The 72,089-nt window shown below is 46.2% G+C and overlaps 2 protein-coding genes across 4 annotated transcripts; both read left to right on the top strand.

Annotated features, from left to right (window-relative positions):
* The first annotated feature begins 47,460 nt into the window (after window positions 1–47,460).
* On the top strand, window positions 47,461–61,006 carry LOC132835975 (zona pellucida sperm-binding protein 3-like). 3 transcript variants are annotated; one of them, XM_060855147.1, is made up of 5 exons: window positions 59,534–59,720; window positions 59,812–59,989; window positions 60,073–60,199; window positions 60,280–60,368; window positions 60,854–61,006. In XM_060855147.1, exons 1-5 carry the CDS (start codon window positions 59,594–59,596, stop codon window positions 60,990–60,992), a joined length of 660 nt encoding a protein of 219 aa, XP_060711130.1. In that variant the 5' UTR covers window positions 59,534–59,593; the 3' UTR covers window positions 60,993–61,006. The 3 variants fall into 3 exon arrangements, 1 of the variants encoding a protein (XP_060711130.1); XR_009647318.1 differs by lacking the exons at window positions 59,534–59,720; window positions 59,812–59,989; window positions 60,073–60,199; window positions 60,280–60,368 and adding exons at window positions 47,461–47,509; window positions 59,412–59,527; XR_009647317.1 differs by lacking the exons at window positions 59,534–59,720; window positions 59,812–59,989; window positions 60,073–60,199; window positions 60,854–61,006 and adding exons at window positions 47,636–47,860; window positions 59,412–59,527 and having other exon boundaries at window positions 60,280–60,344.
* A 9,227-nt stretch (window positions 61,007–70,233) lies between these two features.
* Window positions 70,234–71,611, top strand: LOC132835891 (zona pellucida sperm-binding protein 3-like; the record flags this gene model as incomplete). Its single annotated transcript, XM_060854985.1, has 7 exons — window positions 70,234–70,283; window positions 70,571–70,603; window positions 70,696–70,799; window positions 70,891–71,068; window positions 71,150–71,276; window positions 71,357–71,435; window positions 71,526–71,611. Coding segments are annotated over exons 1-7 (657 nt in total), but the record flags the coding sequence as incomplete, so codon positions are not given.
* Between the last annotated feature and the right edge of the window lie 478 nt (window positions 71,612–72,089).

Below are 72,089 nucleotides of genomic sequence, written 5' to 3'. Positions count from 1 at the left end.
TCCCTGGTTGCTGTGAGGCAGCAGTGCTAACCACTGAGCGACCGTGCCTTCGTCTCCAGTGCAATCCCATCTGTCTAGTTGTGGCCAAACCTAAAGTGACAGAGAGCTGCAATATGACTCCCCTCCTCTGATAATGAACCTCAGCTTAACCAACTTTTTTTCTCTCAGGTAACGAGGGTGGTGTCAGCTGGTCAGCATTTCTCACTCCTTCCTAGTTGCCCCTTGAGAAGGTGGGGGTGAGCTCCCTTCTCGAACCGCGGCAGTCTGCCTGCTGTGGCTTGACCCAAAATGCCCTTAGGGAGGGAATTCCAGGACTCTGACCCAGCGACTGGGAAGGAACAGCGATATATTTCCAAGTCAGGATGATGAGAGGCTTGGAGGGGAGCTTGAAGGTGATGGTGTTCCCAGGTATCTGCTGCCCTCGTCCTTCTAGATGGAGGTGGGTGTGCGTTTGGAAGGTGCAGTCTGAGGATCTTTGGTGAATTTCTGCTGCTACTGAGCGTCGGTGGTGGAGGGAGTGGATGTTTGTTGGTGTTGTGCCAAACAAGTGGGGCTGCTTTGTCTTGGATGGTGTTTAGCTTCATGAGTGTTTTTGGAGCTGTACCCATCCAGGCAGGTGGGGATAATTCCATCCCACTCCTGTCTTGTGCCTTGTAGATGGTGAACAAGCTTTGGGGAGTCAGGAGGTGACTTACTCACCACAGTGTTTCTAAATTCTGACCTGTTCTTGTAGCCACTATGTTTATGCGGTGGATTCAAAGAACAACAAGGAACAAAGAACAATACAACATAGAAACAGGCATTCGGCCCTACAAGCCTGTGCTGACACATTCTGCCCTTCCACACTAAAACTGCCTTCACTAACAGGATCCGTTTCCCTCTATTACCTTCCTATTCATGGGTCCATCTTGGTGCCTCTTGAATACTGTTTCCTGTCTGCTTCCACCACCACCTCTGGCAGCATGTGCCAGGCACACACCACCCTTTGTGGGAAAAACCTGCCTCGCACATCTCTTCCAAACTCACCCTCCCTCCTTCACCCTGCCCTTTGAAACTGTGTCCCATTGTAACTGACCCTTCCACCACTTCCTGGGGCCTGGAATCAATGTTGAGGACTGCCAGAGCAACTCCCTCCAAACTCTATCCCTGTGTACTACACCCTCTGTTGAGTCTGTCCTGCTGGTGGGAGATGTAAGGCCTGATTCTGGGAGCATGTCTCCAACATTGTAGCAGCAATTCTAGATGATAGTAAGGAGGACTTTGTGGGGTCATTTTCCGTGCCTATGTCAGTGTCATGCTGTCTGTCAGTTTCATTTCTTTGTTGAGAGGTTGGATCCCCAGATCATGAGTAACGTTTCTGGGTGAATAGCCTGGATATAATCCCACTAGGCCATTGCCTCCCCAGGTTATTACCCTAGTCACCTATGCTGCCAACGGCAGGGATCTGTGGACAAGTACCTCAAGATTCCTGTCTTCCGCTGTGCATCCTGGTGTTCTGCCATTCACTGAGGATTTATATAAATGAATTGGATGTGAACATAGGAGATAGAGTTAGTACGTTTACAGATGACACCAAAATTGGGAGGTGTAGTGGACAACGAAGAAAATTACCTCCCAGTACTTGATCAGATGGGCAAATTGGCTGAGGAGTGGCAGATGCGTTTAATTCAGATAAATGTCAAGAGCTGCATTTTAGAAAGGCAAATCAGGGCAGGACTTATAAGTTAATGAGGGAGGAAGACCAACCAACCCAACCACCCCCCCTGGCTCAACACTTAACTCCCCTCCCACTCCACCAAGGACATGCAGGTCCTTGGACTCCTCCATCGCCAGACCATAGCAACATGACGGCTGGAGGAAGAGCGCCTCATCTTCTGCCTAGGAACCCTCCAACCACAAGGGATGAACTCAGATTTCTCCAGTTTCCTCATTTCCCCTCCCCCCACCTTGTCTCAGTCAAATCCCTCGAACTCAGCACTGCCTTCCTAACCTGCAATCTTCTTCCTGACCTCTCCGACCCCACCCCCACTCCGGCCTATCACCCTCACTTTGACCTCCTTCCACCTATCGCATTTCCAACGCCCCTCCCCCACGTCCCTCCTGCCTACCTTTTATCTTAGCCTGCTGGACACACTTTCCTCATTCCTGAAGAAGGGCTCATGCCAGAAACGTCGATTCTCCTGCTCCTTGGATGCTGCCTGACCTGCTGCGGTTTTCCAGCAACACATTTTCAGCTCTTATAAATTAATGGTAAGGTTCTGGAGAGTGTTGTTAAACACAGAGACTTTGTAGCACAGGTCCATAACTCCTTCAATATGGAATCACAGATAGATAGGATAGTGAAGAAGACATTTGCCTTCCTTTATTGGTCAGAGCATTAAGTATAGGAGTTGGGAGGTCAAGTTGCGGCTGTTCAGGACATTGTTTAGGTTACTTTTAGAATATTGTGTGAATTCTGGTTTCCTTCCTATTGGAAGGATTTTCTGCAACATGAAAGGGTTCAGACATTATTTACAAGGATACTGCCAGCATTGGAGGACTTGAGCTGTGGGGAGATTGAACAGGCTGGGGCGTCGGTGGCTGAGGAGTGAACTTACAGAGGTTTATGAAATCATGAGGGGCACTGTTAGGATAAATAGATAAAGTCTATTCCCTGTGTTTGGAGAGTCCAGAACTAGAGGGCATAGGTTTAGGGTGAGAGGGGAAAGATTTAAAAGGGACCTAAGGGGCAATGTTTCCGTGCAGAGGGTGATGTGTGTATGGAATGAGCTGCCAGAAAATGTGGTGGCGGCTGGTGCAATTACATAATTTAAAAGGCATCTGGATGGGTATATGAATAGGAAGAGTTTAGAGGGATATGGGCCAAGTACTGGAAAATGGGATTAGATTTATTTTGGATATCTGGTCGTCATGGGCTAGTTGGACGAAGGGTCTGTTTCTGTGCTGTGCATCACTATGCCTCTATGATTCTATGAGCATTTCCTTGTTAAAAATCAAACAACACCAGGTTGGGGTCCAATGGGTTTATTTGGAAGTACAAGCTTTCAGAGTGTTGCTCCTTCAGCAGGTAGCGAGTGGGTCAGGATCACAGGATACAGAATTTATACTAAAAGATCAAAGTGAGATACAATTGATACAATGTATTAAATAAATCTAGAATGCAGTTAAATCTTTCATCAATTGGAATGGGGTATGCAGGCTCCTATTCATTGATATGTAAATTCCAGAACTTCTTTCAAGTCACATTTGCGGTATAACTTAAGGTTTTATAAAAAAAAGGTGATGTCTCAGCTCAAACAATATATTAAAGGTGTGAGGTTAGAGTCTGTCTGTATCCCAATCTTGAATCAGACTGGTTCTATGTCCAAAGTAGGAATTTATAAAGTGTCACATGGACTGACTGCCTACAGATTGTGTGCGTTTTGAACAAAATAGAATCCAAATACAAATCTGCAAATGCAAAGGCACCCCATAAACCTAGATGTGTGTGTGCACGTGCACATGTATGTGTGTGATGAATAGACAATGTGCGTGTGGCTGTGTGTTTGCGTGTGTAAGTGTGCTTGTGTGTGCGAGTGTGTGAGAGAGTGTACAGGATGGTGGGGTCACCTGTAGTGTCCGTGAACCCATGATCCCAGTTGACGCTGTGTAATATATTCCCTTGTCTTATTCCATTTCCCAAAGTACATCACCTCACTGTGATCAGGGTTAAATTCCATTTGACACTGATCTATTGATCTGATCTGGAACTGATCTGACCTGAGCTGATATCCTCCTGTAACTTAACACGTTCCTTCTCACTGACACCCATTCAGCCAATTTTTGTGAAATCTGCAAACTTCCTCATCATCCCCCGCAAGGACAACCCAAAAAACTACAAACTTGCCAGCTCAACATCAGTCGGGTGTTATCCTTAACAAATATAAAGTGTGCAGTGTTGTGGGGACTATCAGGGAAACGCTTCCCCATGGTCACCTGGAATACTTGTTTGGCTTCATTGCCCAGAATTAGGTGCAGCACTGCACTGCCCCTTGTCGAACCATCACCTTGTGTACACTTCAAAACGTGTGTGTGTGTCTGTATGAGAGATAGAGAGAGAGAGTGTGTGTGTGTGTGTGTGTGTTTGTGTGTATGAGAGAGAGTCCTTGTGTATATATAAGATGGAGAGAGAGAGGGGCTGCATATGTAAGAGAGATTGTGCATGTATATGACAGAGAGACAGAGACAGAGATAGACTACGTGCGTGAGATCGACTGTATGTGTGTATGAGAGAGACAGAGAGAGACAGACCACGTGTGAGAGGGAGAGAGAGAGAGAAAGACACTGTTTGTGCATGTGCAATTTTCTCTGTGAGAGAAAGAATGTGTGAGTGTGTGTGTGTGGGAGGGAGAGAGAGAAAGAGACTGTCTGTCTGAGTGTGTGAGACTGTGTATATGTGTGCGCGGTAATCATTTATATTTTCTCTTTACAAAGTAAGTGCATTAAGTAGTTCTATATCATCATTGAATAGTTTTATTTAATAATAAATCCATATTTTTGAAAGAAACCTGATCAATGGGTCATTTTTTTCAAGCCTAATATGGAAATAACTTTTGATTATCCGCATCAGGAACTGGGTCAGACAATGAAGGATGTTGTGATGTGTGATACTCCTCCCAACTTGGCCACAACAAAATTGATGGAATATTTCTGAACAGATTTACTTTCTATCAATTTTAAGAAATAGAAAAACAACGTTGTGCTGATTTTTCACAGATTGAGGTATGAAGTCACCACACAGTCTACTTCATGGCTTTGATGCTCTGAGGCTGACTGCTGTCCCAAAACCTGAATAAGGAGCGAAAATGGAACAGAATCGATGGACTGCTCAATATTACATTTCATTTCAGAACTTTCTCTAATTCAGACAAGAGTTTCTTCTGGAAACTGAGGGTTCTCTGACAAACACCATAATGGGTGTACGGGGGGCGGGGGGATTCACCACATATAGCAGGAATGTTTTTATAAAGTCTCTGCATGTCCTGGGATCAGGCAAGGAATGTGGGAGAATGATGGAGAAATCGAGTGAGGGCTTCCTCAACCCCAGAAACAGCAGGTTGTAGTTTCTAACTGAAGTCCAGAGTTTGAGGTGAGGTTCTAACTCATGGACAGCGTAAGACCTTATTAATGGGGATTTTCACTCATTATTACATAATGTCACCTCATTAACACACAGGTAGGATTAGGCACATGCTGTGTAGGAACGAGATGCCGAGGTTTCTGGTACGAATTCCCAGCAGCTGCCTGGTGGCTCCAGCAAGCTGCTTGCTCCTCTGGCCCTCTATTCTGTACACCCAGTAATATCATCTCAGGGCTCCCTCCCTGGGCCACAGGCTCACACACCTCATGGCCAGGGTGATTAACATCCCACACACAGCAGCTCCACAGCACCATCGTGACGCACTTCTGATCCACTTCCTGTCCTCTCATTGGAATGCTACAGCAAGGACACTTCAAATGGAGGGAATACACACCCAGCTCCCAGACTGGAGCAGGCTGCATCAAGTCTAAAGACATGAGGCCTCATTCCCATCAAGGAAGGCATCCTGCAGTCAGGGTGGCGTGGTGGAGCCCCAGTACTGTAAGGCAAGGGCAGCCCCTAGTATCAATCCAGTGGCTTGGATATAGTCAGTCAGGGTAAAGGACCACACATTGGTCATCCTGTCTTGGCTCTTTCTATCCTATTATTGTCTGCTTTCTCGTGCAATAAGGGAAAGGAAGAAATGAAGAAGAATGTGGCTGGCACAGTTGTTAGTGCTGGATAAGGCTGAGGGAAAATGGCGAGGTCTTTTGAGTGAGTAAGTGGACAGTACAGAGGCTCTGCAGCGTTAGTGATGTGGGACAACTGAATCGGGGAGTGAGGGAGGGAAGACGTTGCATGCAATAGTGAGATTTGTAAAGCACAAACCTTTTTGGGAGGTGTGTAATAGAGAGTGTGAGGGAGCTGAAAGAAGGTGGCTGGACCCGTCCTGACAAAGTGGAAAAGGTCATAGACCTTCTTCATCCAGCTCTGGGCCAAAGGTGGACAGCCAGGAGGTTGGAAGAACACAGCAAGCCAGGCAGCATCAGGAGGGAGAGAAGGCAATATTTCAGGTAGAACCCTTTTTCAGGATTCAAGGCAGACAGACAGCGCTTGAACAAGGGCAGTGTGGACTTTGAAAGGGAGTGCCAGCGCTAGGGATTCGAGATTTCCTGAAAGTGGAAGGTAATTCCTACCACAGCATGCAAAAGAACCGGGCTCACTTTGGATAATGAGGTGAGTTTGGGACAACAGCAAGAGATAGTCACTGGTACATGTAGACAGCTCCCTTCCCAATTACTTTAGTTATGTCTGACCTCATTGTTTAGTTACCAACCATATTTGAGTTTACCACATTTGTTTCTGACCCAAGTTTTTATCTCTCAAACTGCATAATAAATTAAAAGTTTGGGAGAAGATTTGTAGCTCGGGTGCTTGTTGTTGTGGTTCTGTTCGCCGAGCTGGGAGTTTGTGTTGCAAACGTCTCGTCTCCTGTCTAGGTGACATCCTCAATGCTTGGGAGCCTCCTGTGAAGCGCTTCTGTGATGTTTCCTCTGGCATTTATAGCGGCAGAGACAAGCCACTATAAATGCTGCATAATAAATTCTATCCATACTATAGTCATCTCTTAAACCCTTAAGAAAAGAACAGGAATAGACCACTCAACCCCTTGAGCCTGTTCCACCCTTCGACAGGATCATGGTTGGGCCTGACTTTCCTTGCATATTTTCCTGCATTTTTCAAGGAACCATTAATTCCCTAACCAACCAAGAATCACCTCACAAACCTCATTAACCACACTGAGCTCGTTGAGAATGTGACTAAACATGTGGATGAGGGTAAGGCGGGTGACGTGATGTGTATGGACTTCAGTAAGGTGGTAGATCAGGTTCACCTGTTGGTAGGCTCTTGCAGAAAATACAGAGGCATGGGATTGTGGGCGGTTTGGTGGTTTGGTTCAGAAATTGGCTAACTGGAAGAAGACACATGGTGGTGGTTGATGGCAGATGTTCATCCTGGAGTTCAGTTACTAGTGGTGTATCGCAAGGATCTGTTTTTGGGGCCACTGCTGTTTGTCATTTTTATAAATGATCTGGATGATGGCGTAGAAGGATGGGTTAGTAAATTTGTGGACGACACTCAGGTCGGTGGAGTTTTGGATTGTGCCGAAGAATGTGGCAGGTTACACAGGGACGCAGGTAAACTGCAGAGCTGGGCTAAGAGATGGCTAATAGAGTTTAATGTGGAAAAGTGTGAGGCGATTCAGTTTGGAAGGAGCAACAGGAATAAAGTGTACTGGGCTAATGGTAAAATTCTTGGCAGTGCAGATGAACATAGAGATCTCAGTGTCCATGTACACAGATTCCTGAAAATTGCCAAACAGGTTGATAGGTTTGTTAAGAAGGCATGCGGTGCGTTAGCTTTTATTGGTAGAGGGATTGAGTTTCTGAGCCATGAGGTCATTCTGCAGCTGTACAAATCGCTGGTGGGGCCACACTTGGAGTATTGCCTGTAGTTCTAACCATCATATTACAGGAAGGATGTTGAAGCATTGGAAAGTGTGCAGAGGAGATTTACTAGGATGTTGCCTGGTATGAAATGAAGGTCTTATGAGGAAAGCTGAATGACTAGAGGCTGTTTTTGTTAGAAAGAAGAATGTTGCGAGGTAATTAATAGAAACATGCAGGAAGATCAGCAGATTAGATAGGCTGAATAGTGAGAATCTGTTTCTTCCATTGATGATGGCGAGCACAAGGGGAGGTAGCTATAAATTGAGGGATGTTAGATACAGTACAGAAGTCAGAGATAGTTTCTTTACTCAGAGAGTAGGAAGGGCGTGGAATGGCCTGCCTGCAACATTAATAGACTCGCTAATATTAAGGGCATTTAAATGGATAAAGGTATGGATGAAAATGGAGTAGTTTAGGTTGGATGGGCTTCAGATTAGTTTCACTGGATGGTGAAACATTGAGAGCCGAAGGGCTTGTAATGCGCTGCCATGTTGTACGTTCTATATTCTCATGTAGCTCAGTCTTAAATATACACAAGGGCTCTCCCCCACAGCTCTTTGTGGTAGGGAGATCCAAAGATTCACAACTCTCTGAGGGATGAGATTCCACCTCATCTCACTCTTACGTTAGCACTCCTCCATTCTGAGACTCTGCACTCTGTTTCTCGATTCTCCCATGAGGGGAAACAGCCTCTCAGCATTTACCCCATTAAACCCCGGAACAATCCAATACGTTTCAATGTGATCACCTCTCATTCACTTAAACTCCAGGGGATTCCAGAATCTTCAACCAATAGAAAAAAAATGTGTCTTTATCTATCTGTAATATCCTGCAAACCTTGATTAGATCAATCCTTAAACTTCTAAATTTCAGGGAAGGGAAGGTCCAATCTGTCTAATCTCTCCTCATAACTTAACCTCTGTCTGCTATGCTTTATCTCTGTAAACCTGCATTGGACCCCCTCCAGGGCCCAAACACCTTCCTAAGGTGTAGTGCCAGATCTGTTCACAGTACTCCAAGTAGGGTCTTACCAAAGTTTTTTATAAAGACAGCATAACATCTGCATCCCTGTACTCCAGCCCTCCTGATATGAAGGCCATATGGGTCCTGATAAATTTTAGTCTGATAACAAAGTAACATTCCTCACAGAGTGTTATGATTCTTTGAAAAGATGGTGAAAGCAGTGACCTAGAATGTTCTGAAGACAGAGATAGATAGATTGCTGGTTAGTGGAGGAGGGGCGGGGGAGGTGGTGCTGGTGAATGGTTACCTGGAGTCAGCAGAAATATGAAGCAATCTGCCCAGCTGTGATCTGATTGGATAATGGAGCAAACTCCAGGGGCTAAGTGGCCCACTGCAGCTGCTAAATGGGATGTACATCTGAAATAATGAGTCAGTGCACCCTTCATAAATCATTTCCTTTCACAACAACTTCAGATTCTTATCCATAACCTAACAGGAAAAACGGAACAAGTGATTTGCTCCAAGTGAAACTGCAGTCTGACAACCAATGAACCGAACGAACAGATTGTTCCAACCTGCTCCTCAGCATTGTTAATGACAACAAGGTGGGCCCCCATGGATTCACAGAATGTCTGAGCGTCTTTCCAAGTTGTTTTCATTTTGAAAAGTAGTTACTCCTTTGGTTCCCCTGGCTCCACTGGTCGGGCAGTTGGATGTGAGGCAGATTTTTAAGGTATTGAAATTAACACGAGAAACAGCTGAGGCACAACAGTATCTTACAGATTTCCTTATTTACTAACATTTTACATGGCAGGCTGCATTTACTGGTTTTCCGTGGTAATATCTCGACCTCTGAACCAGGAGGTCAGGGTTCATTCCCACCTGCTCCAGAGTAATATTGTCACATCTTTGAATAGGCAGATTAGAAAATGTTTCTATCGGGAACATGGAATAATCAGATTGGCTCTGACCTTACTCCTGCTCGGAAATCATGTTTGTTTCTTTAAGGAGCCACAATCATCACTTTAGGCTAAATAGCCTCCTGTTGTGCTGTGACATTCTTTAAATGCTTGAAATTACTGCAGTTCCCAACAGCGATATAGATTTCTCAGATATGACTACTCTCACAACTTCAACCATTGTCAAAGCTGATACCATTGTCAAAGATAACAGCTCTCACAGAGTGAAGTGCTACTAAATGTAACAGACAGTAAAAACAACGATGACAGATTTTGGGAAGGCAGAAACAGATTGGGGAATTGGATGGGAGATAACACAAAGGGATTTACAGCTGAGAAGTGTGAAATGATGCATTTTGAAAGGAGAAGCAACAAAATAAATTATAGAATATTGGAATGGATAGTGGAACAGAGAGCTTCGAAATTGTCATTTTTGATGTTTACGTAACAAATTACAGTTATGAAAACATTTCGGATCCTGAAATAGTGTTGGGAAGTTATTTTAAACCTTTCTAAACCAGTTGCTCAGCCTCACCTAGAGCAGTATGTTCAGTGTTGGGTACCACTCTTTGGAAATAATGTCCATTCCTTAAAGATGGTTCAGAAGAGATTTACTGGGATGATGTGGGAACGAGAAGGTGTGATTGCTCTCTGCCCAGAGTAGATGAAGAGGAGATTTGACAGAATTGTTGAATACCATGAATTGGTTACTTATATGAGGAGAAAATTGTAATAACTCTTGGACACAGGTACAGTTTGGCATCAGCACCCAAGGTGGAACAAGGGAAAATATTGTCACCTAATGTCCTTACAGAAAATATAACGTTAGGATTTTGAGTCAGTATTCTCCCCACCGTGATTGGAAGGTGGATGGCCAGACAGATCTCATTAAAAATGTGATCCCTCAATGGGGCTGTCAACCTGGGCCAATCAGGGAGCCCTGGCTGACAGATCTAACCAGGAGTCTCAGAGAGTCTCCTCACTCTAGGGGCTGGCACTGAATGAGCAGGTCAGAGTCCATATCCTGTGCAGATGTAAATAAAGGGTGGTTTGGTGATGGGATACCGGCCTCACCGACATCATCCCATGAGTTTCCAATAGTACACAAGACAAACAAGTTCTGCCATTTTGAAGAAACACAATCATTAAGCTATTGAGCCTGTGAAAGTGACAATTAACTGGAATGTCATGTTGTCCCATTCCCCCACTTATCTGTTGAGATCATTAACGAAATTGTCTGTGGAGTTCTCCTTCTTTTAAGAATTTTATTTGTTTGAATTTTAAAGTAATTTCAAAATTTGGTAGAAGTTCATTAATTGTATTTTGGTTATAGCATGATAAGCTATAATATCATCACCTTACAGCCCCAGTTGAATACAAAAGTGAACTAGCTCTTCAACATTTTATTTTGAATTTTTGTTTTAATAATCCCAGGCCAACATTTGTTATCCATCCTTAATTGCCCAGAAGAGCCAACCACAGTGCGGTGGGTTTGGGGTAGGTCAGACCAGATAGGAATTGCAGTTTCCTTCGCTAAAGAACATTAGTAAACCTGATAGGTGTTTTCTAACAGTCACCAATGGATTCATCATCATTATTAGCCTCTTAATGCTAGACTCGTAGTGAATTCAAATTCTGTCATCTGTTTGGGGAAGATTCAACCTCAGGTCCCCAGAACACGTCCTGGGTCTCTGGGTTAACAGTCCCGTGATAATACCACTGGGCCATTGCATCCCGCTAAATTGGAAGGAATTCTGCAACTAAGAATTATTTTCTATAAGATGTCCAATTGAGTATTTCATTTCACCCATCTTTGAGCTACATCTTTCTGGCAATACTATCGTTCCTTGTCTTGTGTGTCATGTCTTAAAAATGTTTCTTTCCCCCAATAAAAAAGCTTTGAATGTTTCAGTACAGTATTGTTGCTGTTGTGTAAAACATGCCACTCACTTGTTGGAGGAGATAACTGGTGGTAGATTAAACTGAGGGTCACCACACCTCAGGCAAGAAGAAACGTTGAAGAGATGAGTTCTCCATCATACCCTCAGCTGGTACAGGGTCTGAACCCATGCTGTTGGTGTTACTCTGCATCACAAACCAGCTATCCAGCCAACTGAGCTGCACTGAAGCATTTGCTGTACATTTGCAATCAAAATGAAAGATCTCCTCCATGTGTGAGTGAAATGAAAGAGTCCAGGCAATTTGAGATAATTCAAAACCCAGGAGAACAGTGAAACCACTGAATCGCCTGAATTTGTGAAGTGTATGATGATGTAATATTGGTAAATATCATGTTTGTAAAAATATTTGTATACACAAGGTGTAACAGTAATAATGAAAAGTAAAGTATGGGAGAGGTCTTGGACATGATTCTAAAAGAGTCAACACTGAGCAGTGCCATCAACATGAAACACGATGATGCTGTTATAGGGGTTTATGGACTTAAACTTTAAAAACTCCTCTCGGAAATTGTAACCTAAGGTACAGTGACTGCATTCATTTGAAAATCTGTAAAAGGCGTTTATTAGCGAGTTGAAGCAATAGCTCCTGATCACTGTTTAGAATCATTTGTTGATGTGAGCCCCGCCCCCACCCCCCCCCAGATATTATTGTCCCCAGGAACCACAGTCAGCAGTGTGTAATGATACAGTATTATGTATCATTCACAGACCTTACTGAGTGAAACACTGGAAATCAAACTTACTCTCCTTCAGCTGTGACATTTCTTTCCTACGTTCAGCGATGAAGCTTTAAGTCTGCTCAGAGGCTCCTCGAGCTGCAAGAACATCAATGAGAAAATCTCAGGGAATTGTTGAAGCATTGAAAGTAATTCATGCCAGCTCTGTCCAAGAGAAATACAGCCTGTTTCTCACTCTCCTGCCTTGCTCTATCAAGTTCTTTCTCTTCAGCAGCTTATACAGTTCTCTTTCGAAAACCATGATTGAATCTGCCTTGCTGTGTTCTTCCAGCCTCCTGCCTGTCTATTTTTGGATTCTAACACTTGCAGTGTTTTTGTCTCTAACCAACTTGGTCAAATTCTCCAGCAGTACACTCCAGAACTGAACCAGTCATTATGGAAGCCTGGTAACCCATGGCCCTGTTAGTTCCTTTACTATTTGTCTAACCTGACATTGTCACTCAGCTGAACAATCTCTTCCTATTGACTCTGTTCATGCTTCTCAAAAGTCTAAACACATCGTCAAATCTCTCTCTAATATTTTCAGGAGCAACATTTTAGATCAAGTGGCCCAGTTTGTAGAACAAGATCAGTCATGGCTTTTCATTAGATTATCATAGAATCATCGAATCCCTACAGTGTGGAAACAGGCCACCTGGCCCAACAAGTTCACACCAGCCCTTCGAAGAGTAACCCACCCAGACCCATTCCTCTACCCTATTACTATCCATTTACCCCTGACTAATGCATATCTAACCTTCACATCCCAGAACACCATGGTCAATTTTGCTCGGCCAATTCACCTAATCTGAATATCTTTAGACTGTGGAAGTAAACCAGAGCACCCAGAGGAAAACCACACAGACACAGGGAGAATGTACAAATTCCACGCAGCCAGTCACCCAAGGCTAGGATCGAACCCAAGTCCCTGGCACTGAAAGGCAGCAGTGCTAACTATTAAGTCACCATTCCACGGGAAAGCATTAGGAGAGATCCTTATGGGTTAAATCAATAAAAAAAAGTCTATTGGTTGGTGAACTACCTTTTAACTAGAAGTCTTCAACTGAAAATGAACACCAGTTCAGCGAAGGGATAGGTTCATGCAGAATGGAGGGATATCCACAAAATAAGACGCACTCTCATTTTGATCTTTCCAATGTAGAGGAAACCACATCACTGCAGCAGCAAATGCAGTGCATTACATTGAAAGAATGACAATTCCACTTGGAAAGACAGTTTGGAGCCATGACCAATCCACATTCTAGGGAGGATGTGATAGCACTGGAGAGGGTGTAGAGGGGATTCACCAGGCTGCTGCCTGCACTGGATTGTGTCAGAAATGAAGAGAGGTGGGACAGAGTGGAATTATTTTCTTGAGAGCAGAGGGGTCTAAGAGGAGCCCTGATTAAGTTAAAGGTCCAAATTGGGATCACAATAATGAGGTGCTTGTTTCTGATTGGTAATGGGGGTTGCTAAGACTTCAACTATATCTAACTCCTCTTGAAAACATTCAACGTTTTACTGGAACTGCTTTCTGTGAAAGAGATTTCCATAGGATCACTGCTCTCTGGGCGAAAAGGGTTTGCCTCATCTCTGCATGAAATGTCCAATCCTGTATTGGTGAACTGTGCCCCCTGATAGTGGACTCCACCACCATTGGGACCCTCCCTGCATTTACCCATTCTGTTTGAATTTTATAGGTTTCTATGATAATTCACCTCATTTCTCTAACTTTCAGTGAATATAGCCATAATGGATCCAATCTCTCTTCATATAAATCAGCCTGTTCGGGAGAATCCAACGGCATTTTACACATATGTGAGGAATAAGAGAATGATCAAAGAAAGAGTATGGCCGATCAGGGATCGCATAGGGAACTTGTGTATAGAGTCTGAGGAGGGAGGGGAAGCCCTAAATGAGTTTTTTGCTTCTGTCTTTACTAAAGAAAAGGATCTTGTAGTGAATGAAACCATTGAGGAGCAGGTAAACATGCTGGAACAGTTAGAGATTGAGGAAGCTGATGTGCTGAACATTTTGATAAACATTAAGATTGACAAGTCGCCAGGCCAGGACCAGACTTGTCCTCGGCTGCTTTGGGGAGCGAAAAATGTGATTGCATCGCCACTTGCGGAGATCTTTGCTCTCCACCGGAGTCGTACCTGAGGACTGGAGGAAGGCAAATGTAATTGCTCTTTTCAAGAAAGAAAATAGGGAAATCCCCGGCAATTACAGACCAGTCAGTCTCATGTCTGTCGTCTGCAAGGTGTTAGAAAGGATTCTGAGGGATAGCATTTATGACCATCTGGAAGAGCATGGCTTGATTAAATGCAGTCATGCCTCACAAATCTTATTGAGTTCTTTGAGCATGTTACTAGACAAGTTGATGAGGGTCGAGCGGTGGATGTGGTGCATATGGAATTCAGCAAGGCATTTGATGCGTTGCCCTTCCTGCCAAGCCTTTTTCGTGCCCCCTCCTGGCTCTCCTCAGATCATTTTTGAGCTCCTTCCTCGCCTGTCTGTAATCCTCCAGAGCTGAGCAAGACCCTTGCTTCCTCCACCTTACGGAAGCTGCCTTCTTTCTTTTGACGAGAAGCTCCTCCGGTCTCGTCATCCAAGATTCCTTTATCTTACCCCTTCTTGCCTGTCTCAGAGGAACACATTTGTGCATCACTCACAACAACTGTACCTTAAACAGTCTCCACATGTCTATATGGAACAATTGCTCCGAGTCCATGCTACCCAACTCACGTCTGAGAGCATCATAGTTTCCTTTTCCCCAATTAAATATCCTCACATTGTGCCTGCTCCTCTCCTTCTCCATAGCTATGTAGAATGTGAGGCAGTTGTGGTCACTATCACCAAAATGCTCTCCCACCGCATGATCTGACACCTGCCCCGGCTCATTGCCGAGCACCAAATCCAAAATGGCCTCACCCCTCGTTGGCCTGTCAACGTACTGAGTTAGGAAACCCTCCTCAACATACACTAGGATTGATCCCCTAGTGTGATGGTAGTTGTTAAGTGGAGGATATACCGGGCCATGAGGTTACAGATTGTGCTTGAGTATAATTCTGCTGCTGTTGATGGGCCACAGCACCTCATGGATGCCCCAGTCATGAGTTGGTAGATTTGTTTGAAGTCTGTCCCATTTAGCATGGTGATAGTGCCACACAACACGATGGAGGGTGTTCTCAATGTGAAGATGGGACAGTGTGATGGTCCCTCTTACCGATACTGTCCTGGACAGATGGAACAGCAGCTGGCAGTGTGATAAGGATGAGGTCAGGCATGTTTTGCTCCCGACTCATTCTGATCAACCTCAGCATCAATTTCCCTCCCTTCCTCCAAGCTAAAAGTATGGCTCCAGGTATCCACATGGAGCTTTCAGTCAGGATGGCCTTTGTGGGGATGTGTGGAGCATTCATTATTCCAGTCCGATCTGGTTACCCAGCCTCATCTCTTTTTTCCTGGACATGCCTGACGTTGTCCATTCCCCGAGCTGCTCCCAATGGTACATTTCATTGTCTTGTTTCCATTTTCTCCTCTTCATTCAGCTTCACCTGGTCACTTTAGACCAGACCCCGCCCCCAACGCAGTTCGGCTCTGGGGCTCTTTCCGAACAGGACCTGCAACCTGGATTTTCAATTTTATGAGTTACTTTTCAGAGCATGGCTAACTCAGGGAGTAAACCCAAAACCAATGTTACTGACCCTCCTGGGTCTATTGTAGAGATGGTCATGGGCTCTGTCCATCTCACAGCTAATAAATGCAGATGGTAAGGCACTGAGGATTAATAAAATTAATGAAGAAATTGTCATCTCTCAACCATTTGGTGATGGAACTAAATATCTGTGATCCTCATGTCATACTGCACTCATATACAGTCACAGTAATGCGAGCTAAACAGAGTGAGAAATGCGAAATTAGCACATTCTTACCCTGTTCGCAGAGTACTGACTGGTCATACAGTTTCTCTCCCCATCAGACTTCCAGACTAGCCGCAAGTCAATGAGCTGATGTAATGATTCCTCTGAGGACCTGAGGAGTGTGAGGAAGGTCCCCATCCCCAGAAAACAGCTCGAGCCAAATACTTCGCAACAGGTTATGGAGTTGTACCTCAGGGTGAGGAGGAGGGGAGCATTCGGTTACAGAGAGAAGGCGAGTATCAAGTGACAACAGGGAACATGTAAACTTACCATGAATTACAGGGAAAAAAGACATTCCCAGCAGAGGGATCTATTGGTTAATGTTTCAGGGTAACATCAGGAAAGGGAGGTTTATTTATCAGTTGATTGTCATTGGAGTATCAATCAAATGAGTCCATGTAGCTTTTGATCATAGATGGAAAAACTTTGCATTCAAACACATTTAAATAGGTACCTTTTGCTAGATCCCATCTGCCCGTATTTGTCTAATTCTCATTTTTATTTCATTGAAGAGATGAAACATTCTTACATTAATCCTTCTTTTAGGAACTGTTCACTTGGAGAAAACCAGTCAGCATTTCTCATGGGTTTGACCCAGACAAGACATTATAGTGCTCAGAGAAAGCGAGGACTGCAGATGCTGGAGTTTTTTCACAGTCGAGAGTGTGCTGCTGGAAAAGCACAGCAAGTCCGGCAGTATTGGGAAGCAGGAGAGTCAACGTTTCGGGCAGAAGCCCTTCATCGGGAATGATAGTGCTGCTGATTTTATTCAGCCACACCAGCTCCGTGATGGAGAATACAGCTCCTGTTGTGCTGGGTGGGGAACAGTCAGACTGTAATAAGGAACAACACTGGGAGAGAGAACAGGAGAAACTGAACAGTGCTATTTCATCCCATTACTGCCGGAAATGACTATATTCTATACTCACAATGTGGAAATGCTAACTACCATAAAATGTCAGATGATTGATGTGTTATTCCTCACTCCATTCCTGAATTAATAACACCAGCAATAAGAAAGGCTGAAACAGGAATATCTCAATTTAACCTTGTTAACGGTTATTGCTTTGTTGACTAAACAAATCCCATATTTTAAAGGATTACAAAACTTCTAAAGTGTAAATGCAGTGCCTAGAATCACCACAGACAGCAGGGTGGAGACATCCAGGGGAACGTAGATCATCAGAGGTGACCATTTTCTTTGGGTAAGTTCTCTTGACCATCCACAATACTCTGTAATGTGTAAGAGAAAGTCATCAATGAGACAGTTCAGGGAACCATTTTACGAAGAGGACTTTAAACCTTCACTTAGGTGATTCTGAAGAAGAGGGGGAGGGGCCAACAGTTAGTGGAAGTTATTGAAGCTTGTACACAAACACATAAAGGACCCGTGGGTCACATGCCCAATCATCCACTCTACCACAGACACTCACGGGCAGCACTGTGTACTATCTACAAGATGTACTGCAGAAATACAGCAAACATCCTCAGGCAGCACCTTCCAAACACAAGTCCACTTCCATCTAGAACGACCAGGGCAGCAGATGCGTGGGAACGCCACCCCCCGCAAGTTGTCCTCTGAGCCACACACCATCCTGACAGAAATATACCATCATCCCTGCACTGACACTGAGTGAAAATCCTGGAACTCCCTCCCTAAGAGCGTTGTGCAAGAACCGACAACACTTGGACTGTAGTGATTTCAAGAAGGCAGCTCTCCCCACCTTATCAAGGGGCAACTAGGGACGGAGTAATAAATGCTGGGCCCAGCCAGTGACCCCCCCCCCCATCCCAGGAGTGAGAAAAGAAAATATGTGTTTCTTCAATTTGAGAACATTCAGAAACATTAGCTTAAAGATCTAAACTGAGCAATAAGATGTCGATTATGGACAGTTACAAACAATAGACACATGGGGCAGAACCTTGTTCGGCCGTGAAGGCCTTGGACAATGGGGAGAAGTCTGGGACAATGATGGGAAAAGGCCACTGAGACGTTTCTCAATGTTGGGAGGAATTCATTGTGTTTTTCTCCTGGAGTTCCAAGAGTGTAGTTCTCAACAAGGAACAGCAAGGTACCTCAAAGTGGAGATTACTGCTTGTCATCAACCTCATTAACATTGGCTCTCACATCATTCATATGTAAGTTCCTGTCCTACCACCTGCTGAATAGAATCTATGTCCCTCCGTACTATCACCTGATGAAGGAGCGTCGCTTTGAAAGCTAGTGCGCTTCCAATTAAACCTGTTGGACTATAACCTGGTGTTGTGTGATTTTTAACTCTGTCCCTCCCTGCCGTCCCCCTTCACGGTTTGATCCTGCAGCATTGGCCTTTGATGAGAGGGGCTCTGCTTGTCACTGGCCCCTCAGGAGTTCCCTTTCTTCCTGCTGGTGGAACAGCAGGAACGTTTTATGCGCTCATTGTTCAGTCACTATGTCTGACACCTGCATACAGAAAATGGGTGCTGGAGGAAAATAAACACTACCGCTGTGAGTCAAAAAGATAAAAACAAGAGAAAAAATGAAAAGAAAATAAAAGCTGTGAGCCAGGCATTCCAAAACGGGATTCGGAGTGTGAAACCCGATGGCTCTGACTCACTGCTTGCGCCTCCAAAACCCTTGGCTATCTGGCACCAACTTCTCCGGATATACTCCAGGGGCAGTGGCTGTACACACCCTCTGTGTGCCCGTGTGACAGTGTCTGTGTGACAATGTATGTGTGCCCACGTCTGTGTGACTGTGTCTGTGTGTCCATGTCTGTGCGCCAGTGTCTATGTGTCTGTGTCTCTTCGCCCGTGTCTGTGTGCCCATATCTGTGTGTCCGTGTCTGTGTGCCCGTGTCTGTGTGCCCAAGTCTGTGTCCCTGTTTGGCTGTCAGTGTCTGTGTACCCGTGTTTGTGTGCCAGTGTCTATGTGCTTGTGTCTGTGCGCCAATGTCTGTGTGCCTGTGTCTGTGTGCCCGTGTCTGTGTGCCTATGTCTGTGCCTCTGTTCGTGTGCCAGTGTCTGTGTGCCCATGTTTGTGTGCCAGTGTACGTGTGCCCATGTCTGTGCTCCTGTGTCTGCACGCTACTGTGTGACAGTGTCTGTGTGCCCGTGTCTGTGTGCCCATGTTTGTGTGCCATGTCTGTGTGCCAGTGTCTACGTGCCTGTGTCTGTCTGCCAGTGTCTGCATACCTGTGCCTGTGTGCCAGTGTCTGTGTGTTTGTGTATCCGTGTCTGGGTGTCTGTGTCTGTGTGCCCATGTCTGTCTTCCCATGTCTGTGTGCCAGTGTCTGTGCGCCCGTGCCTGTGTTCCTTTGTCTGTGTGTCTGTGTCTGTGTGCCAGGGTCTGTGTTCCTGTGTCTGCGTTCCCCTGTCTGTGTGCCAGTATCTCTGTGCCAGTGTTTGTGTGCCAGTGTCTATGTGCCCGTGTCTGTGTGCCCATATCTGTGTGCCTGTGTCTGTGTTCCTGTGTCTGTGTGCCCGTGCCTGTGTTCCTTTGTCTGTGTGTCTGTGTCTGTGTGCCAGGGTCTGTGTTCCTGTGTCTGTGTTCCCCTGTCTGTGTGCCAGTATCTCTGTGCCAGTGTTTGGGTGCCAGTGTCTATATGCCAGTGTCTGTGTGCCCGTGTCTGATTTCTCATGTCTACGTGCCCATATGTGTGCGCCTGTGTCTGTGTGTCCATGTCTGCGTGTTGGTATCTCTGTGCCCATGTCTGTGTGCCCATATCTGTGTGCCTGTGTCTGTGTGTCCATGTCTGCGTTCCTTTTTGTGTGCCCGTGTCTGTGTGACAGCGTCGATGTGATAATATCTGTGTGCCCATGTCTGTGTGCCCACGTCTGTGTGGCAGTGTCTGTATGACTGTGTCTGTGTGCCCATGTCCATGTCGCAGTGTCTGTGAGCCCTTGTCTGTGTGTTGCTATCTCTGTGCCAGTGTTTGTGTGCCAGTGTCTATGTGCCCGTGTCTGTGTGCCCATTTCTGTGTGCTCATGTCTGTTTGCCCATGTCTGCATTCCTGTTTGTGTGTCCGTGTCTTTGTGACAGCATTGGTGTGACAATGTCTGTATACCCGTGTCTGTGTAGCAGTGTCTGTGAGACTGTGTCTGTGTGCCCATGTCTCTGTCCCAGTGTCTGTGTGCCCCTGTCTGTGTGTCAGTATCTCTGTGTCAGTGTTAGTGCACCAGTGTCTATGTGCCCGTGCCTGTGTGCTCGTGTCTGTGTGCCCATATCTGTGTGCCCATGTGTGCGTTCCTGTTTGTGTGCCCGTGTCTGTGTGCCCATATCTGTGTGCCCATGTGTGCGTTCCTGTTTGTGTGTCCGTGTCTGTGTGACAGCGTCAGTGTGACAATGTCTGTGTGCCCGTGTCTGTGTGACTGTGTCTGTGTGTCAGTATCTCTGTGCCAAGCGTTTGTGAGCCAGTGTCTATGTGCCCATATCTGTGTGCGCGTGTCTGGGTATCCATGTCTGTGTTACTGTTTGTGTGCTAGTGTCTCTGTGCCCATGTCTGGGTGCCGGCATCTGTATGCCCATGTCTGTGCTCCTGTGTCTGTGTGCTCCTGTCTGTGATGGTGTCTGTGTGCCCATGTCTGTGTGCCCATGTCTGTGCTCCTGTGTCTGTGTGCTCCTGTCTGTGATGGTGTCTGTGTGCCCATGTCTGTGCTCCTGTGTCTGTGTGCTACTGTCTGTGATGGTGTCTGTGTGCCAGTGTCTGTGTGCCCATAATCTGTGTTCCCGTGTCTGTGTGCCAGTGTCTGTTTGCCCGTGTCTGTGTGTCCGTGTCTGTGTGCCCCGTCTGTAGCACTTCATGCTTGCCTTAGCGTACATTGCCCTGCCTTGTCTTTCAGTACGCCCACAGCGCCAGGCAGCTTATCGTGTTCATTGTCAGTGACTAGGCAAAGGGCTGAGCCTGTTGCTGCACTGTACCACATTAACATCACTGCTACACCCTGTGTCAGCAGCTGAGGTAACAGAGAACTTGCATGTGCTTCAACTGAATGGCTCTGTGCCAATGGCAGGGGACGGTAGTGCCCAATCTCCACAAGGACGACAGTCTTCCACCGAGGTCACCAGCTCAGAGAGACAGCGGCAGCCTCTGGTATCAGCCCAGGGGCATGGGCAGAGTCAGGGAGCTGCCTGGAGTGGTCAGGGTCAGCACTCCTCCATCACAGGCGATGTGAAACCCCTTTCATCACCAACCCGCCCCTGTCTCGACCCTCACTGCTCAGGAACAGGCTGCTTTCTCCTGGAATGGGACCCAGCCAAAGGTTGACTGTGGAAAAATGTGAACAACTCAGTGGTTCGGGCTGGTGAAGATCGGGGACATTTAGAGAGATGTCTCCAGTGAGTAGGTGATTAGCCAGAGTCTCCATACAGTGGAGGAGGTTGGCATGGGTAAGAAAAGTCCTGAGAAAGTGCTGCAGACAATAGCGAGAGTGGGAGAGCACGAGTCTTAATGTTCAGTTCCAGTTTTCACAGAGAGAGAGAGAGAGAGAAGCAGCAGAGAGAAGGTGGTGATGCTAACCCAGGGGCAGTGGGAAAGGCCATTGACCGACTTCCTAAACAGTTGGGTGTTCCTGCAAACAGCTGGAACTGCACTGACCTGGGTGACACCTTCAGGCGAGACTGACATGGTCTAGGGTCCTGGTCCATCCTCTGTGCCCTTAAGACCATAAGATAATAAGACATATGAGTGTAAGTAAGGCCATTCGGTCCATCGAGTCCACTCTGCCATTCAATCATGGCTGATGGGCATTTTAACTCCACTTACCGGCGTTCTACCCGTAGCTCTTAATTCCTCGAGACATCAAGAATTTATCAATCTCTGCCTTGAAGACATTTAGCGTCCCGGCCTCCACTGCACTCTGTGGCAATGAATTCCACAGGCCCACCACTCTCTGGCTGAAGAAATGTCTCCACATTTCTGTTCTGAATTGACCCCCTCTAATTTTAAGGCTGTGTCCACGGGTCCTAGTCTCCTCGCCTATCAGAAACAATTTCCTAGCGTCCACCCTTTCCAAGCCATGTATTATCTTGTACGTCTCTATTAAGTCTTCCCTTAATCTTCTAAACTCCAATGAATACAATCCCAGGATCCTCAGCCGTTCCTCATATGTTAGACCTACCATTCCAGGGATCATCCATGTGAATCTCCGCTGGACATGTTCCAGTGCCAGTATGTCCTTCCTGAGGTGTGGGAACCAAAACTGGACACAGTACTCCAAATGGGGCCTAACCAGAGCTTTATAAAGTCTCAGTAGCACAACGGTGCTTTTATATTCCAACCCTGTTGAGATAAGTGACAACATTGCATTCGCATTCTTAATCATGGACTCAACCTGCATGTTTACCTTTAGAGAATCCTCGACTAGCACTCCCAGATCCCTTTGTACTTTGGTTTTACGAATTTTCTCACCATTTAGAAAGTATTCTATGCTTTTATTCTTTTTGCCAAAGTGCAAGACCTCGCATTTGCTCACGTTGAATTCCATCAGCCATTTCCTGGTTTCCTGGACCACTCTCCCAGACTGTCCAGATCCTTCTGTAGCCTCCCCACTTCCTCAGTACTACCTGCCTGTCCACCTAACTTCGTATCATCTGAAAACTTCGCTAGAATGCTCCCAGTCCCTTGCATCCACCAGGATATTCAGGCAAAACACGGCACCCATGGGCCCACATTTACCAATGGATATGGTCATGAGCTGTGCAGGCCAGCTCTGGGACAGATAGCTATGGGACAGGCAGCTCTGGGACAGGCAGCTCTGGAACAGGCAGCTGTGGGACAGGAAGTTCTGGGACAGGCAGCGCTGAGACAGGCAGCTCTGGGACAAGCATCTGTGAGATAGGCAGCTGTGAGACAGGCAGCTGAGGGACAGGCAGCTCTGGGACAGGCAACTGTGAGACAGGCAGCTCTGGGACAGGCTGTTCTGGGACAGGCAACTGTGAGACAGGCAGCTCTGGGACGAGCAACTGTGGGAGAGGCAGCTCTGGGACAGGCAGCTGTGGGATAGGCAGTATGTGTCCAGCTGAGAAACACCCCCTTGAGGATGTGCCAGCACCAAGGCTGACAAGGTACATAGGGATCTCCGCAGCGGTGATCTCTTCCTGCTGAAGCAAGTGGTCGGATTGGGTGAGTATTGGACAATAGGAGCATTGTAGGAATGGAGTCAGTCGCTAATGAGGCAGGTTTAGGATAATAACCCAAGGAAACCCTTCGTTCTCAGAAAGAGAAACCTTCCATCAAACGTGATGAAAATGGCACTGTGAAATATCAGCACACTTCGCCCTTGTCATCGATATGGTTCGATGGAGTACAATACAGTTGCATCCATCTCACAAAATTAACTAACTCTTTCAAAACTTCATCAATCTCATCCGATGAATTTATCTTAAATAAGATTTCACTGATTTCAATGTGAATGAGTAATGCTATAAAGTAAAGAGGTTGAGATGGAGATTTCTGACCCATTTTGTTTCATTGTCCAGTTTTAACATCCATCAGTTCTCTTGGAGAAGTGACATTTCCTGACAAGATGTTAACTTGAGGAAAGTTAAAGGATCTTTTTCACTGTTGTTAATTGACTGGCATGTGATAATGAATTCTAGATTTACTCAAACTGAATAAATGACACAGGAATGATCTTTGCTCAATACCTGCCAGTTCCTGATCTCCTCTGCCTTTTTTCAGTTGATCAAGATGGCCATCAGTGAGATTTTCATATCTGTTGGTTGGATCCATTGCACAGCTGGAGGAACTTTGTTATTAAGTTAACGTTTGAAGAGCTGAGAGAAATGTTCCTCGCAGTTCCTTTTTCTGTTGTTCTAAAATAAAACACAATCAAATATTATGTGTGATAAACAGAAAGCTATTTCAGCATTTTGCTTTTGTGCTGGTGTGGGGAGCTGGCCAATGTCTGGAGTCACCTTGGTAAATGAGTCAGGCATTCCTCTCCCTTGCTCAGGATTTTAGACAGATATCTCTGCAGATTTTCACAATCTTCAGGAACCCATTAGCAAGGGCACTCCGGACTGATATTAGGTCCAATAAGTGTGGTCAATAAAGAGGATTCATTCAGGTGATGTTTATTTCCCAACTGCACTATAACTAGTTCGGAATAACACACCAATCAGTGGAATCTCGACGTTTTCTTAAGGTCAGGACATCATGTGGATTTGGAGTCAGTCTTGTTAAGCACATCGACAATTTGCCATATCGCTACGTTGACAGCTTTGAGGGGTATGGTTCAGGAACAAGACTCTTGAAATGCTGGCCTTAAAACAGAACGAACTGAGAATCACTGATCAAGATTTTCACCTTCAGGCAGTAATTGTGATGTAGAGCCCAGCACTGCCACTTGCTTCCTGCCTGGAAGTGCCCACCCATGCTGCTCTCACTGTGAGAAAGGGGTGGCACCAGGATCTGTGGAAACAGGTTTGGGGCAGGAATGGAAGTGGGCAGATGCCAAGGCCAGCAGACCCTCCCTCATTCACTGGGACATTGTAATTGAGTGTGAGGTGCACTCCCCCTCATCCTTGTGCCTCTGGCCCTTCCTCACTCTCCCATGTTTCCCGTGTTGCTTCCTTACCTCCCCTACTCCCTCATGTTCCCCATGGCCACACTATGTCCACTCACCCAGTATCCACTCTGAACAGAATCCATGAGCTCTATAATAAGGCTTAGAGTTACTCATGAGATTGTCAATGTAAGCAACATCATTCAAAGGTCTCTTCGAAAAACTTCAACTGCTGTTTAAATTGTCCATCGAAATAATGCTCCCAATCCCCTTGCTGTCTGCCAATATCTCCTGCTGAGCTCTATCTGTGTGGGGATCTAGCACAGGCACACCAATAGAACTTCCAGAGAAAAATACATCAAAACTGTTTGAAGGAGTGGGAGGGATAACTCTCTGCTCCTCCTCTTCAAAAGGCTAACTGCACAACTGGACAGTTCATTATAGAACAGGCGGGATCACAAGAGGATGTTGACAGGTTAGGATCTTAACCTCAGCGCTGTTGAATGTGCGAGAGTACGTTATAAAGGAAAAGGAAAAGGGAGGAGAGGGGCTGGGAAGGGAAAGGAAGGGAAGAGAAGGGGAAGGAAAGGGAAGGGAAGGAAAAGGAAGGGAGGGGAAGGGAACCGGAAGGGTAATGACCCCACACAAACGCTCACAGTGGATGAATGAAATTTCAGAAGTCAGTGTCTCCCAAATACACACCCGCCAACCTCTCATTCTGCTCATGTGATCTGACTTCCTTTTCAAACACTCACTAACATACTGCCTCCCACCATTATACACCTTCAAATGATGCCAGTGCCCTACACACCTCTCACTGCCCGTATTCCCCACCAGCAATGGCGGGTCCATCAGCCCAACGCTGAACAGCACCATCACTGGAAATTTGTCCTCGATCTCACTGCTCAGGGCTATTCACATCAGACAGGAACAGAGCTGACCAGGCATGAGGCCTGGACACCACTCAGCCTGATGGAAGAGATGGTGTACCATATCACAGGGTCAACTCTGACACAATCTGTCTGATAGTGTCAACTTCACAACTTTCAGAACTTCATAGACTTAAAAAAATCACCAACAATTCTTTGTGGAATAAATTGTTTCCAAAGGTGAAAGGGACAAGAAGAAACGGTTATAAAGGAATTAAAAGCAACAGGCCATTTGGCCCAACAAGTCCCCACTGACCCTCAGACGACACGGTGTCTCAGTGGTTAGCAGTGCTGCATCATAGTGCCCAGGACCCAGTTTCGATTCCAGCCTCGGGCGACTGTCTGTGTTGAGTTTGCATATTCTCCCCGTGTCTGCATGGGTTTTCTTCGGCTGCACAGTTTCTTCTCACAGTCCAGGGATGTACAGTTTTGGATGAATTGGCCATACTAAATTATTCATTTTATTCAGGGGTGTGTAGGTTAGGTGCATTAATTAGGGGGAAACGTAGAGTAATGGGGAGGGCAATGGGTCTGGGTGAGTGACTCTTTGGAGGGTCAGTGTGGACTTGTTGGGCCAAACGGCCTGTTTCCACACTGCCAGGAGTCAATGATTCTAATTTAACTAAGAATGAGCCAAAGCAACATGAACAAGCTGTCCCCTTGGAAAGGGGAGGTCACATGACTTAATAACCTGCTGCCTCACTACAAATGGGTCATCAAGAGGTTCCGCACTCTCCTGAAGGATGGTGGTTCAATCCAGGTCAGGCTATTTCTAACAGATAGCTCACTCTGAATGGAACAGGGAGCAGGAGAGCTCCTCCTGATAGAAAGACAAGCTCCAGAGGAGAGGACTCCAGATTTTGTCCTTCCATTCTGAAACCATCCTCACACACAGGATCCGTATCCCTCTATTCCCTTCCTATTTGGGTGGCGCGGTGGCACAGTGGTGAGCACTGCTGCCTCACATCGCCAGAGGCACGGGTTCAATTACCGCCTCAGGTAACTGTCTGTTTCGGAGTTTGCACATTCTCCCTGTGGCTGTGTGGGTTTCCTCCATGTGCTCCGGTTTCCTCCCACAGTCCAAAGATGTGCAGGTCAGGTGAGTTGGCCATGCTAAAATGAGGGGGTAAATGTAGGGGAATGTGTCTGGGTGGTTTGCTCTATGGATGGTGGGTGTGGACTTGTTGGGCCAAAGGGCCTGTTTCCACACTGTAAGTAATCTAATCTATTCATGGATCTGTATCGGTGCCTCTTAAATAATGCTATTGTATCTGCTTCCACCACCTCCTCTGGCAGCACGTTCCAAGCACTCACCACCCTTTGTGGGAAAAACCTGCCTCTCACAAATCTTTTAAACATTCCCCCTCACGCCTTGAACCTGTTACCCCGAGTAACTATCCCTCCACCCTGGGAAAAAGCCTCATACATTCCACTCTATCTATGCCATTCACAATCCTATAAACTTCTCTCAGGTCACCCCACAAACTCCTGCGTTCCAGTGAAAACTAACCCAGTCTATCCAGCCTTACTTCTTGGCTAAACCCCCATTCCTCCCCTTCCACCCCCCCACCCCCCATACCAGGTAACATCATGGTCAACCTTTTCTGGACCTTCTCCAAAGCATCCACTTCCTTCTGGGAGTGTGGTGAGCAGAACTGTACGCAGTATTCCAAGTATAGACTAACTAAAGTTCTGTAACGCTGCAGCATAACTTGCCTGTCCTTATTCTCAGTGCCCCTTCCAGTGCAGGTCAGCATGTTATTGGCCTTTGTTACTGTCTTATCTCGCTGCACGGCCACCTTCAATGATCTGTGGGCCTGTACACCCAGATCCCTCCCCAGGGTCCTGCCATCCACTGTATCATTTCCACCTGACTTTGAACTACCAAAATACATCACTTCACATTTGTTGGGATTAAACGCCATCTGCCATTTTTCTGTCAATGCCTCCAACTGATCTATATACTGCTGAATCCTCTGACAGTCCTCCTCACGATCCACAACTCCACCAATCTTTCTATCATCCACAAACTCACGAATCAGAACAGCTACGTTTCCTCTAAATCCTTTCTTTCGATCACGAACAGCAGAGTTCCCAGCACTGATCCCGGTGGAACACCACGAGGCACAGCCCTGTGTTCCGAAAAGCCTCTTTCCAATTCTAGCCACTGTCTCTGAAGACTCAGCCAGTTCACTATCCATCCTGCCACATCACCCCGACACCATTTGACTTCACCTTTTGTACCAGTATGCTGCTGTCTGTCACTAATAAGTCCAATTGATTCAATATGCGTATAGATCTTGTCCCTGAGAATTATTACAATAATTGCCCTACCACCAATGTGAGGGTCAGAGGCCTGTAATTTCCTGGATTATCCCTGTTGCCTATCTTAAACAAAGGGACAACACTGGCTATTCTGTCACCCTCTGGGCGTTCACCTGTGGCCAAATAGGAGACAACGGTGTGTGTCAATGCTCCAGCAACTTGTTACGGTGCCTCTCTCAATATTCTGGGATAGATCCCATTAAGTTCTGGATTAGTGGTGCTGACAGCGCACAGCAGTTCAGGCAGCATCCAAGGAGCAGCGAAATCGACGTTTCGGGCAAAAGAAGGGCTTTTGGTTCTCTGCCAGCACCACTAATCCAGAATCTGGTTTCCAGCATCTGCAGTCATTGTTTTTACCTCGTTGATTTTAGATCCCATTAGGACCCACCAATTCCTTTTTGTTGGTGAATCCTGACATGAAGTATTCGTTTAGGAGCTCACCGACATCTTCTGGCTCCACATAACGATTCCTTTCTTTGTCCTTGAGTTGGCCAACCCTTTCCCAGGCTCCCATCTTGCTTTTTTATATCTGTCTAAAAATCCTTGGGATTCTCCTTCATCCTGTTCGCTAATGACTTTCATTACCCCCTTTGAGCTTTCTGATTCCTTGTTTAAGTTTTTCCCTACTTTCCTTACATACATCAAGAGCTTCACCTGTTCAGGAAATTTGTTCTTGAAGCCGTGTGGGGTCCAGGGTGTACTAGCGAGATGGACAGAGAACTGGCTGGCAACAGGAGACAGAGAAGTGGAAGGGAGTTTCTCAAAATGGAGAAGTGTGACCAGTGGATCCATGTTGGTACCACTGTTGTTTGAGATTTACATAAATGATCTGGAGGAAGGTATAGGTGGCCTGACTCGCAAGTTTGCAGATGACACTAAAATTGGTGGAGTAGCAGGTAGTGAAGGGGACTGTCAGAGAATGCACCAGAATATAGAGAGATTGGAGAGTTGGGCACAGAAATGGCAGCTGGAGTTCAATCCGGGCAAATGTGAGTTGATGCATTTTGGAAAATTCAATTCAGGAGCTAACTATACGTTAAATAAAATGTTCTGGGGAAAATTGATGTGCAGAGAGATCTGGGTGTTCAGGTCCATTGTTGCCTGAAGGTGGCAACACAGGCCAACAGGGTTGACAAGAAGGCAAATGGCATGTTTTCCTTTATCAGACAGAGTATTGAGTACAAGAGTTGGCAGGCCATCTTACCGTTGTATCGGACTTTGGTTCGGCCACATTTAGAATACTGCATACAGTTCTGGTCACCATATTACCAAAAGGATGTGGATGCTTTGGATAGGGTGCAGAGAAGGTTCATCAGGATGTAGTCTTGTATGGAGGGCACGAGTTATGAAGAGAGGTTGAGTAGATTAGGATTATAGCTGAAAATGTGTTGCTGGTTAAAGCGCAGCAGGTCAGGCAGCATCCAAGGAACAGGAAATTCGACGTTTCGGGCACAAGTCCTTCATCAGGAATGAGGAAAGTGTGTCCAGCAGACTAAGATAAAAGGTAGGCAGGAGGGACTTGGGGGAGGGGCGATGGAGATGTGATAGGTGGAAGGAGGTCAAGGTGAGGGTGATAGGCCGGAGTGGGGTGGGGCGGAGAGGTCAGGAAGAGGATTGCAGGTTAGGAGGGCGGTGCTGAGTTCGAGGGAATCGACTGAGAAAAAGTGGGCGGAGGGGAAATGAGGACACTGGAGAAATCTGAATTCATACCTTGTGGTTGGAGGGTTCCCAGGCGGAAGATGAGGCGCTCTTCCTCCAACCGTCGTGTTGTTATGTTCTGGCGATGGAGGACTCCAAGGACCTGCATGTCCTCGGTGGAGTGGGAGGGAGAGTTAAAGTGTTGAGCCACGGGGTGGTTGGGTTGGTTGGTCCGGGCGTCCCAGAGGTGTTCCCTGAAGCATTCCGCAAGTAGGCGGCCAGTCTCCCCAATATAGAGGAGGCCACATCGGGTGCAGCGGATGCAATAGATGATGTGTGTGGAGATGCAGGTGAATTTGTGGCGGATATAGAAGGATCCCTTGGGGCCTTGGAGAGAGGTAAGGGAGGAGGTGTGGGCGCAAGTTTTGCATTTCCTGCGGTTGCAGGGGAAGGTGCCGGGAGTGGAGGTTGGGTTGGTGGGGGGTGTAGACCTGACGAGGGAGTCACGAAGGGAGTGGTCTTTGCGGAACGCTGATAGGGGAGGGGAGGGAAATATATCCCTGGTGGTGGGGATTAGGATTATACTCATTAGAAAGACCGAGGTTGGGGGGGACCTGATTGAGGTCTACAAAATAATGAGAGGTGGACACAGAGTGGATAGCAAAAAGCTTTTTTCCCCAGAGTGGGGGAACTCAATTATTGTGGGACGTGAGTTCAAGGTGAGAGGGGAAAAGTTTCAAGGAGGTGGTGGGTGCTTGGAACACATTGCCAGCAGAGGTGGCAGTGTTGGGCATGATAGCATAATTTAAGGACTATTCAGACAGATACATGAATGGGCAGGGAGCATAGGGTTACGGATCCTTAGAAAATAGGTGACTGGTTTACATAGAGCATCTGGATTGGGACAGGCTCGGAGGGCCGAAGGGCGTGTTCCTGTGCTGTACTTTTCTTAGCTCTTTGTTCTCGTAATGTTTGCCTTGGTTCCTAACTCTCCCTCAAACGTCTGCATCTATTGGCCTAGTCCTCATGTTCCCCTTCCTCTGCCACACTAATTTAAACCCTCCCCAAACACTCTATGAAGTACATTCTCCCCCCAGTACCCCACCAAGGACATCAGTCCCAGCCTTGCCCAAGCGCAACCCCTCCAGTTTGTACAGGCCCCACCTCCCACTGGAGCTGGTCCCAATGCCCCATCAGCCTGAAACCCTCCCCCCTCCCACCATCCGTCAGGCACGTGTTCATCCCATATATCCTGCTGTTGCTACTGACAAGCGCATGGCACTGGTCAGAATCCTGAGGGAACAACCTTTGAGGTCCTACATTTCAACTTACTTCCTAGTTCTCTATATTCTGCTCTCAGGACCTCATCCCTGTTTTGTTCCCTGTTGTTAGTATCAACATGTGCCATGACCACTGGCTGTTCACAAAATGTTGTGGACCTGCTCCAAGACATCTAAGAGCTGAGCACCAGGGGGCAACACACCATCCTGGACTCACATTTGTGGCCACAGAAACATCGATTTATTCTCCTTACTGATGGGTTCCCTGGACAGCATTTCTATGCCTCGCTCTCCCTCCCTCTGTAGCATAGCCAATCACAGTGCCATGAATTTGGCTGTTGCTGTTATCCCTTGAAAGACCATTTTTTTCAACAGTCCCCAAAACGATCATAGAGTCAGAGAATCATAGAGATGTACAGCATGTAAACAAACCCTTCAGTCCAACTCATCCATGAAAACCATCTATCCCAACCCAATCTAGTCCTATCTGCCAGCACCTGGCCCATATCCCTCCAAACCCTTCCTGTTCATATACACATCCAGATGCCATTTAAATATTGCAATTGTACTGGCCTCCACCACGTCCTCTGTCAATATGTTCCATACATGTACCACTCTCTGCATGAAAACGTTGCCCCTTGGGTCTCTTTTACATCTTTCCCCTCTCACCTAAACCTCTAGTTCTGGATTCCTCCACCCCAGGAAAAGACTTTGTCTATTTACCCTATCCATGCTCCTATTGATTTTATAAACCTCGATCGGGTCACCCCTCAGCCTCCAATGCTCCAGGGAAAAGAACCTCAACCTATTCAACTACTCCTTATAACTCAAAACCTCCAACCCTGGCAGAATCCTTGAAAACACTTTCTGAACCCTTTCAAGTTTCACAACATCCTTCCAATAGGAAGGAGACCAGAATTGCATGCAATTTTCCAAAAGTAGCCTCATCAATGTCCTATGCAACCGCAACATGACCTCTGAACTCCTGTACTCAATACTTTGTCTAATGTTAATCAGTTTTGCAGGGAATAGCCACATTAAATTCCTGCACTGCCTGCTTAGCCCTCCTGCCCTGCCTGGTGGTCACCCATTCCCTTCCTGCCTAGGGACTGTGTGCCCCCGGTGTGACCACATCCCTAAACATGCTAACCACGACAGTCTGTCCCATGGAAGCTCCACAGTCTCCCCGCTCCAACTGCAAAACTCAGGATTCCAGGAGCTGTAGAGGGGGAAACTTCCTGTCCCCATGTAATTTCCAGGCACTGGGAATGTGCCCACCTTCCCACATCGAGCAAGGGGAGCAGACAACCACTTGGAGATCTCCTACCGTGCCTTCCCTCTTTAACGTCATTAATCCTTACAACGTCAAATACTTTTAATACCACAGTGAAGCTGCTGGAGAGCTCTGCTCCAGTAACGGTTTCTCAAAACTCAGCTGCTACTCACCAACAACACCTTCCTGAAGTCATTTCCCATCGTGTTCCTTTACCCACCAGAACTCTCGCTGCAAACATCCTTTCTCGATGTTTGGTCACCTCTGAACCGTACTCCTCCTCTCTCTTTGGTTGGATGAGGAAGGAGCAATAAAATGCCACAGGAATGTTATGTTCAGGGCTGTTCCCTTGTACTAGGTTCTTCCAGAATGCCCTACACACCCATAACTGCCTGCCAGCTCCACTCCAAGACCGGATTTTATCTCATAACTTTATTCATAAAAAGTCTTTGTCCATCCACATTCTCACAATATTCTTGCTGAATGAAGACGACAAAATCCTGTCTGAGGCCATCGTCAGAATTCGGTTCTGTACAGTTGCATATCAAGTAAATAAACAAAACATTGGACTCTGACTCTGTCTGAAAAACCAACGACCTCTCTTCCACCTACAACACTAATATTTACCTACACTGGGGAACTGGGAGAGTCCGGTTACTGAACAGTCCCCCATTTACCTTTAGCAGAAAGCCCTGAGACGGTGGTCTTACCCCACTGCGCTTTAGCGGCAGCTGCCCTAAACTTTAACGCGTCCCTCAGCATGTAGTCCTGGACCTTGGAGTGTGCCAGTCTGCAACACTCAGTCAGGACCAACTCCTTGTTCTGATAGACCAACAAGATTTGGGCAGACCAAAGAATACTTTTCACTGAGCGAATGGTCCTCCAGGCACAGCCGGTGTGTGTGGCAGTGTGTGTCCCGGGGAACAAACTGTAGGGCATGGAGTCCTACACCACGGAGCTGCTCAAGGCGAACCTCGACACACACCACTGCATCTTCCTCCAGGCTTCCTTCACAAAGGCACATCCCAGCAGGAGGTGTGTGACAGTGTCAACCCCACCACAGCTACTTCGAGGGCAGGAGACGGTGGCACAGACCGGCCTGGCACACATAAAGGATCTCACAGGTTTGTCCCTAGAGATCGTATTCCACGATACCCTTCCCACCCGCACTGCCTGTGAAATCCACTTCCAGAGTGGGAATGATCAACCCCCAAGTGCCCTCAGGTAGCATGGATCTAAGGGATAACATGCTTTAGTGAGAGAAACCTGTAGAAGTATCCAACTCTGGGAATCTGCAACAGCAGAACTTTGAGGAATAACACTGGACAAGAATCAGAGCCTGAACACACATAGAGACAGACTCTGGAACTGAATTCCAACACTCATCTGGTCAGAGCCAAGTTGAGTTCTGAGCTTAACTTAATTATTTGAGAGGTTGTATTTTGATTGGTCCATGTAATAAAGTATAAATCATTATTTCAGCTCTGGATTGTCTGTCAGATTTATTAATAAATAGCTGAATTAAAAGGAACATGTGGTGATTTCCCCACAACCCCTGTACAAAATGGGCTACAGGAAAACATTCAAGATGCTGGGCTGAGACCTGCTCAAACCTCCCCACCTCGCCCACATGCTGCTATCAGGCATTACCTGCACCTTTCGGATGGTGTGACCACAACCCACTTGATTTCTGTTCCAACCTCTCCATCCCTAACCATCACTCACACTCCTCTCCCACCAAACACTCCCTTTCTAATTTTTCACTTTCAGTCACTCGGGAAATGTCAGCTGTCCCATAACAGAAGTCCCAGAGCTAGAAAGTGAATGGCGTCCCACCACTGATGAAGGACACTGTTAGATATTCTGACACTTGCTGCTTCAATCATGGCGATACACAACAAATGAAAGGACAGTGTGTCAGGAGCTGCCCGTGGTGAGGCGTCAGATGTTAGTGGACCGGAGCCAGACAGGGAAGGTGATAGTACCAGCTGACAGTGGAGTAAGACCCAGACAGGCTGTGCTATAGACAACTCCTAAGGGTCCTCAGTGGGACTGTCTGAAGGCACTTACTGAGCAGTATGTTCAGTGCACTAATAGGCCTCCCCAGTAGCTTCCTGTCAGTGTCTAGTTTTATAAAGACATTCTACTCTTAATACCAGTTGGAAGACTTAAGTTCCAAAGGATTTTTTAATAATGGATTTTCCACATTTTCTGGAAATACCTGAGCTACTTTCCTTAAAAATGACACAAAAATTGGTGACATTATGGATGGTGAGGAAGGATATCTTAGTACGCAGCTGGATATAGATTGTTTGGAAAGTTGGGCAGAGAAACGGCAGATGGGATGTACAAGAGGAAGATATACAGTCAATGGTCAAACCTTTCGGAGCATTGATATCCTCCACATTTCTCTGAAAGTGGCAACACAAGCAGGTAAGGTGGTAAAGAAGGTACATGCCTTGGTTACCTTCACTGGTCTGGGCACTGAGTGTAAAGGTCAGGCCACATTTGGGGTATTGTGTGCAGATCTGATCACCACATTAGAGGAAGGATGTGGAGGCTTTAGAGAGGGAGCAGAAGTGGTTTATCATGATGTTGCCTGGAGTGGAGTGTATTAGCTATAAGGAGAAAATGAGGAGTGCAGATGCTGGAGATCAGAGCTGAAAATGTGTTGCTGGAAAAACTCCTGTTCCTTGGAAAAGAAGGGCTCATGCCCGAAACGTCGAATCTCCTGTTCCTTGGAATTACTTCTCTCCAAAGCTCCAAGGGATCCTTCCATATCTGCCACAAATTCACCTGCACCCCACACACATCATCTATTGCATCCGCTGCACCCGATGTGGCCTCCTCTATATTGGGGAGACAGGCCGCCTACTTGCGGAATGTTTCAGAGAACACCTCTGGGACACCCAGACCAATCAACCCAACCACCCCGTGGCTCAACACGTCAACTCACCCTCTCACTCCACCAAGGACATGCAGGTCCTTGGACTCCTCCATCGCCAGACCATAACAACACGACGGTTGGAGGAAGAGCTCCTCATCTTCTGCCTAGGAACCCTCCAACCACAAGGGATGAACTCAGATTTCTCCAGTTTCCTCATTTCCCCTCCCCCCACCTTGTCTCAGTCAAATCCCTCGAACTCAGCACCGCCCTCCTAACCTGCAATCTTCTTCCTTACCTCTCTGCCCCCACCCCACTCCAGCCTATCACCCTCACCTTGACCTCCTTCCACCTATCACATCTCTTTGTGTTCAATCTCTGCTGGCGACCATCTTATTTATTTTGTCCAATTTTCTGTCAGACCTGATTTCTCCAGCTCTGGGTAAATTTCACACACGTCCTGTAGTTTCATGTCCACACTCAGCGGTGAGCACTGGGGACAGTAGCAATGTTTGAAAGCAGCAAGGTCAGATGTAATATAGGCGAGGCCAACTGTGGGGCCTGGTGGTTAAACAGCGAACAGGGTGAGAGAATGAGGTTTTAATGTGTGAGAGGGTGGAGAGTGTGGTACTGGAAAAGCACAGCAGGATTCCTGATAAAGAGCTTATACCCGAAATGTTGATTCTCCTGCTCCTTGGATGCTGCCTGACCTGCTGTGCTTTTCCAGCACCACGCTCTCGATTCTGATCTCCAGCATCTGCAGTCCTCACTTTCTCCTGTGTGAGGGAGGATCCCTCTTTGTTGTTCATGTCCCATGAACATAGTGGCTGCTCGGCCATTATAGTGCCTGTGAAGGGAATTGCCAAATTGCCGGTGTTTGTCTGGGTGCACAGCGACCTGTTAAAGATGACCTGGTCCAAAGATGCCCCTCTTGCAGTGGATGTCCAATGAGTGGCAAATTCTCCCAGGAAGATGGGTTAGAATCAGATGAAGGGAGCATAATGAGGAATGTTTAGTTAGAATGGAAGGGCTGGAGCAAGAGAAGGCCATTCAGCCCCTCAAATAGGCTCTGCATATTTAACATCATCATGGCTGAACATAGAACAGTACAGCACAGTACAGGCCCTTCGGCCCTCGATGTTGTGCCAGCCTTTTATCCTACTCTAAGATCAATCTAACCTACATCCCCTACATTTTACTATTGTCCATGCGCCTATCCAAGAGTCACTTAAATGTCCCTAATGTGCCTGACCCTACTATCACTGCGGGCAGGGCATTCCACACACCCGGTATCACATCTCAGTCTCTCACTCACTTTCCTGCCCTTTATTAATTAAAAAGCTGTCAATCTCCACCTCAAATTTACTCAACGTCCCAACATCCACCCTACTTTGGGGAAAGTGAATGTTGCAGATTCACGACACTTTGAGCGCGGTCATTTCTCTTCATCTCTGATAGAAATCCACTGTTCACCTCCACTTCTCAATCCCTCGGAAAGGCAGCCAGCATCGTCAGAGACCCTTCCCACCCCAATGAAAATCTCTTCCAACCTCTTCGGTCAGGTCGAAGATACAGAAGCTTAAACACACGCACTGACAGGTTGAAGAACAGCTTCCTCCCTGCTGTTATTCTTCTGAATGGGCCTGGCACGTTTCCGATTGAATGTTGCCCTTGTTTTTCTGTGCACCCTCTTGGCAGCATGTCTTTGTATCCTTCGCCCTGTTCAATGGTCTCTGTATGTTATGCTCTCCCTGCACTGCACTGTACTTAGTGACATGGGACAAAAATAAACCAAATCAAATCTCACAAGTTACCAGCCCTAAACAGGAGACAGCACTCCAGCACAGTCTCACTAATGCCTTGTACAAGTGCAGAAACATTTCCTTACCTTTTCACTCTATTCCTTCAGCAATAAATGCTGAAATTCCATGAGCCCCCCTTCCTCCCTGCTGAATCTGCAGACTGGTTTCCTGTCATTCCTGCATGAGGACCCCCATACCCCTCGGCATTAAAACAATCTGAAACTTTCCCCAATTTCAGTCGATCTTGGCTGCCCTTTTCTTTAATGGGAATCAGCTCAAAGGGTTTCCCCACACAACTAGGAGCACGAGGCTTGAGTTGGTATTGACCCCATCAATGAATCTGGCTGATGGAGCTGTAGAGTCATAAAGATGTACAGCGTGGAAAGAAACCCTTCATTCCAACTCGTCCATGCTGACCAGGTATTCTAAATTAATCTAGTCTCATCTGCAGCATTTGGTCTATATCTGTCTAAACCCTTCCTATTCATGTACCCATCCAGATGCCTTGAAAATGTTGCAATTGTATCAGCCTCCACCATATCCTCTGGCAGCTCATTCCATACACGCACCACCCTCTGTGTGATTGTAATGACTTGCCTTTCTATTCTTCCAGCCAGAATGGATAATCTCACACTTCTCCACATTAAACTCCATCTGCAAAATTGGGGTCCATTTGCTGAACCTATCCTTATCTGTTTGTAAATTCCTTACTTCATTGCACCTGACTTTCTCAGCGTTTTAGTGTGACCTGAAGTTTGGCGAGAGTATCTTTTATTCCTGCAGCAAGTCAAGGTTAAACAAAACTCCTGGCCAGGCCTCACCCAGAGAGAAACCCACCAAAACTCACACTTCACCAAAAAAACCGAAGATTCCGCTTTGAGTCCAAACGAACATTGGATGATCAGCTGCAGTTACACAGCTGACCTTCCTGTTGTGAAACAGTGACATCAGTCACTCTCTGCACTAAAAACAGAATTACATGTGAAGAAGGACTGAGAAATCATGACTACAGCCTCCAATTTCCTCTCTCGTTTCCTTCAGTACTTTCAGTAGAGCCCAGTGACTCATTCATATTGAGTTGCACTAGTTCATAAATATCCTTTCTGATTATTTCTAGCAATTGTCTCATTTCCTCCATTTACACAACACCTTCCCGTGACATGGGAAATCCAACAACAGGACAGACTCTTTACTCTGTATCTCTCCACTTTGTGGCTCAATGGACATAAACTCTTTCTAATTTTTACTTTTTATACATTTCATCTCTTTGGAAACTTGCAAGTTTAAACTAAAGTTCACGTCTTCACATCCATTATGTGCCTTTGTTGTTTCCTATTACTGTGATAACTGTGCTCTATCACCACAGCTAATCCCTAAATCTCGAGCTTTTTCTGTCTGACATTAAAAACCTTATCCCCAGAGAGTGGAGACTTTGAATGTTGTGTTTGGGGTGGGACCAGACTTCTCTTGTAGTATCATGTCATTCCCGGGTCTGATATAGAGATTCCTTGTTGCTGGAATTGGGGGAGGTTGGATGTATGCACCTTATTTATCACAATCTTGACATCTGAGATCACATTTGAATTTGAGGAATAATCTGCATCAGGACAGATTGATTTATTCCCGGTAAGTCCTCAGTTGACTGGGTTTTGGTGATCCTGTGAGCACATATTGAGATAGGCACCAACACAGGGAACAACTGTCCTCAGGATCACTTCTTGCTGGCTTCTTATGACAGGCCTCACTTGAATCACCTCAGTCTCCATTTTCCACATCTCCTTTTATGGTGTTCGAGATATGTTTCCTCCAAATTATTTACCATACGCCGGACACATGACATATACAATCAAGAAACTGTGTACCCAACATTGGACATTCTAAACTGGCTCACAGCCGGAGAAATCTGGCCTGACAGAAAATTGGCCAAACTAAATTAAACAGCAGCCAGCAGCTATCGGCTGCAGAGAACAGAGCAATCCGTGGTCAAAGAGGTTACAAAGGTTCGGGGAGAACCAGTTACAGCCAGCCTGAGGTCTGTGTGAGGAGAAGTGTCAATCCGAACTTCCTGAAACGGTGACTCCTGGCCCAGTGGTGGGGGATGTGATTCTTACACCTCCCCTGACATGGCAACTGTGAAGGGGGTTGGTGCCAACCCATTGGACACTTTGAACTCTGCCCATGGTCCCATTGGCTAAAGACCACAGAGCAATCCAGAAGATCTGGGGTGAGGGGGATAAAGACATAAATGAACTACAAACTGAGTTCTCTGTGCCTGTGTCTACCTCGCTGACAAGAACAATGGGGTAAAGTGTTTTCAATTACACATTAACTGGTCCATGTGCCCCTGGGTTATCTTTGATAAGAAGGATTGGTCTAATCTCCAAAGTTGAATCCCACTAACCTTGAATTCTTGGATATTCAGACCTGAGGAAGTGAGGACTGCAGATGCTGGAGATCAGAGCTGAAAAATGTGTTACTGCCACTTGTCAACCCAAGCCTGGATATTGTCCAGATCTTGTTGAATTTGGTAACCGAATGCTTCAATCCCTGAGGAGTTGGGAATGGAGCTGAACATTGTGCAATCATCGGCGAACATCCCCATTTCGGACTTTCTGATGGGAGGAAAGTTATTGATGAAGCAGCTGAAGATGGTTGGGCCTATGAACACTGCCCTGAGGAACTCCTGCAGAGATGTCCTGGAGCTGAAATGACTGACCTCCAACAACCACAACCATCTTCCTATGTGTCAGATATGATTCTAACCAGCAGAGAGTTTGGCCTGGATACCCATATTTGCCAGGGCTCCTTGATGCCACACCAGGTCGAATGCAGCGTTGATGTCAAGAGCTGTCCCTCTCCCCTTCCCTCTGGAATTCAGCTCTTTTGTCCATGTTTAACCCAAGGCTGTAATGGGGTCAGGAGCTGAGTGACCCTGGGGGAACCCAAACTGGCTGAAGCAGGTTCTTATCTCTGAGAATAGGCAGGGCTTTGTGGACTAGTGTGTATAACTCTCCACCATTCATCAAGCAGATATTTTGCATTTGTCTGCGCAGAGGAAGTTACTTTGAACATTCCATTAATACTAACATTGAAGACAGAAACCGAGGTGGGCCTGGAATTAACATTTCAGGGGTTAGCTCGGAAATGAGTAAACAGCCTGTCTATCACTCTGTCGTTCAGTGATGTGATTATCTGAAGTGGAAATACATTGAAATTGCTATGTTAAGCTTGAACTGTGTCAGATTCTGTATCAGGATCCAATTACAGAGAGATATTTCGGTGTCACTGACCAATAGTCATCAAAATGGGAATGAAGGGGAGCGAGACTGTGGTCGAACTTTAAATGATATATGTGAAAGCATTCTGAAGCTTTTGATGTGTCTCATTGCTGTGAGAAATGAAGCTGTACTGAAAATTCGGGTCACCTGAAACTAATCAGTGACTGGGATTCTCACTGGGAAATGTGGGACGAGTGGGAAATGTGGGAAATCACAACCAGTTCTGGTTTAACGAGGAAGAGTGCACCATAACGGTGACCCACCTTTCCACAAGCCATCACAAGATAGAACATCGAACACAGAACATTACAGCGCACTACAGGCCCTTCGGCCCTCAGTCAGGAAGTTGGAAACTTGTGGGCATGGTTGAAAGGTCAGAGGGGCATGATTTAAAAGGGATGTGAGAGGCAATCTTTCCTCACAGAGGGAGGTGTGTGTATTGAATGTGTTTATTGTATTAGCCCCATTCACACATAGACAGACAGACAGACAGCCAAACACAGTTAAGGGATAAATAAAATCCAATTATCAAACCACAAAATTACTTCAGTGGTTTTCACAACAAATTGTTCCACAGGCACAGAGTGTTGTTTCTTCACTGAGTTGTTGAAGCTGTTGGTTTTGTTTATCTTTTCACTTCATTCTGAGGATGTCAGTGATGCACGTAACTTGATATCTACTCTCTGGCTTCCAAAAGCTAATAATGGAAGGAGTTTACAAATCACCCTGTGCAGCATCAACACCCCAACTCATTCTCCCAGAAAACACCACCCAAATCTCAGTTTACACATCACTCCCAATGGTCTGGAGACAGAATCCCCCGAGGCCTTGTTCATCATGTCCGGTGACTACAACCAGGAATGTATTCCCAAAATACCACCAACACGTCTCCTGACCCATCAGAGGGCCAGCCACCCTGCCCCATTGCTACACAACCATCAAAGACCATCAAAGCTTTCCATTCCCTGCCTGCATTCGGGAAAATCAGGCCATAAGGCAGTGCTCCTTCTCCATGCTTGTGAGCAGAAACTGAAACATGAGGATCCGATACAGAAAGGTGGACAGTGCTGGTCTGAGATAATGGATCAGCTCCTACATAACTGTGCAATCAGTGGACTGGTCCATATTCAAGAACTCTGCTGCCAATCTAAATGAGCATGTAGCTCCCATCACAGACTTCATCAGTAACTGTGCAGAGCACTGTGCCAGAACTTGACTGTTCCCCAAAGGGAAGCCATGGATGAATTGTAAAATCTATTCCTGACTGAAATCCAGGTCTAAGGCATTCAAGTCGGGGTTGGGGGCAGAGGTGACCCTGATGTATACAGGAAATCCAAGTTATCAAAGAAGGTCCAATTGCATTTGATCACAGAGAAGATATTTTAGTTATTAAGAGCATTAAACAAATTCAATTGCCTCAGTGCTGGTCAACACAATCTATGAATTTGTAAGGTAAAGGAACTAAAACTGTTGCTTTTTTTTCGTTGCCTCTGAAGACAGGAAGATCTCTTGAGTGAGAACATGGAGCTGGTGAACATTTATACCGATCTGGAAAACTTGCATCATGACCAACTGGGACAGGACATAAACCAGCCAAACCAAAAATCAGGTAAACATCAGTGATCTGGTCATTCCTGTACGAATTGCTCAGTCTCTGTTAGTTATGTGGAAGCAATTCACCTTCACAGTAATGAGCAACAATGGAAGCATTTCTCAAAATGTTGTCAAGAAATTCCACTTCCTCAGAATTAATGGATTTTAGAGCTGGTCAGTGAGGTAACATAATATGGTCAGACACTCTTCCGTGACCATCCCTTTTAACTGTTTGCGTTGTGAACAAACCATGAAATAAATCAATTGGTTAGAAAAGCAGTGTGACCATCCCTTTAACTGATGGTGTTATTGACTTACACTGAAATCCATGAGGAAGATTTTGAAGTAAAGATGTTGAGGAGGGGATAGTGAAATGTTGATGAATTGATGAGGAGGGAGGTGTCTGATTGAGAAATGTGGGCTTTATTTCTTTTACGATGGAAATGGCTCAATAACTGATGATATGTGTCTGTTTTGTATGACCCATACATTTTGTCATGTTAATTCTTGTGCAGTTTTCGATCTTTAAGCCGCTGTTAATGAATGTCTGTGACCTCAGCAAGTGCATGACCATTAGGTCTAATATTAAAACATTCCAGCATTGACAGTTTAATGTAAAGGGGAGAAGAGGGTGGGGGTGGGAATGATGCAAAGGAGTATCTATGATGATGTGGGAAACAGGATGGATGAACTGTTGGTATTGATTTGTTTGGGGGGGGGCAGATATCTAATTATCTAATGATCTCTGTCAAGGTTTCATCCTGAATAGGTCTGTTCTCAGAGGGATCTCTGTTCTCTGAGTTCTTCATTGGAACACACTGTGAGAATAAAGAGCCATATACTCCAATCTCTTTCACTATAAAGTGTAACATTCAGAGCACTTCAATATACTAATTGGTCACATTGACAGTTCTTATTTCACATGGAGTCATACAGCATGGAAACAGAGTCCAACCAGTCATTGAAGAATTGACAAGGAGGGAGGTGTCTGATTGAGAAATGCTCTTTATTCCTTGTACAATGTAGGCTAACCTAAACATGACCTCCCAACTCATATACTCAAAAGTCTGAGCAATGAGGGTAAGTGAGCTAACTGTGTTGCTTTGGAGATGCCGGTGTTAGACTGGGGTGTACAAAATTAAGAATCACACAACACCAGATTATAGACTAACAGGTTTATTTGTAAGCACTGGCTTTCAGAGCACTGTCCTTCATCAGATGGTTGAGGAAGATTTCTAAACACACAAATAGAAAGAATAGGTGTGGAAACCTAAACACATAAATAGAGAGTGGGACATAATACCAGCACTTGAGGCTCACTGATGACGTTACCGAGGAAGGTGACATAACGTCTGAAAATGAACCTTCCAGCTCAGTGAGCAAACTTACACTCAGAACCTCAACCTGAGCTACAAATCTTCTCAAAACTCATTAATTCACCATTGAGTTTAGTAATTCCATCATGACCCCTTGAGATGATCGTGTTTCTGCATCACTGGGTTTATCACTACACACAGAAAAGGTCAGACAGTATTCCTCTGCTCCGAGTGACCACTCATGTTGAAGATAGAGAGGTTTTAAAATATTCACTCACAGCACATGGACTTGACTGGCCAGACCAGTATTTATTGGTCAGACCAGTACTTATTGATCAGACCAGTATTTATTGGTTAGACCAGTATTTATTGGTCAGACTAATATTTATTGTCCATCCCAGAGAGCAGTTGAGAGACAATCACATCTAGAGCCACATATAGACCAGACCAGCTGAAGATAATGACATTAGTAAACTAGATGGGGTTTGTTTACCCATTAACCGGCATTAGACTCTTTATTCCAGATTTTTATCATCTGCCAGATTTGAACATGGATCCCCAGAACATTACCTCGCTCCCTGGATTATAAATCCTGTGATAATAATCTAACAAGGCCATGGCCTTCTGAGGTAATGGTGCTTCCCTGGAATTATTACTTTCTCATATTTCAACCAAACCTGAATGTGTTTCTCCATCACCAGTTGGCCTCCCACACTGTCGGTTCCTGTTCCTCCAACAATAATTGTACTCTGCATTTACATTGGATAAATCTATCCTCAAATCGGACGAAACATAATGTTCTACAGTCTGAGGAGAGGACTCAACAGAAAGAAATGCAGACTTCATTCGAATTCTGTGTGTGTCAATAATTCATATCTTGGTCACGTAGAAATCAGAAGTAGATAGTAGATCGAGATTCATCGCACATCCCTAAGCGAGTCAGATGGTATTAGGTTTGCTGGAAGGCAGGGATTTATATTTGAGCCGAATCCCTGGCAGAAATATGGAATTAGAGTCAGTACTAACACTGTAATATCAGGCCATGGTAACAGTGAAATAACAAAGGCATTATGGTGAGTAAGTTACCACCAGGGCAGTAAAACCAGGGTCAGCTTTCACTGCTCAGCCAAACAATAACATCCTTTTGTTTGTGTGGGGAGGAGCGGAGAAATATAGACGCTGCATGATGCTCACAATGCTCAGAAATTCTGAGAGGTTTGTTAGGTCAAAGTTGGCTCAATAGCAGGAGTCAATGGTTACAGGAGCAATTGTTATGTTCCTGGAAGGCTGTCTGTATCAGGGACCCTTCCAGGATAAACACTCCATCTCTTACTTTGACATCTCAACATATTGGGCTCGAATGTAATAGCACGGTTAAGGGACAAGCAGACAACACAAATAATTATTGGGCTTTCTGATAGTGAATTGGAAGACCAGGTGCTGCAAGACCAAATAAAAAAAACTGACCATTTTACAGAAAATGTTCAAGTGATGTTTTATTCAGTGAAGTGTGGAAAACCGTAGTTTTGAATGAAGAACGACTAAACAATACTAATTAAATGGTATAGTGACAATAAAATTGAAATCTAAATCTTGGAAAGTGTCAGGGTACTCAGTGTTCTTTAATTTTACCCTCACAGATCGCTGATGGTATCATAACAAGTCGATGGGTTAACTCAGAAGGATATTAACCTGTTGGCCAGGTTCTGGAGCAGAAAAACTGTCATTATTTGGAAGATCTGTCCAAATCATAAGCAATTCAGAAAATAAAGTCAAACAATCAGTTATGTTCAATACATTAAAGGAAAGAATCGATCATGTTTGAGGAGTACAAAAGCCATGCTTTAGTGTTTTGTCCGCAATGGCTAACTAGCAATTGAGAACAGCTTGGCTTTGGAACTGTAGAGTGTAAACGAAATACAATTACTCTGCATGTGCACACACAAATCATTTGAAAAGCTGTCACTGAGATAATGACCCTTGCCAAGGTCGGAAGGTAATCCCGAGATTCCTGGTTGATTTAAATTCCCCACATTCCCTTTCACAACATATCACACAACCTTTCCATGGTCAGCTTGAATTGCACACGTCAAAAATGCACCTATTCCATTTCCCCGACTCCCTTGAGTACAGCATTTACACAAACATGATGGTTTACAGTTTTCAGATTGTGAAGAATTGTTGCATATTTGGGTACTGATGGGGAAACCCATTGGAAAATAAACCTGCTGATACACGAACAGGATCAAACAATGTGGCACTCATTGTTATGGACCCAGATACTGACATTGTCATCACCTCGGAGAGTATCAGAGAGGGAGGACTAGCTCCTGTTGATACCCAGGGCCCAAATGAGCTGAAGCCAAGGAAAGGGAGGGACATTGTGCTAGCACTATCTTGGAGAAGTGGAAAACAAATTCTTCTGTCAAGAAATTCGAGGGAGACAAGCAGGAAGTTGGACGAAGACAGCAAACAGGGAAACACTTTAATGATGTTCTCCAGAGAAAAATGTAAGAAGTGTTTGCATGGAGAAAGGAATGGCACATTAATGAGCCATGTCTCCTCCGGTCTGCATGAGAATTCAAACCTGAACAATGTGACTGATCCTTACCTCTGAAAAGGCTCAGTAAGACATGAAGTTGCATGAAATTTATTACAGTAAGCATTCGGGAGAAATGCATGTTACTCATAGGATCCCCATAGGAATTGTACACTTACCCCAAATTGTGAATTTATCTGGCAGTTTAGTGAATTACAGTACATTCTCCATGATTCATTTGATGTTATCTCATCAGAGTGAGTCAGTCGATTTAATATCTTTTCTCCAGCATCAAACGAGAAAGGGTTTGCACTCATGTTCACAAAGTGGACGCCTCTGATCCTGTCAGTGATGACCTTCTCTTACACTTTACAGATCATGGAGGTGTTCAAATAATAGAATCTGTCCGAGGAAGATGCTCATCTCTGGTCAGCTACATTCTCTGGGTGTCTCCATCCTGTCGTCCATGGGGTTGCTTATCGTTGCAGTGATACTCTAAGTGTTGTGACATTTTAAACTCTGTTGTGGTAGGGTTAGGGTTAGTGTTGTGTGAATACTCAAATGCCAATTGACAGATATAATTTTAATTTGTGCATTAATTGCACATATTAATGCTGTCACAGTGAAATGAGCCTGGGTGATGACAGTGAAAGAAGACTTGGGATTTGGAAGCCACTCAAAGCACTGCACCTCATCCATTGCCTTGCCATTGTCTGTGCCTCTCCTCAGTCAGTAGTCCACTTGCTTCCTTGTCTCCTCATGGGCAGCGTGTCCCCTGTAGGGAAGAGCAGTGATTGACACAGCCCACACAGACTCCAAACCGAGCACATTATATCAGAGGATCTCAACAATGGGAACAGCTTTTTGAGAAACTCAACTGTTCATTTTCTGAAGCAACATGGACTGTGGCAATGATGTGTCATCGGTGAAGGAAGAGGAAGCCATTGTCATTCCACCTCAGGTTTATGTGAAAATGTTGTCATTAAGTTACATTTGCTGAAAATGTGTTGCTGGTTAAAGCACAGCAGGTCAGGCAGCATCCAAGGAACAGGAAATTCGAGCCAGAGCCCTTCATCAGGAATGAGGCCGGGGCAGGAGGTAGAAACAGGCGGTGCGGGGTTGTGGGACTATGAGGTTGGAGGCGGTGGATGGGAGATCCCCTGAGGTGATGAGGTTATGGATGGTCTGGGAGATGATGGTTTGGTGGTGGGAGGTGGGGTCATGGTCAAGGGGGCAATAGGAGGATGCATCCGGGAGCTGGCATTTGGCATCAGCGGTATAAAGGTCGGTGCGCCAAACTACTACCGCGCCTCCCTTGTCTGCCGGTTTGATGGTGAGGTTGGGGTTGGAGCGGAGGGAGTGGAGGGCTGCACGTTCCGAGGGTGAGAGGTTGGAGTGGGTGAGAGAGGTGGACAGGTCGAGTTGGTTAATGTCGCGGTGGCAGTTGGCTATAAATAGATCGAGGGCGGGTAAGAGGCCAGTACGGGTTGTCCAGGTGGATGGGCTGTGTTGGAGGCGGGAGAAGGGGTCGTCAAAGGGTGGGCGGGAGTCTTGGTTGTAAAAGTAGGCATGGAGGCGAAGGCGGTGGAAAAATTGTTCAATATCTCAGCGCGTGTTGAACTCATTAATCCGAGGGCGTAGGAGAATGAAGGTGAGGCCTCTGCTGAGGACTGATCTTTCATCCTCAGAGAAGGGGAGATCTGGAGGGATGGTGAAGATCCGGCAAGGTTGGGAGCTAGGATCTGGTGTGGGATTGGAGCTGGGAGTGGGGGCGGGGTTAGGGGCGGGGGCAAAGATCGGCATTGGGGCGGGGTTAGACGTGGTGACGAAGCTTGGTGTGGGGGCGGGGTTAAGCGTGGGGGCGGGGTTACGTGTGGTGACAAATTCGGCGTGGGGGCGGGGTTACGCGTGGTGACAGAAGTGAGCGTGGGGGCGGGGTTACGTGTGGTGACAAATTTCGACGTGGGGTGGGGTTACGCGTGGTGACGGAATTGAGCGTGGGGGCGGGGTTACGCGTGGTGACGAAAGTCGGCGTGGGGGCGGAGACACCTGAGGTGTTGTGGTCGTGAAGGTTAGTGATGTCAGTGGGGGCGGAAGTGGCTGCGGCGACAGCAACCGAAGGGGCGGAAATGGTTGTGGCGACGAAAGAGCCGTTGTCATTCCCGGTAGTCGTGGGGGTCGCGAGTCCGTCAGCGATCTTCCTGGCGATCGTGGAAGCGGTTGTCTGTGCGGCGATCGCCGGGGCGGTTGTTTGGGCAGCGATCGCGGAGGCTGCGAGGTTGGTGGGGGCGGAAGTGACGTCACGGTCGTTGTAGGCCGTTGGTGCCGCGGGCGCTGTAGCAGCCGCATGTGTAATGGCATCCGACAGATTGTAGAGGCCGATGGAAGATTCTGGAACAGTTGAGGAACCATGAGTGTGGGGGTAAGTACATGAAAGTTTTCGGTACTTACTGTCTTTAATTTTTGATATGGCTAGGAAGAACTGTTTGTTTAGTGTATGGATTCCTGATGTTTGTTTAGTCATTCCTGATGAAGGGCTCTGGCCCGAAACGTCGAATTTCCTGTTCCTTGGATGCTGCCTGACCTGCTGTGCTTTAACCAGCAACACATTTTCAGCTCTGATCTCCAGCATCTGCAGACCTCACTTTTTACATTAAGTTACATTTGTAAGTGTTTGTGACGTGAGATGACCATAAACACCAAGTGACCTTTGTAAGAATAAGGCCATCACTGACATCTGCCCAGTTACAGAATATTGAGCATTTGTTGAGAGATCTCTGTGATATGGACTGAGCCCCTCAATTGCTGCTTCCACTGCTAAGCTTCATAAAGCCTGGTGACCTGATCTCAAACTGTGAAGTCTTCTTAAACATTGCTGTAATAGTGGGAGATGGCAGTGCACTCACTGCCTAAGATTCCCCATGGAAATTGTTAGATTAGATCTGGCTTCCCAATTTCAACAGCATTTCCACATCCCACACACCAAACCCTCTTGATGAAAAATCCCAGAGAACTCAATGTTTCAAGATCAGGACAGGACAGTTCCTAATGCCATGGTCATGAGGATCACTCACCAATCAGAGAGGGAATTGGGCTGACATTTGGAGAAGGTGATGTCTGTATCAGTAATGGGAGCACCCCAGTGACATGGTCATTCTATTGCAGTATTTCCTGATTCTGCAGCTTGTCCGACTGAACACCAGCTGCTCTTACCTGATATTGAGAAGGTGGAAGGAATCACTGATGGCAGCATGTGCCCGTGTGGGGATTACTTTTCCTTCCTCAACAGGTCCCACTCCAGAGATGTTGTAGGACCACAAGATGGAGGAACAGAAGTAAATGATTCAGTTCACCGAGTCTGCTCTGTCATTCAGTTATCACGAATCTGATAACTCTCAACTACGCTATCCTGCATTTCCCCCATAACTCTTGATTTCCCTGATTAAAAAGCTGCATATCACAGCCTTGAATGTAGTTAACAACCAGCTTCAACAGCCGTCTGCGAGTCATAACCCTCCAGGAGAAAAATTACTCCCCATCTTGTTCTTAAATGGGTGATTCTTTATTCTAAGATTATGCACCTCTGGTCCTAGATTCTCCCACAAGGGGAAATCACCAACCCTTCCACAGCTATCCTGTCAAGTCACCTAGGAATCTCATGTGTTAAAATAAGATTGCCTGTCATTCTTCTATAATCAAATGAGTACAGGCCCAACATACTCAATCTCATAAAATGGGCTCTCTGTTTCCAAGATGAACGTTTTCTGGACCGCCCCCTGTGCCAGTATAGTTTTGTACAGGTAAAGGGCCAAAACTGTTCACAGTATTCCAGCTGTGGTGTGACTAGCGCCTAGCAAAACCTCACTGCCTTTCTCTTCCATGCCCTTGGAATGTCAGTCTTTATTTCAATTTGCCTTCCCCACTACCTGAGAACTTGGATTCTAGCTTTATGTGATTCATGGGCAAGGACTTGTAAATCCCTTTGTTCTACAGTCTTTGTCCAAGTAAATAGTATTCAGTATTCATGCTTCCGGTGTGTATAATGGCAGCATCCATCATAGTGTTGGTGAGGCTGAGCAGAGTGCTGCGGATTGGAACATCTTGCCTCGATCTGATCTCCAGGAAGTGCTGATATGTTCCTCCGAGAAGGGAAAAACACTGAAGGGGAAATGTGAGAATGCTCCAAGCCTACCGTGAAAATAAATAACCTGGGCCAGATGGAAATCAAAGCAAAGAAATGTGAAGCCATTTTCAGAGGAAGGAAAGGATTGCAGATGAGCAAGAGGAGTAATATCCAAGACACTTTTCAGGAGCTGAAAAGGTGACACTGAGTCATATCAGGAACGGTTAGGATGTATAAGAAATCACTTGGTCTGTGTTTGATACAATGTCTCAACGACAGAAGGGGACATGGAGAACTAGGAAGGAAATTCTCCAGGTTAAGGCTTTGACAGATGAAAGCAATGTAACTGACGCTGAAGAGGTTGAGATTGAGAATGGCCTTGAAGTCAGAATTGGAGAAGTACAGATACCTCAGAGGGCTGAGAACTAGAGGAGATTACAGAGCCAGAGAGAGTCTAGGCTCAATAAAAACCCCAGAGCAATGAAAGGTGGCCTCTGCTCTGCTGTTCTTCCATAGCCCTGTACTGCCTTTATTAAAGTTCCTCTTAAAACAGTGTCCGGAACCAATCCATGCAGCAGACTATTCCCTGGTTGGAAACCTTGTACAAATTAATACCTCCTGCCTCTCTCCTACCTTTTGTCCTCATTGTCTCTACATTCTCCTCACTCCCCCACCTCTCCCTGTAATGTGGAAAAGGAGGCTATGGAGCCTATTGGCAGAATCTGACTGATGTAGGCCACAGTAAGATGGCTGGCAGAATTGGAAAAGGCGACTGGTGAAGCCCCTTTCAATATTCAGACCATCTCATACCATCTTTTATGTATTTGGTGACTGACAGCAGGATAGGAGGCAGGGAGGGGGTATTATTTTGGAGAAGCTGTTCCACCAGGGACTGATCTGGCATATGGAGTACTTTCTCACTCAGCAGTGGGGAATTGCCCAGTAAAGGGGAGTATGCCATATTAACAGCCAAACATGTCTCATTATTATTCCACTTCCTGTCTTACCAAACGAGCCAAACCTATTGGATATTGAGAAATCTCAACAAGGAAAGCAGAGCAGGTACCTGGTGGATTCTGTTCACCACTGATCTGGAGAATCTCCATGTTGGACACTGGGCACTAACATCTTCATGGGCACCAGCCAGGTATAGCCGACTTCAAATGGACATTGGTATCTGATATGTGCCAACCTCTAAGACAGGACACTTGTGCATTTCCAGCTGTACTGGGAGCTCTCAGTGTAATGTTCCAACAAAGACACTGCATATTCAGGGTTCACTGGGCCAGGCTGCACATCCAGGCTTTTCACTCACTGTGTTAGTGCTCACTCAGTCTGAGCTGACCTGGATAAGACCAGCATCACTGCCTTGCATTCCTTTGCCTTGCCTTTGTGTGCTTTACCCTCCCAGCCAGAGCTACCAAGCTCATATAACTTCCACTCAAGGAGGTGTGTAGCTCAGGTTGTGGATGGGGTTGTAGGTTTGCTCGCTGAGCTGGAAAGTTCGTTCTCAGATGTTTCATCACCACTCTCAGTAACATCATCAGTGAGCCCCTGGTGAAGTGCTGGAGTGCTGTCCCACTTGCTGTTTATGTAACTGAGTCTGTCATTTCCGGCATTATTCTTGGTTCTGATTCACAATGGGTGGTATATGGGCTTCAACTCTACCTGTTTGTTAATAGCGTTCCGGTTTGAGTGCTAGGCTTCCAGGAATTCCCATGCATGTCTCTGTTTGATTTGTCCCAGGATGGATACATTGTCCCAGTTGAATTGGTGTCCTCCTTTGTCAATGCTTATGGATACAAGTGCCAGCTGTATCTTGGTGGCTAGCTGGTGTTTGTGTATCCTGCTGGCCAATTTCCTTCCTGTTTGCCCAATGTAGTGCTATTGGCAGTCTTCCCATGGAAGTTTGTATGTAACATTGGTCCTGTTGGTTGTGAGTAGGGTATCCTTTATACTTGTGAGTAGCTGCTGTAGTGCAGTAGTTGGTTTGTGAGCTACCATGATACCTAGGGGTCAGAGTAATCTGGTGGCCATTGCTGATGTGAATTCCTGAAAGCTGAGCACTGAAACCGGAATGCTATTAACAAACAGGTCGAGTTGGAGCCCACAAAGTACCCATTGAGAAACCGCACCAGGAATAAAGCTGGAAATGACACACCAACCTCAGCAGATCCAGACACAAACAGCAAGTGGGACAGCACTCCAGCTCTTCACCAGAGGCTCACTGATGACATTACTGAGAATGATGACAAAACATCTGAGAACAAACTTACCAGCTCAGTGAGCAAGTCAACATCCTCATGTTACTGCTACCTTGTCATGTCACTTTGTGGAGACAAAGGCAGGACATTTGTTGTTACTGTCAGTAGATTTCCGTTATGGGAAGTCACTGCAATTCCATTCCAGGGGTTCGGGGTGGTTAGAGTCAGGAACCCTCACATAAGGTGCAGAAGGTAAATCCTGGACCCGAAGCTTTCTGCCTTCATTGTGGGGCCAGTCCTCTCAGGGATGGGGAGGGGGGGGGGGTTGGAGGGTATTAAGGAGGATGAAAGTGGGCAGCACAGCTCCTGTTGTTGTTGCAGGTGGGAGATGGATGGGCGGTGTTAGTGGTGTCAGGAGATGGGCTGGATAACAGCGAGTGAGGGAAGACGTTACAGACAACAGTGAGAATGGGAGAACCTGAGTCCTGGTGGGAGGTGGGTGCAGTAGCAGAGAAACACTGTGGGAGGCATTGGAGGGAAGATGCTGGCATATATACTGGCAGAATGGAGAAGGACATTAACCTTCCTCCTATAGAACTGGGTCTTTCTCCACTATTTCTGCACTAAACCTGGATGGCAATCTAAGCCAGAACGTTATGTTCTGGGGTCATGGCCTCCATTACAGATCTGAAGAGAATAGTACCAGACACTTTCATTATGAGGATGGATTGCTGAAGTTGGGACTGGGTTCCCTGGAGAGCAGAAGGCTCAGCGGAGGTGAGGTCGAAGTTTTCAAAACCATGAGGGGGCTGGAGAGAGTAGGCTCACCCCTGCAAACTGTTCCTGCTCAGACATGATTGAGAATCAGAGGTCACAGACTGAAAGTATTTCGGAAGGCGAACAATAGTTAGTGAGGAATAAAAACCCTTTCGTGGTTCATGGTTGGGTGTGGGATACATTGCTTGGAAGTGAGATGGAGACAGGTTCAATTGAGGCGTTTGGGAGGGGATTGGGTGATTGACTATACAAATTGCTTTTGTATAAACAGAGGAAAATACAGCAAATTTTCACTTCGTTAAAGTGCTCGGAGAATCGAGAGGTGCTGAAACCTCCATTTTGTTTGCTATGGTGAGCTAATTGGAGAGCCCAGTGAGATTTCCCTTCTATCTTGCCAAATGTGTCTTATTGACTATTGACCTTTTACTTTGGAGTGAGCCTCTCATCCAATGCTAGTGTTACCTAGACCATCTCAGACTACTCCCTCCCCTTCCTAGAGCTCTCCATTTCTATCTCGGGCGACCGACGCAACACGGACATTTACTATAAACCGATCGACTCCAGCAGCTACCTAGATTACACCTCCTCCCACCCTGCCCCCTGTAAAAACGCCATCCCATATTCCCAATTCCTTTGCCTCCTCCGCATCTGCTCCCAGGAGGACCAATTGCAATACCGAAGAACCCAGATGGCCGCCTCCTTCAAAAACTGCAATTTCCCCTCAGACATGTTTGACGATGCTCTCCATCGCATCTCCTCCACTTCCCGCTCCTCCGCTCTTGAGCCCCGCCCCTCCAATCGCCACCAGGACAGAACCCCACTGGTCCTCACCTACCAACCCACCAACCTCTATATACATTGTATCATCGTTCATCATTTCTGCCACCTCCAAACGGACCCCACCACCAGGGATATATTTCCCTCCCCTCCCCTATCAGCGTTCCGGAAAGACCACTCCCTCCACGACTCCCTCGTCAGGTCCACACCCCCCACCAACCCAACCTTCACTCCCGGCACCTTCCCCTGCAACCACAAGAAATGCAAAACTTGTGCCCACACCTCCCCCCTCACTTCCCTCCAAGGCCCCAAGGGATCCTTCCATATCCGCCACAAATTCACCTGCAACTCCACATACATCATCTATTGCATCCGCTGCACCCAATATGGCCTCCTCTATATTGGGGAGACAGGCCGCTTACTTGCGGAACGTTTCAGAGAACACGCCTGGGACACCCGGACCAACCAACCCAACCACCCCGTGGCTCAACACTTCAACTCCCCGTCCCACTCTGCCAATGACATGAGGATCCTTGGCCTCTTCCATCGCCAGGCCCTGGCAACACGACACCTGGAGGAAGAGCGCCTCATCTTCCGCCTAGGAACCCTCCAAACACAAGGGATGAATACAGATTTCTCCAGCTTCCTCATTTCCCATCCCCCCACCTTATCTCAGTCCCAACTTTCAGACTCAGCACCGTCTTCTTGACCTGCAATCTTTTTCCCCACCTTTCCGCGTCCACCCCCACTCCGGCCTATCACTCTCACCTTAACCTCCTTCCACCTATTGCATTTCCAGCACCTCTCCCCCAAGTCCCTCCTCCCTACCTTTTATCTTAGCCTGCTTGACATACCCTCCTCATTCCTGAAGGGCTTATGCCCGAAATGTCGATTCTCCTGCTCCTTGGATGCTGCCTGACCTGCTGCGCTTTTCCAGCAACAAATTTTTCAGCTCTGATCTCCAGCATCTGCAGTCCTCACTTTCTCCTAGTGTATTGTACAGGTTCAGCATAACCTCCCTCCCTAGTTATGAAACATTAAATAATCAACGATTTATTAACAGTTCTCTCTACCTGGCATGCCATCTTTATTGCCTTAATGCACTTCAACAGGTCTCTCTGTCCCTGTTCTCTTTATTTTATTCTGTCTGTCCATGACCTTCCTTCGTCCCAAAATGGACCACCTCACATCTCCATCTTGAGCATCACCTGCCACTTATCTGCCCACGTCCACTGATTTGTTGAAGTTCTACACTGAACCGCCTTCTCACTTTCCAATTTTCCACAGTTTGTGCCATCCATGAACTGTGACATTTTCCCCACACACCAAGATCTAAATCGTTTATATATCAGGAAAGGCAAGGGTCCCAATAATGGCCCCCTCAGGAACACCACTACAAGTCTTCTTCCAGTCTGAAAAATACTTACTGACCATTGTTCTGTTTCCGATCCTTCTGCCAATATTGTATCCATGCTGCTACAGTCCATTTTATGCTATGATCTATAATGCTACTGTTCTGTCTGGGACTGTACCGAACACCTTCTGAAAGTCCATCAGCAGTCTTCCCTTCGTCAAAATAGTTAGACGTGATTCTCGCTGAACAAATCTGTGTTGTCTTTCCCAAATCAATCCATACGTTTCCATGTGATAATGAATTTTATCCCAAATATTTGCTTCTAGATGTTTCTGCACCATTGGAGTTAGATGGAGTGCTGTGTAATTACTGGGCTCATCTTTACCACCTTATTTGATCAAGGGCATAGCATTTGGGATTCTCCACTCATCTGTAACCTCAACTCTGGGGATGATTGAAAGGTTATTACCAGCATCCCTGCAATTTCCACTCTAATCTCTTTCAATATCATTGAATATGATGATGGAAGTGGACAGGCTAGATGCAGGAAGAATGTTCCTGATGTTGGTGAAGGCCAGACCAAGGGGATCACAGTCTAAGAATAAGGAGTAAACCATTCTGAATTGAGATATTACAGTTGTATAAGTCATTGGTGATGCCATGCTTGCAGTACACAGGAACCTTGATTATCCAGCATTCAATTATCTGAATTTTGGATTATCCAGGAAGATCCTGTTGTTTGGCTAAACTATGTTATCTTGCATTTGATTATGCAGAATTTGATTAATAGAGCGAAGAGGTATCCCAAGATCCCTCTGTCCCTGAGCTTCCTAGTGCCCTGTCATTCATTGAGTACTTCCTTTTCTTCTTTGTTCCCTCAAAAGTGCATCCCTTCAGATTTCTCAGGGACAGAATAAGAACGAGGAGCAGTAGTAGGCCATCTGGCTGATCTTTTTGGGGCCTTAGCTCCACTTAACCGCCCTCTCACTGTAACCGTTAATTCTTTTATTGTTCCAAAAAAAAAATATCTTAGCCTTAGAAACATTTACGGAAGTAACATCATTGGGGCAGGGAATTCCATAGATTCCCAACCTTCCGTGTGAAGATGTTCCTTCTCAATTCAGTACGAAATCTGTTCCTTCTAATTACCTTCTTAATGACCTGCTGTACCTGCAGACCAACTTGTGATTCATGCTAAAGGACACCCGGGTCCCTCTGCATGGCAGCATGCTGTAACATTTTACCATTCAAATATTCACCCTTTTTACTGTTACTCCTATCAAAATGGAGGACTTCAGACTTATTAACATTATATTCCATTTGCCTGACCTTTGCCCCTCACTGAAAGTATCTATGTTCCTCTGTAAAGTTCACAGCCCTCCACACACTTTGCATCTTTGTGTCATTTGCAAACTTTGACACATTGCACCTCGATCCCAATTCCAAATCATCTGTGTAAATTGTGAATAATTGCAGCCCCAACGACGATCCCTAAGGCACAGCGCTAGTTATTGTTTGCTAACCAGAACAGCACACACTCATCCCCACGTTTTGTTTCCTATTAGTTAACCAATCCTGTATCCATATTAATACTTTATCCATAATGCCATGCAGCTTTATCTTATGCAGCAGCCTCTTGTGCAGCACCTTGTTGAAGGCCTTTTGGAAATCCACTGGCTCCCTGTGGTCCACCGTTCTCATCATGGTTTCATAGAATTCCAAAAGATTAGTTAAGAGTGACCTGCCCTTCATGAACTCACGCTGCATCTGCCCTTTGCAATCGGTCTTTATATTCTGGGCTAATTTTATTTTCTCTCATAGACGATCTTTCTTTTCTTTATAGCTCTATTTGTGGCTTTCTGTTGACCTTTAAAACTTTCCCAATGTTGTGCTTTCCCATGACTTCTCATTTGATTGGATAGCTGCCCTTGGCAGATTACCCCTTTTCTTACAATCCTTTCCTTTCACTGGAATGTACTTTTGCTGAGCACGTTGAAAAATTGTTTTGAAAGTCCTCCATTGCTCATCAACTGTCCCACCATGAAGTCTTTGTTTCCAATCTACTTTAGCCAAATCCTCCCTCATCCTATTGACCTCTCCCTTGTTTAAGCACAAGGCTCTGGTATCGGATTTTACTTTCACGCTCTCCAGCTTTATTCTAAATTCAACCAAAGTGTGATTGCTCCTTCCAAGAAAATTCCGAAATATGAAGTCATTAATTATTCCTGTCTCATTACACAGGACCTGATCTCGGATAGCTTGCTCCCTCCTCAGTCCCTTTACAATATGATGTACAATTTGGTAGCCTATAGACTACACCTATCAGTGACTTTTTCCTACCTGGAATTCTCCATGGAACCAATATCATTTGAACAACACCCAGATGTCATCCTTGGATATCAGGAGCAGCACCACCTCCCTTACTTTCCTGTCTGTCTGTTTGTCCGTCCTTCTGAATAGCCTGATACCCAAGATATTTAACTCCCAGTCATGACCATCCTGTAACCATGTCTCCATAATGGCTACTAAATCACATTCATTTGCGATGATTTGTGCCATTAACTGATCAAGCTGGTTACAAATGCTACGAACATTCAGCTAAAGTGTCCTTATGCTAGTTTTCATTCCTTCATGATTTCCAACATCTCTAATAACGTCTCCCGAGTTATCCTTCCTTTTTCCTTCTTTCGTGGTCTGCCTTTTAGTTAAGGGGGAGAAGGAGAAGCCTGCAGATGCTGGAAATCAAACAGTGTGGTGCTGGAAAAGCACAGCAGGCAGCATCCAAGGAGCAGGAGAGTCGACGTTTTGAGCAGAAGCTCTTCAGCAGGAATGATAAACTTCATCAGTTTAGGTGGAGACCATCCCTTCTATACAGATCCCTCCTGCTCTAAAACTGATGCCAATACTCCATGAAATGGAACCCCTCCTTCCCTTCCCACACCACTCTTGACCACGTTTTCCCTTCGCTAATTTCCTCATCCCTAAACCAATTTGCACCCGTCACTAATGCGGCCATTGGACCAATCCATTTGTATCCTCCTACAACCTAACACATCCCTCTACATCGTCAACCACCAGCCAGTCATTGTGTCACCCACTAATTAACCTATCATCCTCCCCCGCTCTCTCAGACATCATTTATGGATATGACAAACAGCGTGGGACCCAGCACCAATCCAAGCAGTACACCACTGCTCCAGTCACACAGACAAACTTCATCCACCACCTTCTGTCTCCTGCTCAAAGACAGTTCTGGATCCCTAACACTGCAGCAATTTACCAAGGCTCCTCCAACAGCAACTTCCAAACCTGCGACCGCTCGCACCCAGAATGTTCACACCTTCCTCCCATGTGACACAGTTGGAACGTCGCTGAAACTGGGTTCACACATTCCTCTACCACTCTCCCTAACACCTTCTCAAGGATAGCTGGGGATTGGTCAGGAAATGTTGGCCTGGCCAGCACTGCCCACATCCACCCAGTAACCAATAAAAATAAGCACGCAGTAACTAACCAAGAGAGGAGCCCCCAAGGGGGTGTGACTGGAAGGACAATGAGCACAATAACATCCAGAGGAAAATGAGTTTGAACCAAAATTTACAGAAAGAAATTAAGCAAAACGGAGCTGAGGAGATGTCCTGGAATTGTTGAACACCGTGCTGAGTGTAGAAAGCTGCAAAGTGACTCAGTGAAAGAGGAGGTGCTTTTCCTCGAGTTTACCCTGCGCTTTATCCCAGCACAGCTGGAGGCCATAGGCCTCAATCCTGTCCCCATCACCACTCCCACAGGAAGGTACAGATCAGGCTCAGATAAAGACAGAGGCTCCTTCATACTGAAAGGAATGCTCCCTCTACATTTTTATGCTGGATTAGACTAGACCTTAACTGGTCTCTATCTTAAAACTTGTGCTGGTGTTCTCATTGGTTTGGAAGCTTCTGATTATACAGGTGGTTCTGTGAATTAGTGATAATGTGGAGGAGTGTGAATGGTTTGACCTTTCACCTGAATATGAATTGAATGCTACATTTTCTATCAGTGCCTTCCAGCACAACACTTTTCTATAGTGAAGTCACAAAAGAACACAGCTGTCATGTTATTGCAGAATGATGTGTTTAGTTTTGTGGTGAGCAGTCTATTACCCTCACTCAGATTGTTTTTTGACTCACTCAGTCTAGTTTCATCCCAATTGGGGGGACTGTTATGTTAATAAAATGACTTGTCTAGTCCTTGAGCTCCAAGTCTGACCTGTTGGTAAAACTGGTTTGGTTCCATTCTGGTTAATTGTTGTTTTAACTTGTTTCTGCTTCTCTCTGAAGCTGATGTTTCACTAACCTTGTTAGTAATCCCTTCCCATAATCTGAAGACTTCCTCCTTTACCTTTGTAGATAAAGATCACCATGTTCCTGTTCCATCTATCTGTAATTCTGCTGTGATCTTAAAACTGATCCTGTTGACCAAGTGAGCATTCCCTGGCCTTTGGATATGGAATTCCAATATTTCCTGATCTTTGGAATGATGCAATACCATGTTAAATTAAGTCTAAAAGACTAACCCCTGACCTGTGACCTATTGCACTCCAGTAATGGTCTCTGCAGCTCTGGGGTTGAGATAGGCTCAGGGCCTGGAGGCTGTTATGTTCTGTAAAGAATTCATTTAATGGGATGCTGTTGTTGTGAACCCTGTGTAGATCCTTCTCACTAAGAATCAGTTCCTCATTCCTTAACCTGGTGTCTTTCAGATCACTGGGGATTTCCTGATCTACACCACCCACCTGACCCACACCCCAAACTATCCTGGATCTGTCATTGTGAGAACCAATGGGGCTGTTGTTCCCATTGAGTGCCGTTATTTGAGGTGAGAATCTTTACTTGATTGTCTATATGATCCCCAGCTGCTGCTGTTGTCTGATCCTGGACTAAAATGGCTGCCCTGTCTCTTCCCAGGAAGGGCAATGTGAGCAGTAACCCCATCAATCCCACCTGGATCCCATTCAGCTCCACCAGGTCTGGAGAAGGCCATCTGTCATTCTCCCTGCGTCTGATGAATGGTATGTGATGGGTGGCTGGGGAGGGATCTCCTGGTGTCACTCACTGCAGGTTACACCCACTGTCTCCAACCCTTGTCCTCCTGTACTTCAGGTGACTGGCTTACAGAGCGCCCTTCCACTATCTACTCCCTGGGAGACCTCATTCACATTGAGGCATCTGTTTCAATGTCTAACCACATACCCCTGAAGCTGTACATTGATCGCTGTGTAGCTACACTGAACCCAGACAAAGACTCCACCCCGAGATACAGCATCATTGACTACAATGGGTAAGGAGCTCTCTGCTTTCTCCAGCTGCTCCCACCTCAATGGCTTCCCTCCATTCACTTCATGGCACTTTGTCCATCTACAGTTGCCTCCGGGACAGCAAAGCTGAGGACTCCTTTTCAACCTTTGTGTTGCCGGGAGACGGGCGGGAGCCAGACAAGCTCAGGTTTGACCTGGATGCCTTTCGTTTCTATGGAGATGAGCATTCCTTGGTAAGAGGAAACTGCTGATTGGTATCTCCATGGTGGGAGGGAGTCACTAAATACTGACTTGTTCTGAATATGTCCCTCAGATTTTCATCACCTGTCACCTGAAAGTTGCGGCAGTGGATCAGGGAGATTCCAGGAACAAAGCTTGTACTTTCTGGAAGCTGGAGAATATGTAAGTTCCCTCTCTCTGTCCCTCAGGGATGTTGCTGTTGGGTGAGGTGATGCACCATGTGGTTGATGGGCTGTTTCACTCGTTTAGCTGGACCCCATTGGAGGGATCAGACAGTGACATTTGTGCCTGTTGCCATGTGGGGAACTGTGGGAGCACAAGGGAGATCCCCTCCAGAGGAAGGAGGGACCTTGGTCCTGAAGCTGGTAGGACATTGACCATCTTGATTTTGGGGTCCCCCCTCTCCTCTCCCTGACTGGGATGTTTGATCTTGCAGAGAGTGAAGCTGGATTGAAGTGGGAAGGGGAGGCCTCACTTGGCCCCCTGATCATTCTGGATACTGGGCTGACCAACCTGGCAACTGAGCCCCTGCCTGAGGCTGAAGGAAGGATACAGGAGAGGTCTGCAGGTGGGGAGCTGCCTGCCTGCTAGTTTCCCTTTCTGTCCCTGTTTCTCTCAGTAACCATTGGTTTCTCCTTGTCCTGTAGGTGTGGAGCTGGTTGTGATGGTGACCCTGACTGTGACAGTGGTATGTCTGATCTCTGCTTCATTGCTGGCCTTGGTCCTGTACAGGAAACACAAGCGAACACCCATCAACTTGAGATGACATCGTCAATAAAGCAGTGATTCAGTGTCTTCTGTCTGGAGCTGGTTTTTCTGCATCCTCTTGTTAAACTATTCCTGGGTACAATCTCTGGGCTTTGCCTGTCCAATCCATGCATTGAGCTTCCAGGGTGGTTGGGTTATTGATATTGTTTGCAGTTTGCTTTATCCAGTGAGTATAGGGGGCTGTAGACCTCACTAGAAAGGGGTTTCTGGATTTGATTAAATCACTGTTAGCAGAACATGCTGGAGGAACTGCTCAGATGTGGCAGCAGCGGGGGGTGAAACAGCCGCTGTTTCCAGTCTGTTCTGGGTCTCTTCAGAAGTGTCCAAGGGGATTCCCACTGTTTGGCTGACTCAACTGTGGAGACTGAGTGAGGCATCCATTGGGAAATGACTTACTGCAGGGTCTGAGAGAAATGCCTGCAGCTTTCTCCTTATAGCGTTGGCCTCGGTGTCAGATACAGAACCTGATTTGGGAGCCAGTGGGGTGAGGACCTGGCTGTGTGATATACTCCAGAGGTTTGAAGGTGGGTTTTGTGGTGCTGTAGGGTCAGTGCAGGCTGAAGCAGCCCAGAGAATAGTGCTGTCATGGGATGAGAATCAGTTGTAGTGGATTCTCAGGCTGTGACTGCCCCAGTAAGCCTGGGATCCAGGTGAGGTTAGTCCTATCCACAGGGCAATGACTGGTGGGGAGGGTATGTTTGAGGAATGACATAGCCCATTGCCCAATCAGCATTGGGTTATCTGTGTGCCTGAGGATATGACCAGTCAGGGGGGATAGAAAACTCAGGGGTGGTTTTCATTTCCCTAAAGTGGGAACTGGACTTCCAACTCCTTTAATGGGAAAAGGGTCATGGAAATGGATTGGTTGTAAAATTCTCTCTCCCTGCTTGAAGGGAAGGAAATTGACTGACTGGCCTAATGTGACTCCAGACCCTGAGCACTCAGCTCATTTTACCCTCTAGTGAGTGAGCCAGCAACTCCATTGTATCCAACAGCTAAAGCCTTCCAAAAAAACTGGATGGACTAAGATTGTTGTGGGTTAGTGAGGGACATAAGCTGCAGAGCTGGGCTGAGGCATGGCAAATGGAGTTCAATATGGAAACATGAGGTGATCCTGTTTGGAAGGAGGAACAGGAATGCAGAGTACTAGGTTAATGGTAAGAATCTTGGTAGTGCAGATGAGCAATGATCTTGGTGTCCATGTGCATCGACCCCTGCAAGTTGCCACCCAGGTTGGTAGCCTTGTTAAAAAGGCATGTGGTGTGTTAGGATTTACTCAGGATTGAGTTTCAGAACAATGAGCTTATGTCACAGCTGTAGGATATGCTGCATTTGGACTATACAACACTTCCTATAATTCCATGAAGAGATGTGGAAGCTTTGGAAAGGCTGGAGGAGATTAACTAAGATGTTGCCTGGAATGGAGGGAAGGCTGAGCGACTTGAGGCTGTGATCACTAGAGGGTAGAGGCATTGAATTGAGACCTGAGAGAATCCAGGATAGATAGGGTGGACAAGCGAGTCTTCCCTCCAATGGTGATAGCGAGCATGAGGGGCCATTTGCTTTAAACTGATAGGTGATCACAACAGGACAGATGTAAAAGGTAGTTTTCTTCAAAGGCAGGGCATTCTATGCCCCAACAGTGGTAGACTCACTGACGTTAAGGGCATTTAAATGGTCATTGGATAGGCACATGGATGAGAATGGAATAGTGTAGGTTAGATGGGCTCCAGATTGGTTTCACAGGTTGGCAGAACATTGAGGGCTGAAGGGCCTGTACTGTGCTTGTGTTCTATAAAACACAGCATTGTATACACTGCTACCATTTTCTGTTCTCTCTCTACCAACAGGGGCAACAGCACAGTGTGATAAACAGGGAGTTGTCAACATGGATCTCATGGGGTCCAGAGTCACATAACAGCAGGTCAAACTGTTGGATACTGCATTCCACTCTGTGCCAGCTGATGGGTCAGTGTTCCTCCATTGTGAACAGCATTTAGAGGAAGCAGATGGGGGTAAAGGGGCAGAATGTATTCTGGGTGTAGAGGAATGGTCAGCCCTGTGGCCCAGCAGCCTCATTACTGACTGAGCTGGCCAGCTCCTGAAGGGCATTGCTTTGAAACTGCTTCTTCAAGAGGGGGTGAGGGATTCAGTGGGATTGAAAAACAGGCTTGACCCCACCCTCACCATCTAATTTTTTAAATCTTTGAAGAAATAACTGGATTGGAGGCAATGGTAGATGTGATCAATTATGGATTTCAAGAAAGCATTTGACAAGGTTCCTCCTGGGAGACTGGTTAGCAAAGTTGCATCTCATGGAATATAGAACTAGCCATTTGGACACAGAACTGGCCCTGAAGGTAAAGGACAGAAGGTGGTGGAGGGTTGCTTTTCAGACTGGAGGCCTGTGACCAATGGAGTGCCACATGGATTGGTGCTGGGTTGACTACTTTCTGCCATTGAGATAAATGATTTGGATGTGAACAAAGTGAATTGGCAGAGGGCTCCAGATTTGAAGGTCTAGAGGACAGTGAAGGTTACAACAGGATCTTGAAGTGATGATCCAATAGGCTGAGGGGCAGATGGGCATTTAATTTAGATAAATGCAAGGTGCTGCATTTTGGAAAAGCAAGTCAGAGCTGGACTTGTACACTGAACTGGTAATGTCCTGGGGAGTGTGGCTGAACCAAAACCTTGCAGTGCAGGGTCATGGTTCCTTGAAAGTAGAGTCACAGGTAGATAAGAGTGACCAAGCTGTTTGGTAATCGCTCCTTTTTACTGCTGAGTAGAGGGGTTGGGAGGTTATATAGCAGCTGTACAGGACATGGTTAGGCCAATGTTGGTATATTGTGGGCAACTCTGGTCTCCTTCCTATCATGAGGCTGTTGTGAAACTTGTAAATCTTTTCTGAACCCTTTCAAGGATGTTCCCAGGCTTGGAGAACTTGAGCTATGGGGAAAGGCAGAATAGATCAGGTCTGTCTTCCCTGGAGTGTAGGAGGATGAGGTTTATAAAATCATGAGGGGCATAGATAACAGGATTGCAGGCAGGCAGGGAAGGAGCTTTAAAAGTGGTCTGAGAACAGTCAGGAGGGGACATGAGAGGCTTGGCAGAACGGATTAGGGAGAACACAAAGGCATTTAACACTTGAAGAATAAGAGAATGGTCAAAAAGAGTAGGGCCGATCAGGGATAGCATTGGGAATTTGTGTGGAGTCTGAGGTAGGGGAAGCACTAGATGAGTTTTTTGCTTCTGTCTTTATGAAAGTAACGAACTTTGTAGTGAATGAAACCTTTGAAGAGCAGGTGTGCATGCTGGAATGGATAGAGATAGAGGAAGCTGATGTGCTGAAAATTTTGTCAAACATTAAGACTGACAAGTCGCCAGGCCCGGACCAGATTTGTCCTTGCCTGCTTTAGGAAACAAGAAATGCAATTGCTTCACCACTTGCGGAGATCTTTTCATCCTCACTCTCCACTGGAGTCGTACCTGAGGACTGGAGAGAGGCAAATGTAATTCCTCTCCAAGAAAGGAAATAGGGAAATCCCTGGCAATTACAGACTAGTAAGTCTCACGTCTGTCGTCTGCAAGGTGTTAGAAAGGATTGAGGGATAGGATTTATGACCATCTGGAAGAGCATGGCTTGATTAAATGCAGTCAACACAGCTTTGTGAGGGGCAGGACATGCCTCACAAACCTTATCGAGTTCTTTGAGGATGTGACTAGAAAAGTTGGAGAGTCGAGCTGTGGATGTGGTATATATGGACTTCAGCAAGGCATTTGATAAGGTTCCCCATGGTAGGCTTATTCAGAAGGTCAGGAGGAATGGGATTCAGGGGAACATAGCTGTCTGGATACAGAATTGGCTGGCCAACAGAAGACAGTGAGTGGTAGTAGAAGGAAAATATTCTGCCTGGAAGTCTGTGGTGAGTGGTGTTCCACAGGGCTCTGTCCTTGGGCCTCTTGTTTGTAATTTTTATTAATGACTTGGATGAGGGCATTGAAGGATGGGTCAACAAGTTTGCAGATGACACAAAGTTTGGAGGTGTCATTGACAGTACAGAGGGCTGTTGTAGGCTGCAGCGGGATACTGACAGGATGCAGAGATGGGCTGAGATGGCAGATGGAGTTTAACCTGGATAAATGTGAGGTGATGCATTTTGGAAGATTGGATTTGAAAGCTGAGTACAGGATTAAGGATAGGATTCTTGGCAGTGTGGAGGAACAGACGGATCTTGGTGTGCAGGTACATAGATCCCTTAAAATGGCCACCCAAGTGGACAGGGTTGTTTTAAAAAAGCATATGGTGTTTTGGCTTTCATTAACGGGGGGATTGAGTTTAAGAGTCGTGAGATCTTGTTGCAGCTCTACAAAACTTTGGTTAGACCGCACTTGGAATACTGCATTCAGTTCTGGTCGCCCTATTGTGGGAAAGATGAGGATGCTTTGGAGAGAGTTCAGAGGAGGTTTACCAAGATGCTGCCTGAAATGGAGGGCTTATCTTATGAAGAGAAGTTGACTGAGCTCAGACTGTATTTATTGGGGAAGAGGGGACCTAATTGAGGTATACAAGGTAACGAGGGGCATAGATACAGTCAATAGCCAGTGACTATTTCCCAGGGCAGAAATGACTAACACGAGGGGTTATAGTTTTAGGCTAGTTGGAGGAAAGTATAGAGGGGATGTCAGAGGTGAGTTCTTTAGAGTTGAGAGCATGGAGTGTGGAGGCAGGGTCAATGGGGACATTTAAGAGACTCCTGGACATGCATATGCTGACAGAAATTTGAGGGTGCATACATGAGGATCAGTGATTGGCACAACATCGTGGGCTGAAGGGCCTGTTCTGTGCTGTACTGTACGATGCTTTATGTTCTATAACAAATGGACAAGGTCTTTCCCTGGTGTGGGAGAACCACCTCTCACTCAATCTATGCCCTCCAGTTCTGGAAAGATATAAAAAGGGGCAATGCTCTCATGTAGAAGGTGATGCATGTATGGAATGAGCTGCTGGAGAAAGAGGATGGTACAATAACAGCATTTACTAGGAAGGGTTTAAGTGGGATTTGGGCCAGGTGTTAGCACCTGGGACTAGATTAGGTTGGGATATCTGCTCATCAGGGAGGAGTTGGACCAAAGGGACTGTTTCTGTGATGTACAGTTTGATGACTGTGTGCTAGCTGTGGCCATGTCTATTAATGGCTGTGATCAGTAAGGGTGACCACCTCAGTCCTGTCTTCACGGTGATGATCTCTATCATGCTCAATGGGATAGACTTCAAACAGGTCATCCAGTCAGAATACAAAAGAGTCTGTACCACCATATAACACACTGCTCTCTCTCCACTTGTCTCTCTTTTCCCCCTAGAGGCCCATGATTTCCAGTGTTCTGAAGCTTTGTATTCATACACATATTTATCAAAGTGTGCGGTTTCCTCCTTCCATCACCTGTGCTGTCTACAAGATACACTGCAGCAGTTTACCAAGGCACCTCCAACAGCACCTTCCCACACTGGGACTGCTCATAGCTTCCCTCCAAGCTCAACACTTGGAATGTCACTGTAACCATGGTTACAGATTCCCTTGATACTGTCTCCCCATAAAATACTCCCAGATAGTGACAGCACACTCTTTAATACAGATTTAAACCTGCTCTCCTGCTCTGCTGCTTTGAGCTAAAGGTAATATGAAAGCAAAGTGGCCTCTACATATTGTCACCATAAAACATTCCCAAACAGGGAGAGAATAAGATTAGATACAGAGGAAAGTTACCTTCACAGTCTCCACATCAAACACTCCCAGGAGGAGGACAGCATGGAGTTAGATACACAGGGAAGTCCTCTCCACACTTAAGTGGACAGTAAAGTTGCCACCAGCCTTAAATTGAACGTCACCATCCTTCAAACCTGTTTCTGTCACACTCCCCCAGGACAGATACAGTATGGGGTAGTGGTTAGCACTGCTGCCTTGCAGCACCACGGAACCAGGCTCGATTTCAGCCTCTGGCAACTAGCTGTGTGGAGTTTGCACGTTCTCGCTCTGTCTGTGGTAATTTCCTCCGGGTGCTCCAGTTTCCTCCCAAGGTCCAATGGTCAGGTGACTTGGCCATGCTAAGTTGCCTGTAGTATTAGGCATATTAGTCAGAGGGAAATGGGTCTAGGTGGGTTACTCTTTAGAGGATTGGGTTTGTTGGGCCGAAGGGCCTGTTTCCACACTGTAGGGGAATCTAATCTTTCTAAAAAATACATAACAACAAACTTCCTGATAGACTATCCCAACCAAACGTTCCCAAGAGGAGGTTAAGTATGATGTAAATATGTGGAACGCGCACTTTGTTCTGCCTAAACCCTGTCTCCAAACCACATCCTATGACAGTCTGTCTGTATTTCTCACTGTCACACTCCTGGGTTCAGACCCACCAGTCACCCTCCTCCATCGATGAGTCACATGTCAATGTGGCAGAAGATTACAGGTAATTGTCAGCTTGGGTTGGCGATTGTTCCTCACTGTGACCCTGGCTGGGGTGGGCATGAATATTGGGTGGGGGAAGGTCTGATCCCAGCTTTCTCAAACTCCACACTACCTTTACATTGTCTTTTGGACCGTGCTTCAACTGCTTTCTGTCTCTCCCCTTGTGTTGTCATCCCCATTGGTCTGGAACATTCGGATTCCTCTGAACTTCTTGTATAGTTCTTCAGTGCTTCAGCTCCACTTCCCGTGGACAGATCCATTTGAATGGAGGGGTCACCCCGTCCAGCTTAATTCTGACGGGTTGTTCTATTTTAAATAAGCAGGAGGGGGGAGTTGAAGTGCCTTGTGCTGGAAGACTCCAACTGACTCTCTGTGAAATAACCAGGCTCCTGGATGAAAGCTGTTCTGTTTCAATATTTTCACTTACTCCTGCTTCCTTTCCCTGGGCCCTGCCACTGCCCTTTTCTTGAGTCACATTCCGATTAATCAACCCAGGTCTTGTGTGAACAATCTCTCCTCCTAAAATGTGGAGGTTGCATGTCCTAATATGACAAGGCCAAAAAATACTTGCAGCCTCATTTCTCCTGTTAATGAAAATCAACACCATCTGCCTCAATGTCCCTCTCCCCTGAATGTTTCCTGATTAGCATCTTAGTCCAAGTCATACAGTCACACCTGTCACTACCACTTCTGCTGGCAGTTTATTCCATATTTGCACCACAGTCTGTCTCAAACAGCTACCCCACAACTGCCTCTTGAAGCCCACACCCCCTCCTCAGGCCTCTAGCTTATGACTCCCCTGACCCATCCTGGGGAAAGGACCTCTACAAAGGTCAACACACAACCTCCTATGCTGCAGGATCAAGCAAGTCCCAGCCTCTCCCTATGCCTCAAATCCTCCAGTCCTAGTCTCATCCTTATAAATCGTTCTTACATCCTTTCCAATTTAATAACATCCTTCCCATTGGGTAACCAGAACGGTACAGAGTATTCCAAAAGTGGCCTTATCAATGTCCTGTCCTGCTGCAACATGAACCCAAGCTCCTGTACTGAATGTTATGATCAATGAAGGCAAATGTGTCAAATGCCACCTTCACCACCCTGTCTGCCTGTGATACCACTGTTAACGAACAGTATACCTGAACCCTTTGGTCTGCCTGTGTTCACCTACACTCCTCAGGGCCCTACCATTAACTGTGTAAGACCTGCTCTGCTTTATCTTCCCAAAATGCAACACCTTACATTGATCTGCATTAAACGCCATCTTTCATTCCTGATGAAGGGCTTTTGCCAGAAACATCGATTTTTCTGCTCCTCGGATGCTGCCTGGCCTGCTGTGCTTTTCCAGCACCGTTCTAATCTTGACATTAAACTCCATCTGCCATTCCTTGGCCCACCTTGCTTCTCCTTGATAACCTTCTTCAGTGTCCACTGTACCACCAATTTGGTGTCATCAGCAACCTTACTAATCGTGCCTCCTACATTCTCTGCTGAGCCAGTGATATGAATGACAAACAGCAGTGGACCCAGCACCAATCCTGCTGAACACCGCTGGTCACAGGCCTCTGATCCAAATAGCAACCCTCTACCATGACTGTCTCCTGTCGTGAGGCCAATCTTGTACTCAATTGGCAAGCTCACCCTGAAACCCATGTGACCTAACTTTACAAATTAGTCTACCACGTGTACCCTTGTCAAAGGCTTTGCTAAAATCCATGCAAACAACTTTCATCACTTAGCCTTCATCTCTCTCTTTGGTCACCTCTTCCAAAAAACAGTCAAACAATTTTAACAGACACGGCTTCCCAAGCACAAAACCACGCTGACTATCCCTCCTCAATCCCTGCCTTTGGAAATGCATCTGGATCCTGTCTCTCAGAGTTTCCTCCAACAACAAACCCATTACTGACGTCAAGCTGTAGTGTTGTGGCTTTTCCATGCTGTAACATTAGTCACCCTCCAGTTTTCCAGCACGTGACCCACAGCTATCGACGATACAAGTATCTGTGCTACAGGCCCTGCAATTTCTTCCCTAGCTTCCCATAATGTCCTGACATTCACCTGATCAGGTTGCATGGATTTATCTAGCTTTGTATTTTAAGACTCCTGACATCTCTGCAGCAATGTTGACCGTTTCTGAGACATCTCTATTTACCACCAAGTTGCCTCTCTTCCACGTGTCTCTCCCCAGTAAATACAGAAGCTAAATATTGCTTTTGGATCTGACTCACCTCCAGTAATTCCACATATGGACAGCCTTATTGATCTGTTAGGGGCCCTATTCTGTTCTGTTGAGTTTACAGAAAAAAACTCAATTCATTTGATGAACTGAGCATTCCCAGGCTCCAGCAGCGGGTATTCCAATGACAACTGACTGAGAATCATAGAATCCCGATAGTTGGAAGCAGAACCTTTGGCTCATTCAGTACACACCAACCCTGGGGAGAGTGACCCACTCACCTACCTTCTCCATTTCCTATCAGTAACCCACAGAGCCTCCACATTTCTGAGCATTAATAGAAATTTAGCATGGCCAATTCACCTGACTTGCACATCTTTGGAATGTGGAGAAAAACCGAGCACCCAGAGAGGACCCACACGTAGACAGGGAAAATGTGCAAACTCCACACAGGCAGTTGACTGAGGGTGAAATTGAACCTGGAACCCTCACACTGTGAGGCATTGAACCACCATGCTGAGGTAAATGACTAACCTCTGACCTTGAGATTATTGCCTCTAATACTACACCCCTCAGCTCTGGGAGGAAGAAGTCTCCTGGCTCTAAGCCGGTCATGCTCGCTGAAGAATTGTTCCAATGGGATGATGTCATTGTGAACCCCATGTAGATGCTTCTCATTTCAGCTCAGTTCCTCATTCCTTAACCTGGTGTCTTTCAGGTCACTGGGGATTTCCTGATCTATACCACCCACCTAACCCACACCCCAAACTATCCTGGATCTATCATGATTTGGAGATGCCGGTGTTGGACTGGGGTGTACACAGTTAAAAATCACACAACCCATACAATCACCTGATGAAAGAGCGTCACTCCGAAAGCTAGTGTGCTTCCAATTAAACCTGTTGGGCTATGGCCTGGTGTTGTGTGATTCTTAACTGGATTGTCTATAGGGCTGTTGTTCCCATTGAGTGTTGTTATTTGAGGTGAGAATCTTTACTCGATTGTCAATATGATCCCCAGCTGCTGCTGCTGTTGTCTGACCCTGTCTGAAAATATCTGCCCTGTCTCTCCCCAGGGAGAGCAATGTGAGCAGCAACCCCATCAATCCCACCTGGATCCCATTCAGCTCCACCAGGTCTGGAGAAGGCCATCTGTCATTCTCCCTGCGTCTAATGAATAGTACGTGATGGGTGGCTGGGGAGGGATCTCCTGGTGTCACTCACAGTGGGTTACACCCACTGTCTCCAACCCTTGTCCTCCTGTACTTCAGGTGACTGGCTTACAGAGCGCCCTTCCACTGTCTACTCCCTGGGAGACCTCATTCACATTGAGGCGTCTGTTTCAATGGCTAACCACGTGCCCCTGAAGCTGTACATTGATCGCTGTGTAGCTACACTGAACCCAGACAAAGACTCCACCCCGAGATACAGCATCATTGACTACAATGGGTAAGGAGCTCTCTGCTTTCTCCACTGCTCCATCTCAATGGCTTCCCTCCATTCACTTCATGGCCCTTTGTCCATCTACAGTTGCCTCCGGGACAGAAAAGCTGAGGACTCCTTTTCAACCTTTGTGTTGCCGGGAGACGGGCGGGAGCCAGACAAGCTCAGGTTTGACCTGGATGCCTTTCATTTCTATGGAGATGAGCGTTCATTGGTAAGAGGAATCTGCTGATTGGTGTCTCCATAGTAGGAGGGAGTCACTAAATACTGCCTTGTTCTGAATGTGTCCCTCAGATTTTTATCACCTGTCACCTGAAAGTTGCTGCAGTGGATCAGGGAGATTCCAGGAACAAAGCTTGTACATTCCGGAAGCTGGAGGATATGTAAGTTCCCTCTCTCTGTCCCTCAGGGATGTTGCTGTTGGGAGAGGTGATGCACCATGTGGTTGATGGGCTGTTTCTCTCGTTTAACTGGACCCCATTGGAGGGACCAGACAGTGACATTTGTGCCTGTTGCCATGTGGGGATCTGTGGGAGCACAAGGGAGATCCTGTACCCCTCCAGAGGAAGGAGAGACCTTGGTCCTGAAGCTGGTAGGACATTGACCATTTCGAGGCTGCTCTGCCATGCAATCATGGCTGGTAAGTTTCTCAACCCCATTCTCCTGCTTTCTCCCTGTAACCCTTAGGTCCTTGAGTATCAAGGAATCATCTGTCTCCATCTTAAATATACTCAATGACCCGGCCTCCACAACCTTCTGTGGGAATGAATTCCATCGATTCCCCACTCTCTGGCTGAAGAGGTTTCTCCTTATCTCCGTTCTAAAAGGTCTTCCCTTCACTCTCAGGCTATGACCTTGGGTCCTAATCTCACATACCAATGGAAACATCATCCCAACATCCACTCTGTCCAGGCCATTCAGTATTCTGTATGTTTCAATTCGATCTCCCCTCATTCTTCTAATCTCCCCTCATTCTTCTAATCTCCATTGAGTATAGACCCAGAATCCTCAAATATTCCTCATACTT

Source organism: Hemiscyllium ocellatum, chromosome 45, assembly GCF_020745735.1.
Source record: "Hemiscyllium ocellatum isolate sHemOce1 chromosome 45, sHemOce1.pat.X.cur, whole genome shotgun sequence".
NCBI classification, from domain to species: Eukaryota; Metazoa; Chordata; class Chondrichthyes; order Orectolobiformes; family Hemiscylliidae; genus Hemiscyllium; species Hemiscyllium ocellatum.
The sequence above is the reverse complement of the archived record's forward strand: the minus strand, read 5'-3'. Positions and strand labels throughout refer to the sequence as shown.

Bases quoted from the DNA above. Each gene is read 5' to 3' on its own strand.
- LOC132835975 (XM_060855147.1), top strand. From the start codon at position 59,594: ATGGCTGCCCTGTCTCTTCCCAGGAAGGGCAATGTGAGCAGTAACCCC. The intron at 59,721-59,811 runs GTATGTGATGGG...CCTGTACTTCAG, and splicing joins CTCCCTGCGTCTGATGAATG to GTGACTGGCTTACAGAGCGC. The intron at 60,369-60,853 runs GTAAGTTCCCTC...CTTGTCCTGTAG, and splicing joins TTCTGGAAGCTGGAGAATAT to GTGTGGAGCTGGTTGTGATG.